The sequence below is a fragment of the Gorilla gorilla genome, chromosome X (assembly GCF_029281585.2).
Source record: "Gorilla gorilla gorilla isolate KB3781 chromosome X, NHGRI_mGorGor1-v2.1_pri, whole genome shotgun sequence".
In the NCBI taxonomy this organism is placed as follows: Eukaryota; Metazoa; Chordata; class Mammalia; order Primates; family Hominidae; genus Gorilla; species Gorilla gorilla.
Window position 1 is genome coordinate 46,293,063 of NC_073247.2, and position 72,089 is coordinate 46,365,151.

The 72,089-nt window shown below is 37.6% G+C and overlaps 1 protein-coding gene and 1 pseudogene across 1 annotated transcript; both read left to right on the top strand.

The window, feature by feature from the left end:
- Positions 1–12,554: 12,554 nt before the first annotated feature.
- LOC101139225 (nuclear transcription factor Y subunit gamma-like) lies at positions 12,555–13,556 on the top strand (annotated as a pseudogene).
- A 36,135-nt stretch (positions 13,557–49,691) lies between these two features.
- On the top strand, positions 49,692–55,204 carry LOC101137024 (melanoma-associated antigen B16). The gene is made up of 2 exons (XM_019019123.3): positions 49,692–49,838; positions 53,565–55,204. Exon 2 carries the CDS (start codon positions 53,631–53,633, stop codon positions 54,603–54,605), a length of 975 nt encoding a protein of 324 aa, XP_018874668.1. The 5' UTR covers positions 49,692–49,838; positions 53,565–53,630; the 3' UTR covers positions 54,606–55,204.
- Positions 55,205–72,089: the final 16,885 nt, after the last annotated feature.

The following is a 72,089-nucleotide window of genomic DNA, read 5'->3' on the forward strand; positions in this document are numbered from 1 at the left end:
ACATCACCTGGCTTTTACATTTCACCATTCTGCATTTCAAACTCCTCCAGACATGTTACCTGGTATTTTTTAACTAATATTATTACAAATAATTTTTTCAGATACTTCATGGTAGGGCATATTGTGTTTTTCTCCACTGACCACTGAAAGTAGCACTCTGTTGTCTATTTCTTTAGTGATAACTTTGAGGGAGAGAGTAGAGATTTATTTTTGCTAAAATTTTCAAATTCTGAAATCCCAACATTAATTTTGCATTTGTAAAGAAATTTCCAAAAGCTTCTAAATTTGTACTCAATGGAAGCCATACCAATTTTATTTTTCTATTATCAGAAGAATATAAGTTGAGGGTATCTTGGTTTATCTTGGTTTATAATTAGTTTACTGAATTTTGGTTTTGCTTATCTTTAAGGTTTTCCCCTTGAAATGACATGGGAAAAAAAAAGACTTAAAGTTATTTGCATATTTTAACAAATAATTATAAAATAAACACTCTTGTATTCAAAATTCTTGTCAGGAAAGAGAACATTATTAGTACTCCACAGGCCTATCGTAGATAATTTTCTAATTAAAACATGGTTTAAAGTCTGTAGGCATTGGTTCTCTATAGCTATTGTTTTCTACAGTTTGGGGAATTTGACATGAAAAAGGTGATATGTTAAAGTTCACCAGAGAAACAGAACCAATATGATGACCGAGAGGTCCCATAATCTTCAGTAAGCAGACTGGAAACCTAGGAGAGCCGATGTGTAGTTCCAGCCTGAGTCTGAAGGCCTTAGAATCTGGAGACCTGATCGTATATGTTACAGTTTGAAAGCTGGGAGGCTTGAGACCCAAGAAGAGCTGATGTTTCAGATTTATTCTGAAGTCTGGAAAAGACCAGTGTCACAGCTCTGACATGCAAATGTCTTACCAGTAAGTCTAAAATAGTTCCTACTTTTTGTTCACTAGGTCTAATCAGCATAATGTAACCAATGTGATGGATCAGTGTGATAGATATCTTGTGGAAAAGAAAGAGAATCGATATCCCTATGAACTAAATTTTAACATGGGGCTGAACAGTGGAGGTGATTTGCTGGCCTTAGCTGAAAGCAAATTGCTTCTGGTGGTCCTTACTGACAAATATGGAGAAAAAGGAATTTGACAGATCAATAGCTACATACCATATACCACCAGATGTGTTAATTCGCTAAAACAACAAGACTGTATCTGGTACTTCAGCTGCAATTGGAGTCATCACCTGATTCAGCTAATGATTATCTGCTGTCACTCTTCAAGATAGTTCTGTTTCTTGCACAGGCCAAAAAGGAAGTTAAATGGGGATGTGGTGGGAATCACCACCCTAGCCTCTTTCAGGTTTTTTTATGAAGGCACTAATCTCTGCAATCCCTCCAAGAAAGTGGTATTCCTTTTACTTGACTATTTTCCAAGGTTTAGGGAGTTCTAGTGGCTTCCACTTGGCTTTTCTCATCATAACGAACCTTATTCCACATGTCAGGGAACCAATGTAGGCGTTTTGCAAGCTACTGAGTATATCTATTTCAATTATGCTTTTCCAAATTGGGGAAATAACTACAGAATTGGTTTAGGGACCCACTGCACCCACTGCGAGATTAATGTGAGCTAAAACTTTATTGATTACATGACTTCCATAAGTTCTTACTTTGACTGGTGGACCACAGTGAAATTTTGAGCTTCCTGGAATTAGTGTCAGCTCGGAGCCAGTGTCCAGTAAACCCTGAGAGGTCTATTTATTTTATTTTCCCCAATGCACAGTTACCCTGATAAGAGGGCTTAGGTCATTTTGGGGAAGGCTATGAAATAGATTAACATTATAAATTTTTAGCAAGGTATTGAGGTCCTTGCATAAGGATACCTGGCCTCCCCTTCATCTAGGTGGTTCTTGGTCTGTAAGCCGGCTCACGTCTGGGAATTGATTGAAGGGCCATGACTCTCTGTTTTTATTACTCATGTTAGACTTTTATTCACTTAAGCTAGACCTTTTCTTCTTATAAGATCAAGTTAGGATTTAGTAGGCTTTATACCCATTTTACTTCTAGGAACACAATAATTATCTAGCCAATGCCATAGGTCCGTGTGAATGAGACTATTCTGATTGCTGTTTTGAATGCCACCACTTGATCTCTGCCACTCTGGGATCCAATTATTCCTATTGCATGAGGGTTTCCCAGTTTGGTGACTGCAGTTCTCACTGTAATGTCTGGCCTACAGAGAAAAATGATCACACAACTCTTCAATAATGCCAGGACTCCTCTCAAGAATTTATTTCTCACAGTGTTAATGAAAGCTGTGTCTTCTGTATCCTCTCATTGTGAGTGAGTAGAACATTTCATGCTCCCTAAACCTTTGAATCCCTTCCTCTACATAAAACCAAAGCAGATTTGGCATTTCCAACTTGCTCACTGCGGGCTATTTCTTGGTCCGTGTTTCAGCCAAACAACCAAACTCTAACTCCCTGAGCGTCAACATTGAATGTAGAATACCTGATTAGTAAGTTCATATCAATAAATTAGGCCCCATTCAACTTTATGTTTCTTCCACTATTATTTTATACTTTTAATATCCATTGCCATATATGTTCTTCAGATTTATCTGAATATTAGAATATTCAAGTAGTTATTTTGGAGTGCACTGTACCTTTTCATGAGTCATCCTTCATACCTTACCTTTGTAAGTGTATGTTTTTGGAAATCAAAATCGTATTACTTCTACCAAGCCAAAAATAAGGTAGAATATGATACAACATGGGAATGTTTTATTCTGTTTATAAATTCCTATTCGATATAAAATTAAATGTATTTTCCATTGTTCATTTAATTACTTTTATGAAATATATTAAGTTATATTAATTCTGTTAATTTTATATTATTTCACTCTTTTGTTTTATTTGACCTTTATAACCTTCATTATAGCCTGAAAATTTTTAGCATTCAAACTGAACAGAAATGAATATTAAAAATGATTTAATAAAATGTTTCAGAATTTCAGCAGAGCACTTAAAATTCATCATTTCAGTGCTTCGGTTTTACTTAAAGATGAATGTCATTTTAATGAACCTAGGAGGACATGTCCATGCCCTGACTTTCAAAATAAAAGTTATCTTCCACTTGCATTAATTTCATTCCCACTTGATAAAACTATAACTTTAAATGCCATGTGGATCACCTTGGTTATTATGTATTCAAAAAATACATATTGGGAAACATGAGTGACATGTGACATATACCATAGGTATTGACCAACAGAATTAGAGTTCGGCATGAGGAAAATGTACTAAGAAAGGTATTTTACACTTATAGTCGATAGAATTCAAACTAATGCTTCAAAAGGCTGTGCTTTCAAAGAGTTTCACAAATTTAGTGGGGGATATGAAGACCTTGAATAGCCACTTAAGCTCTCCTCACTTAAGCTGGAATGTCTAAATGGTGCATTGACCAACATGTAAGTGCTTTGTTATAACACACACCGATTTTGGGTTAGCAGATTGTATACCTCGCTTTAGTAGATGATCATTTCACCTGTTAAGTTTCTCTGATTTGGAAATAAAGATAAAAGTGGATTAATCAGGGAAGTGACATCAGCAATACAATAGAATAGGAAGTCCCGGACTTCATTCTTCCACAGAAACACTGACTTTACAACAACATAAGAATCAAAATGCTTTCCTGATAACTCCAGAAGCCAGTTAAGAGGTTTTAGTAACCCAGGTGAGCACACAACTAAAAACAGCTGCATTTAAACAGGTAAGAAGAGCTGGTTCACTTTACCAATATCCACCCCACACCCAAGCCAACACAATTTGACATGATTGAGAGGATATATAAATACAGCTCGTGGCTTCTTTCTTGGGGAGAAGGGGTGAGAAGACTGGAAGGTGCATCAGCGTTCAGGTTTTTCAGAGGGCTATTCTAGGAACTATTTTATGTCACCTAAGGGTGCTCACAGAACCAATGTAGTTCAAATGCATGGGAGTCGCTGAAAGCAAAGGAGAGTGAAGATGGCTTGCTGTGGTACCAGAGGCTGTGCAGTGCTACAGACAGAGGCGAGAAAACTCAGAACAATGGTGAGAGAGCATCCAGTTTACAGCTTCTCCCACAGGAAGAAGGGAGAAGAGCAGAGCATGCGTCTGGTGTTCCAGCTCTTTGGAGGATTCCTGAGGTACTGATTTCTGCTTTGCCTTACCTATGGTGCTGACAGAGAGGCAGCCTAGTTTGGATGCCTGATTATTACTCAAATCAGTCTCCCGGAGTATTTGGGGATTGGAGTTTTTAAAGATAATTTGGCGGGTAGGGGCTCAGTAAAATTCCCTCCCAAGGTTAGTTCAGCCTATGCCCGGGAATGAACAAGGACAGCTTAAAGGTTAGAAGCAAGATGGAGTTGGTTAGGTCTGATTTCTTTCATAATTTCCTGTGTTATAATTTTGTGAAGGGAGTTTCAGTTACACTGAGAGAGGAAAAAAAGAAACCCAAAACAATCAACCAAGAATACAATGTCTGACAAAATTATTCTTCAACAGTTAAAATGATGCTATCCTGATAAAAACTGAAGAGGTCCTTCCTTTCTGGAACTGCCTCATGAAAAATGCTAGAGAGAATCCTATAAGGACCCTAGACAGCAACATGAAAGTATCTGAAGACATAAAATTCATTTATAAGTGTATCGACAGAAAGAGTCAAACTCTGTAAAATATTTGAAGATATTTATTCTGAGTCAAATATGAGTGACCAATAACCTGTGATACTGCCCTCAGGAGATCCTGAGAACATGTGCTCAAGATGATTGGGCTAGAATTTGGTTTGATACATTTTAAGGAGATTTAAGGCATCAATCAATACATGTATTATCTACCTTGGTTTGGTCCAGAAAGGCAGGACAACTGGAATTGGGGGCTTCCAAGTCATAGGCAGAGTCAAAGATTTTCTGATTGCCAATTGGTTGAAAGAGTTATTATCAATAGAAAGGAATGTCTGGGTTACAATAAGGCATTGTGGAGAATACTAGGTAGCAGGCTTCAAAGAGAATAGATAGTAAATTAGTAAATACTTCTTATCAGACATAAAGAGTCGTTCTATCAGTAACTCCAAAAGGGAAGTGGGTAAAATGAGGCATGTCAAGCTCCTCCTTCCTATCATGGCCTGAACTAGTTCTTTTCAGTTTTACTTTGGAATGCCCTTGGCCAAGAGGATGTATCCATTCAGATGTTTTGGGGACCTTAGAATTTTATTTTTGGTTTACAACGGTAAATGTGTAGACAAAGAATACTGTAATGCTGTAATAGAGGTGCTTAAAGCTCTCTTAATTCTGGTATAGAATTAAAAGCATAAAAATAGTTATAATTATCAAACTACATTAACTGATACACAACATATAAAGATATAATTTGTAAAATCAATAACATAAAGTGGGGCTGGGGAGACATAAAATAATAAAATTTTTGCATGCAGTTGATGTTAGGTTGTTATCAGCTTAAAATATATTGCTATAACAGTAAGATAGTTTAGGTAAGTACAATGGTCACCACAAAAACTATACCTGTAGAAGATACACAAAAGAAATGAGAAAAGAATCCAGGCATGTCAATACAGAAAAACAAACAAACACACACACACACACACACACACACACACAAAGAAAGGCAGCAACAGAGCAAGAAGGACATGTTAGCTACAAGACAAATAGTCAACAATTACAAAAATATTAATAGTAAGACTTCCCTATCAGTACTTTTTAAATATAAATCAATTAAACCCTGTAATCAAAAGACATAGAAAGGTTGAATGTATCTTTTAAAAGATGCAACTATATCCTTACAAAGACTTACCTTAGATGTAAAGACACAAATAGGCTGAAAGCGAGATTATGGAAAAAGATTATCCATGCAAATTGTAACTAAATGAGAACTGGAGTGGCCTTACTTACATCAGATAAAACAGACTTTAAATCAAAAGTGACGAAGAAGGGCATTATATAACGGTTAATGGTCAATTCACCAGGAAGACATAACATTTGTAAAATATATTCACTTTACATCAAAGCTCCCAGATATATGAAGCAAAAATTGACAGAATTGAAGGCAGAAATTGGCAGTAACACAATAATATTAGGAGATTTCAGAAACCTCATTTTCAACAATGAATAGAACAACCAGACAGAAGATAAATAAGGAAAGAGAGGACTTGAACAACAGTATAGAACACAATTGAAGCTAGGAGACATATACAGAACAATCCATCCATTTCGTTCCAGGCGCACATGGAAGATTGTCTAGAATAAATCACACTTTAGGCCAAAGAAGAAATCTTAATACATTTAAGAAGTTTAAAATTATACTGAGTATCTTTTCTGACCACAATTGAATATAACTAGAACTCAATACATGTAGAAAAACTGAAAAATTCACAAGTATGTGGAAATTAAACAACATACACTTGAAAAACCAATGGGTCAAGGAAGAAATCACAAAGAGAATTAGAAATATCTTGACCCAAATGAAAAAAAAACACAACATACCAAAACTTATGGGATACAGCAAAAGAAGTACTCAGAGGAAGGTTTATAGTGATAAATGCCTACATTATAAAAAAAGAAAGGTCTCAAATCAACAATATACCTTTACAAATCAAAGAACTAGAAAAAGAAAAATGACATAAACTCAAAGATAGCAGAAGGAAGAAAGTAATAAGTATTAGAACAAAAATAAATAAAATGCAAGAATAGAAAATTAATAGGAAAAAAACAATAAAACCAAGAGTTGCTTTTTTGTAAAGATAAAGAAGTGGACAAAACTTTAGCTAGAGTAACTAAGAAAAAAGAGAGAAAACTCAAATAATTAAAATCAGAAATGAAAGAAGAGACAACAGAACTAATGCAACAGAAATAAAAACAATTATAAAATACTATTAACAATTATGCAAATAAATTGGATGATTATAAGAAATGAACAAATGTCTGGGAACATACAAATTACCATGAATGAACCATAAAGCATAGAAAATATGAATAGATCTGTAACTATTAAGGAGGTTGAATCAGGAATCAAAAATCTCCCAACTAGGAAAAGCCCAGGGATAGTTGGCCATAGTGGAGAATTCCACCAAATAGTTAAAAAATATTTAATGACAATTCTTCTAAAACTCTTCAAAAAATTGAAAAGGAAACACTTCTTAACACATTTTATGAGGCCAGAGTTACCCTAGTACCAAAGCCAGATATACAGGAAAAATAAACTACAGGATAACATTTCTGATTAACACAAAAGCAAAAATCCTCAATGAAATACTAGCAAACTAACCTCCACAACATACTTAAAAGATTGTACATGATGACCAAGTGGGATTTATCCCTGGAATGCAAGAATGTTTTAACATATGAAAATCAACAATTATAATACTTCATGTTAATAGAATGAAGGACAAGAATTACATGTTCATCTCAATTAGTGCAGAAAAAGAATTTGCCAACATTCAACACCCTTTCTTAAAAAAGTACTCAACAAATTGAGAATAGAAGGAAACTACCTCAACATAATAATGATCATATATAAAAAGCCCACAACTAGCATCACACTCAACAATGAAAAAAGCAAAAGTTTTACTGCAAGATTAGGCAATGATTATCACTCTCATCATTTCTACTCAACATAGTACTGGAAGTCCTAACAGGAGAAATTAGGCTAGAAAACAAACAAAAGTCAACCAAATTTAAAAGAAGGAAGTACAGTTATTTTTGTTTGAAAATGACATGACCTTATATGTACAAAACCGTAAAGATTTCACACATGAATATATAAGGAAACTTGTTAGAACTAATAAACAAATTCAGTAAAGTTTCAGGATAAAACCTCAACACTCAAATTTATTAGTTGGGAACTTTTTGGAGGATAAATGTGAGAACTTAATGTATTCATGTAATTTGGAAGATTAAATCAGTGTGATTGGAATATTTGTCACCGTAAATACTTGTCTTTTATTTATGCTAGAAACGTTTGAATTATTATATTCAAGCTACTTTGAAATAAACAATGGATTATTGGAAACTACAGTCACCCTACTGATCTATAAAACACTAGGTTTATTTCTTCCATCGAATTCTCTATCTGTATCCATATATAAACCTCTCTTTATCTCCCCCCTCCTCAGCACCCTTCTTGGCCTTTGGCAACCACTAACATATTTTCCATCTTCATGAGACCCACTTCTTTAGCTCCCACGTATGAGGGAGAAAATGTGATATTTGTCTTTCTGTGTTTGGCTTATTACACTTAACATAATTGTCTCCAATTCCAAACAGGTTGTTGCAAATGACATGATTTCATTATTTTTTATGGAGGAATAGTATTTCATTGTGTACGTATACCACATTTTCTTTTTTATTCAACTATTGATGGACACTTAGGTTGATTCTATGTTTTGGCTATTGTGAATGCTGCTGCAATAAACATGAGAGTGCAAGTATATCTTCAGTATGTTGATTTTCTTTCTTTTGGATATATACTCAGTAGTAAAATTTCTGGAACATATTGTAATTCTAATTTTAGTTTTATGAGGAACCTCTATACAGTTTTCCATAATGACTGTACTAATCTACATTCCCACCAACAGTCTATGAGTGTTCCCCTTCCTCCACATCCTTGCTAGCATCTTTTATTCCCTGTATTTTGGATAAAAGCCATTTTAACTGGAGTGGGATGATATCTCATTGTGGTTTCGATTTGCATTTCTCTGATGATTAGTGATGTTAAGCATTTTTTTATATAACTGTTGACCATTTGTATTTCTTCTTTTGAGAATTGCTTATATCTTTTGTCAATTTTTTAATTGGTTTATTAAGGTTTCTTTTTGCTATTGAGTTGTTTGAGCTCCTTATATATTCTGATTAATAATCCCTTGTCAGATGGATAGTTTGCAAATGTTGTCTCCCATTCTGTGGGTTGTATCTTCACTTTTTTCATTATTTCCTTTGCTTCACAGAAGCTTTATAGCTTGATACAGTCTCATCTGTGTATTTTTGCTTTGGTTGCATGTGCTTTTGAGGTCTTATATCAAAAAGTCTTTGCCCAGACCAATATCCTGGAGCATCTGCAATGTTCTCTTTTAATAGTTTCATAATTTCAGATCTTAGATTTAAGCCTTTAATCAATTTTGGTTTGCTTTTTGTACATGTGGAGAAATGGGGACCTATTTTTTTTCTTTTGCATATGGATATCCCATTTTCTCAGCACCATTTATTGAAGAGATTGTCCTTTCCCCGTTATATGTTCTTGGTGCCTTTGTTGAGAAAGAGTTGGTTGTAAATATATGAAATATATGGTTCCTCATTCTGTTCTATTGGTCTATGTGTCTATTTTTATGCCAGTACCATACTTACATCATTGCTATAGCTTTGAATTATATTTGAAGTCAGGTAGTGTGATGCCTCCAGCTTTGTTCTTTTTGCTCATAATTGCTTTGGCTATTCAGGGTCTTTTGTGGTTCCAATATGAGTTATAGGATTGTTTTTCTCTATTTCTGTCAAGAATGTCGTTGGTATTTCGATAGGGTTTGCATTGAATTTCTAAATGTCTTTGGGTTGTATTGTTATTTTAATAATATTATTTCTTCCAATCCATTGGCATGGAATACTCTTTTTGATGTTTCTTTTCTGTGTATTTATAAATAACCTTTGAGCTAATTTTTTCCTCTGCTTGATTTATACTGCTGTTGAGAGCCTGTAATAAATTTTTTAGTTCAGCAAATATATTTCTCTGTTCCAAGATTTCTTTTTTAAACATTTTTTTATTTTAAATTTTTGTAAGTACCTAGTAGGTGTACATATCTGTGGTGTTCCAAGATTTCTGTTGAATTTTATTATTGCTATTTCTACCTCTTTGTTAAATTTCTCTGATAAATTTCTGGATTGCTCTTTTGTGTTATCTTGGAGATCACTGTGTTTTCTTAAAACTGCTGTTTTGAATTCTTGGTCAGAGAGTTCACATATCACAGTCTTGTTAGGGTCAGTCAGTGGTTTCTTGCTTTTTTCAGTTGGGGAGACCATGGTTCCTTGATGTCATTGTTTCTTGTGGATGTACAACTATGTCTTTGCATTGAAGGATTAGTTATTTATTCCAGTCTTCCCTGTCTGGTTTGTTTCGTTGTTAAATGCATATGTTTGCTTAGAGATTCTTCACCATTTTCCTGATTTTCTTTCTCTTTTTTACCACCAGGTTTCTGGCTCCTTTTTGCCACTAGATAGTGCTTTAAGCCCAGTTTTGCCTCAGTTGTAGCGCATAAGCACAGTGTTTCCTATTCTGAACAGGAGAGGTTCCAAAGGGGTTAACCCAGTAGTATGAGAAGTCTGTTGATATGGTTTGAATATTTGTCCCCACTCCAAGCTCGTGGTGAATTTTAATCCCCAGTGCTGGAGGTGGAGCCTGGTGGGAGGTGTTTGGATCAAGGGGGCAGATCCCTCATGGCTTGGTACTGTTTTCATGATGGTGAGTACTTGTGCCAGCTGGTCATTTAAAAGATTGTGGCGCCTCCCCCACTACTCTTTCTCTTGCTCCTGCTTTCACCATGTGACGTGCCTGGTCCTTCTTTGCCTTCTGCTATCATTGTCAGCTTCCTGTGGCCTCTCCGGAAACTGAACAGATGCCAGCACCATGCTTCCTATAAAGCCTGCAGAACCATGAGCCAATTAAACCTCTTTTTTCCCTAAATTATCCAGTCTCAGGTATTTCTTTATGGCAATACAAGAATGGCCTAACACAGCTGGCTAAGAGTTTATTCCCCAAGGACCTGTGTAATAAATATCCTACAGTGTGGTGCTACTGAACAGTCACTCTGATTTGGCATCTCCTACGGCTGAATTACAGAGCAGAGTTTCCAGTGCGGAGGATGGTAGTTCTACCTTCTCCCTTTATCTCTGGCTGTCCTCGGGGATATTTATCTCTTTAGGCACTCCTAATGCTTCCTGTGGATTTAGTCATGAGCAAGTCTCTTATCCGGGAACCCAAAATAATGGAGAACCTAGTTGTGTACCTCAATTTGACTTTTTCCTGTGTAGAAACTGTGAGTCAGGGGAAATTTTTTGCACACTTGGTGCTGGTGAGATTGGCAGGAGGAGCATTGCAGGTATGGAAGTTTGATTCTTTTACTGTCTACTTGGAGTTTTTCACATCTCTGTGGCCCTGGGAATTGTCTTATTCCCATATTTGACTACTGTGATATTGCTGATGATAATCTCAGTGTTGCATGTCTGTTCTTGGTTTTCTGCGAGGTGAGGAGGTAGTAAAGACAACTTACTTCTACACCACCATTTTTCCTCAATTGGGTTTCTATACAGTAAAAATGAAAAATCTTTTAAAAAATGAGAAAATATTCCTATTTACATAGCATCAAAAATAATAAAATACTTTAGAATAAACTTAACGGAGGTGGTAAAACATGTGTACAATGAAAACTACAAAACACTGAAGAAAGAAATTAGAGAAGACACAAATAAATGGAATGACATCCTGTGTTCATGGGTTGGATTAATATTGTTAAAATATCCATATAACCTGAAGTATTTTACAGATTAAATGCAATTCCTATTAAAATATCATTGATTTTTTTGAAGAAATAAAAAAGTCTAAAATTTATATGGAATCTCAAAGGATCCTGAATAGTCAAGCTGATCTTGAGAAAGAATAAAGCTGAAGGCCTCACACTTCCTAATTTCAAAGCATATTACAAAATCTATGGTAATCAAAACAGTATGGTACTGATATAAAGACAGACTCATTGACTACTGAAACAGAATACAATGTTCAGAAATAAACCTTCATGAACTTGGCCAGTTGATTTTTGACAACGGTGCCAAAACTACACAATGGCATAAAGATAGTCTTTTCAACAAATGATTCTGGGAAAACTTAACATCCACACACAAAAGGATGAAGAGGCACCTTTGTATTACACCATGTACAAAAATCAACTCAGGAAGGATTAATGACATAAATGTTAGACCTGAAATGGTAAAACTCCTAGAAGAAAACATTAAGGAAAGGCTTCATGAAATTGGAATGGGCAATGATTTGTTGGATATGACACCCAAAACACATGCAACAAAATCAAAAATAGACAAATGGGACTACATCAAACTTAAAAACTTCTGCCCAGCACAGGAAATAATTAACATACTAAACAGGCAGCCTACAAAATGGGATAATGTATTTACAAACCACTTACCAGATAAGAAGTTAATATAAAGAATGTATAAAGAATGCCTACAACTCAATAATATTAAAAAGCATGACTCAAAAATGGTCAAAGGTTCTCTGCACATTGCACCATACTGGGAGTCCAGGTGCCAAGGAAGGGAGAAGGAAAAAGAAAGGGCCATGTGCAAATACCATGGCTGCCATCTTGTTTGAGCCCCCACTTCACACCCTCTGTTCTCCATAATGCATGTTTCTTCCCTCTCTACCCTGCCTGGGCCCTCTGCATTGCCCTGCTTAGCAGGAGTGCACGGAGAGTTCGTGCTCTTCCATGGACTCCTGTACGGAGGCATTTTTCAAAATGTCCACAGAATGTGGATTTTGTGGCACTAGCAGCAGTAATGCCCAATAAAGCCTACAGTCCTTTTGGGCTTCACATCCTGGAAGAAATCCAGAATTTAACAGTGAAAGATTTACTAGTGCAGGAACTTCCACGGCTGGTATTAAGAAGATTATGAAACTGAATGATGTAAAGATGATCAGTAGAGAAGCTCCTGTGCTCTTTGCCAAGGCAGCCCAGATTTTTATCACAGAGTTGACTCTTTGAGCCTAGATTCACACAGAGGCTAAAAAGCACTGGACTCTATAGGGAAATGATGTCACCATGGTAATTACAAAATTAGATCAGTTAGACTTTCTCATTGATATTGTTTTGACAGATGAACTGAACCCTCCAAAGCGTCAGGAGGAGGTGTGCCAATCTATAACTCCTGCTAAGCCCATCTAGTACTACTTCACACTGGCTTAGCAGCCATCCACGGTCCGAGTCTAGGGACAGCAGCAAGGCCAGGAGACCACCAGCTCTATGACCACCATCCAGCTTGGGTAGATCATCATGCAGCCTCAGCAGGGCCAAATCATGCCCCTGACAGTGCAGGTTGGAGAAGGTCGGCAGGTGCAGATTGTCCAGGCCCAACCACAGGGTCAAGCCTAACAGTCCTAGATTGACACTGGACAGACTATGGAAGTTATGCAACAGATTATTACTAAAACAGGAGAGATCCAGCAGATCCCAGTGCAGCTGAAGTTGGGCCAGCTAGAATATATTCTCTTAGTCCAGCCTGTATCAGGTACTCAAGTCCTGCAGGAACAGATATAGATGCTTGCCACCAATGCCCAACAGATTACATAGACAGAGGTCCAGTAAGGACAGCGGCAGTTCAACCAGGTCACAGATGGACACAAGCTCTACCAGATCCAGCAAGTCACCATTCCTGTGGACTAGGACCTCACCCAGCCCATGTTCAACCAGTCAGTCAACCAGCTCTCCTACAGGCAGAACCCCCAGGTGACCCATGACTGAGAGTCTGAGCTGGCAAGGCCAAGGACACCCAACACAATTTTTGCCATACAGCCTTATGGTTATGGGTTATGGGCATAGCCTCCCTCCCCAGAGGACCCGGCTGACTTCAGCACCTCCTGCAGGCCAGGACACTGGGGCACTTAGACCTCACGCCTGGGGCCTGAGATTCTTCAACAGAAAAATATAATTCTTTTTGTTTTCTTTTTTCCATTTATTTTCCTCCAAGGAATCAATATTTCAATATGTCGAGCTGTGTGTCCAATGCTATGAAATGAAAATATTAAATGACATATTTACGACATTTTCTTGAAGAGCGTGGTTTAAGAAATATTTCTGCCTTTGTTTTTCCTTTTTTTTTGGTTCTCATTGCCACTTCTTTTTAGGTGCAAATCTCCCAGGAGTGTCCTGTATCTCCTGACTCTTGGAACAACTGCTGCCCCCAAGATTTACCACCTTTTCTACCCTCAGATTGAGTTAGGTGAATGTATATAGCTTCATTTTCAGCAGCGATCCTTTCCCCTGACCTCTGTGTTTTTGTATCCCGAGGCCGTGGAAACATTCCTTGCATTGAAGAGACAAATTCATTCCCCACAGAGAGTGGGTGAGTTCATTCCTACACCCTTCTTTCCCAGGGACCCAAGAAGACTAGAACTTTGGTAATTTGCTGCCCACCCCCCTTTATTTTAAAATGCATTAAAAATTGTGCTAGTTTCCTTTGCTGCATGGACTTCAAACTACATAAAATGCAATAAATCTCGTTTTAGATAAAAATAGTGGGTAAGGGCCTGGAACAGACACTTTTCCAAAGAAGTTATACAAATAGGCAAAAATCACATGAAAAAGTGTGCAACATCATTAGTGATCAAGAAAATGCAAACCACTGTCTCCATGAGATATCGTGTCATACCTGTTAGGATGGCCACTATCAAAAAAACAGAAAATAACAAGTTTTGGTGAGTATGTGGAGTAATTGAAATCGTTACACATTGTTGTTGGGATTGTAAAATTGTGCAGCCACTGTGGAAAACAGTATTATGTTTCCTCAAAAGTTTGAAAATAGGAGCACTACTACTATATGATCCAGGAATCTTACTTCTGGGTATTTATCCAAAAGAATTAAAAATTGAATCTTGAAGAGATATTTGCACATCCATCTTCACTGCAGCAATATTCACAATAGCCAAGATGTGGAAGCAACCCAAATGATCATGGATGGAGGAATAGATAAACAAAATGTGGTACATATACAATCAAATATTATTCAGTATTAAAGTAGAAGGAAATCCCAGCACTTTGGGAAGCCGAGGTGGGTAGATCACCTGAGGTCAGGGGTTCAAGACCAGCCTGGCCAACATGGTGAAACCCCATCTCTACTAAAAAATACAGAAGTTAGCTGGGTGTGGTGACAGGTGCCTGTATTCCCAGCTACTCAGGAGGCTGAGGCAGGGAGAATTGCTTGAACCTGGGAAGTGGAGGTTGCAGTGAGCCAAGATCACGCCACCGTATTCCAGCCTAGGCAACAAAGCGAGACTCCATCTCAAAAAAAATAAATAAATAAATAAACAAAAAGAGAGAGAGAGAGAGAAAGAAATCCTGGCACAACAACCTGGATCAACCTTGAGGACATTATGCTAAGTGAAATAAGTTAATCACAAACACATATATAAGATAACTAAATTAAACAAACTTACAGAAACAGAAAATTGAATTATGGTTGTCAGGGTAGAGGAAGGGGAAACGGGCAGTTTTATCAATGGGTAATAGACTTTCAGCCATGCAAGATGAAAAAGTTCTAGATAGATATCTGCTGTACAACATCATGCCCATAGTTAAAAATACTGTACTTGTCAACTTAAAAATTGTTTAGAGGGTATATTTATTGTGTCTGTTTTACCACAATAAAGAAAATGGGTTGATTAATGTGGAGGACATGAAACTGCACCTCCCAAATACTCCTTCAAAATAGGACTTGCTGCCCAGCTATGTGGAGTTCTGTTAGCTGACTATCTTCTTTTGTCAGCTCCTACAGAATTTGTCTCAGCTGCAGAGTGTCTCCTGGTTAAACCCCACCTGGCAACCCATGTCCCCTGACTGATGGGGCTTAGAGACCCAGACATTTTATCCTGATTGCAGAGACTCTGAAAGACAATACCGGGCTCCTACTTGATTTGGCCAATGACTTGTGGAACCTGCATAGCTGTTCTTCTTCCTTTGTCCAAATATGCTTCCTCCTATTTTCTTAAGCAGAAATCGATCTCTGTCTGCTTCCCACAAAACCAATTGCTGAAAATTCTTGATTGAATGTCACACTTTTGGCGACCCTGCTGATAGTTACAATACAGTCTTTTATGGTAGTCGAAATATATCTTCGATGAGGATCTCAAATTCTTTCCATCTGTCCATCCATACATCTGTCGTCCTACATATGCAGTCAAAACTTCCAAGTATCTTTTATGTGCTATGTGCTGGCTTCTGTCTTTAAAAAGCTTTTACTCAAACAGAATAAATAAAACATTTATGTGCAAGATGACTATGAAAGGAGTAGGGCAGAAATAGACAAGTAAATAAACTCTGCCAGACTGACACAATATAGAAGCACAGAATTACAGTGGTGGTAGTGAGAATGAAAAGGGATGGATAGGAAAAAAGAGTGATTTTTGGTGAAAAAAAAAAAATAACAGGAGGTGGTGACTGATGGCAATGTGAGACATCTAAAATCCTTTGAAAGGAAAAAAAAACTAAAAAGCATCGTATAGGTGCATATAGGCTTTCACAGATCAATTGCCGTAGCTTGCTCTAAACATCTTAAAAGTTTATCCATTGAATAGAACAAACTTTAAACCTTGTTAATGAAAGTCATGTTCTAGTTATAACTAGCACGTGGTTTTAAAAATCCCAGGTCTTTCTTGTTGGTTTGGTTACTGTGATCAATGAAGTAGTTCCTATATTTTATTGGTTAATTAAATAACCTATATCCCACTGATATCCCACATATAACATTTCTAGTGATTAGTAACTACAAACTTGATTAGCCAATTTATTGAAATCACTATGCACATTGATTCTGTTTTAAATTGTTTTGATGTCTCTCTTTCCTCCTACATTTACTCTATAGTTCTCTTGATAACAGTTAAGTTCAACAGTTAAAATTCAAGGTTTAATATGGGTTTATTTTTAAAGGTTTATTTTTCCAATTTCTAAGCCCAGCAGCAAATCTTAGCTCCATGATCTTAATAATATTTCCTCTGTAACAGTGAGAGTCAGTCTCCAACTGAATTTTGTAGCAATCAATGTTTGTAAATATCTAAATCTAAACTTTTGCAGTGCCTTGCTAGACATAATGCTTTCCTGTTATTATACTCTAGCCTGTATTCAAGCTGAAGAGCAGTGGTTTTATACTTTTCGAATACTGAAAATGTTTTAATCTAAAGCTACTAGATCTTCTGCATGACAGTACTTACATTTTACTCTGTCGTTGTTGTTTTTGAGACAACAATTTACTCTAAATTCAACAACACTTTGAAGGAAATTTTTATGGTACTAACTATTAGGGCATGAACTGAAATCCATAAGATCATGTTTAAAAACATCTTACACAAATTATTTGTTAGACGATTGTGCATGAGGACAAGTGGAGTGTGTCAACTGCTTTTTATGATTTTGCTGCCCCTCAGGTGTCCCCGGTCCAGAAATTGGAAACCATTTTCAAAGATGATGGAGATTCATTAATAATTTTAGCACTGCAAGACTATTAATGATAATAAGCAGAGATGTTTTGGATAGATTTCATAGAACCCTTATTGGAAAAGAACAAAGCAATTAAAGATAAATAAAGTTTGTCTGTTTCCCTATCATTGGATTTACATCCAATGGGAATAGTCTCAAAAAAGATCATTTATTTTTGGAAAATTAGTGTGGTAAGGCAGCCTTAGACTATACTTGGTACATTGCAGTTCCCAGATAATTTTATTTTTTACTTTCCTTCTGTGACACTCCTGTGTGGTCACGTGTCCCTGGGTAATCACACCTTCTGCAATCATATTCCCTCTGAAAGCGATGCCAGATCATTGCCTGGCTTCCTAAGCTTTTGTGGTCATTTCATTATGGCCTAGTTGGTCTAATAACTATACTCTTGCTTAGGCATTAATACCGAACTTTCAAGCTACAAATTTATAAACAATATTCTTCTTTAGCATTGTTCTAATCAATGAGAATATGCATTTCATAGTGTGGTTTCAAGCATTTGACTAGATGATTGGGGAAAAATATTTTAATAGGGGATTATATAAGATGGAGTTCTATCATGATACAGAGTTTATGATCTTTTTAAATAACTTACAAAGCCAACTTTGACCTTAGTCTTTGTAAAACCCCCTTCATTTAGAATAGTTTGATTCCAGATATTCCAAGCATAACTGTGACTTCTTTTGGCTTAGTTCACTTCAAAAACCATAAAATCTTTTAAGATATAAGATGAAAATAACCTACAAATATTATCTAGTCTATTATTTAGATAGATCATGGCTGTCTTTAGGTGCATTAAGAAATTTGAATGAATTGCTTAATAAAACTGTGCCTGCTGTGTTCATATGAGTTTATGTCATCATGGTGAAAGTTTTAGCTTTTTGTTACCAGCAGGTTGCAGATGTTGATTCACATAATATATTTAAGGCTTTTGTCCCTGCTCAAGATTCCTTGGGATTCACCATTAAATATGTAAGGATGAAAACAGGAGAAAAGCTATTATTTCATATAGTTTTACAAATTATTTTTAGATTCAGCCATCTTAAGTATTTTAAGGCTTATCACATTACCAGAGCAATCTACCATACATCACATTTCTACTCTTTGGATATTAAGACAGTGCAATTTAGTACTTTGTTAAAGTAATCTTGTGTATCTTTCTGAATACTTAAAGTATAAATTTTGCCTTTGTATATTTTTGTAATCATGGCTATTTACATATATATTTGTAAAGACAAAATTTATAAATTTAGAGTATATATACGTGCATATATGTATATACACACATACACACATATGAGCTCTTGCTGAAACAAATATATTTAGGGATTGGTAATTTCTCCTTTTTATCATAATTCATTTTTGTTTGTTTCTTTGGTTTTTGAGATGGAGTTTCGTTCTTGTTGCCCAGGCTGGAGCGCAATGGCACTATCTTGGCTCACTGCAACCTCCGCGTCCCAGGTTCAAGTGATTCTTCTGCCTCAGCCTCCCGAGTAGCTGGGATTACAGGCGTGTGCCACCATGCCCAGCTAATTTTTGCATTTTTAGTAGAGACGGGGTTTCACCATGTTGGCCAGGCTGGTCTTGAACTCCTGATCTCAGGTGGTCCACCCGCCTTGGCCTCCCAAAGTGCTGGGATTACAGGAGTAAGCCACCACGCCCAGCCTCACAATTTATTTTTGGGAACCACGTTGTGTTAGTCCGTTTTCACACTGCTATAAAGAAATACCTAAGACTGGGTAATTTATAAAGGAAAGAGGTTTAATTGACCCACAGTTCTGCATGGCTGGAGAGGCCTCAGGAAACTTACAATCATGAGGAAGGTGAAGGGGAAGCATGCTTGGACCTTCTCACATGGCGACAGGAGAGAGAAGAAGGGAAGGACAAAGTGGGAAGAGCCCCTTATAAAACCATCAGGTCTCATGAGAACTCACTCTCTGTCATGAGACCAGTATGGGTGAAACCACCCCCATGATCCAATCACCTCCCACCAGTCTTTCCCTTGACATGTGGGGATTAAAATTTGAGATGAGATTTGGGTGGGAACACAAAGTCAAACCACATCACACATTTTGAACTGTGTTAACAACAGATTATAGTATATTCCTTTAGGGACATTCTCTTGGAAAGAAAATACATATTGATACATATTAATCAAATGTAATGACTTAAAATACTGAAAGTGGGTCCTAAGAGAGATTTTCAGATTTTTCAAATTTTTTATAGAAATTCCATTGTGTTTATTTTACCAAATTATTGGGTATCCAGCAATTGAGATGATTCGTGTGAAAACAACATATAAATTTAAGATACTGCTAAATAAACATGTATGTGTATATTTGATGAATATCTGTGGATCTCTTATGTGATCTAAAGAAGACTCTGCATTTAGTCTGCTATGCTGCAAATCAGTGGAAGACATTCATTTTGCAACATACTGGAATGGATTTAAGAAAATTGAGATTATATAAGAAAATCTATTTTAGAGCACTAAATTAATTAATGTATAATTGCTAGAACTGTTAAATTTATAAATAACAGAGACTTTATGGCCTGCAGATAGCATATATTCTTTGTTATTGCAATGCCTAGAAAAGTTAGCTGTAACTCTGCTCCTTTTTCTCCTGTCTACAAAAAGATTATTGAAAGACATATAAGTAAAAGTAACATTATTGTCAGGAATATTTTGAGTCCAATTTGAATTTTGAAAATGAATAAATCAAAACTCTGGAACTGTATTCCTAATTAACAAAATGACTTGTGATAGAGTCATTTTTATGTCTTATGACAGCATGGATAAACTACCATTATAAATATACATTACAGCACTAGAATTAAAATGCACTATTCCATCAATTGTCCTAACATAAATATACTATCTATAGTAAATATTACATATTTGAATAAACATTAACACTTTTCTACATAAGAAAATTTACAGGTAAATATTTTTACTAACAGTTATTAAATTGAGAAATATTTTAAATATTCAGATGTGACTAGTGTAAGCTTCTTTACAAAGCTTACTGAAGAAACTTCGTTTTCTAGAATAACCTTCCCTGAAGCAAGCATAATCATTCAAAATTATTTCACTGATATTATGTTTTTACTTAAATAATAGGTGGATGGTAACAAGCACTTCTTTTGGATGGTGATAGTGCTGGTAGAGGAGTACACAGCGGAAAACATTTTCAAAGAGGTGATGTAACATCTTTTCATTTTTCTGTTTCTAAGTGTATTTAGTACAATAAAAAGCATTGTGGCACTTCAATCCAAAGCAGTGTTAGCACTGAACTCTTTGTTAACTATGCACAGCCACTCCCAGTTTTGCAGACATAATTTCAGGTTTAGTTGCCTCGTGGAGAAAGTTTGGATACACAATTCTATTAAGACTAGAGATACCTGCTCTTAGAAACCGTAACCTAGCACTCTGCCTTCTCCTCTTGTTTTAACCCTGTTGCTATGAATTAAAGCACATTCAATCAAACTCCTTTTCGAACACTAGATCTGTTAAAAATAAGTTTAGGAACCTTATGAACCTTAGTTAAGACCAGAAAGAAAGAAATAATATTACAATCTTACTGTACGTGATATATTGTCTATAGACCTTCACAGCACTTCAGATGCTATTGGAAAGCAATAAAATAATGTAATTAAAAAGCTCTTTATCACAAATATTTAATATGAAGCTTCAAAATTTCAACTCTGAGATAATTTGGAATAAACAAGGTTAAAAGTAGCTTATTTCACTAATGAGGAGCAAAGACTTCAAGATGTGAGATTAGAGTGGCATTATTCTCCAGCTAATTACTGGGCAGATGAATAGTGAGACTCTATACACCTTCTGTAATGTGTTACAGGTACTTATCAGGCATTCAACTCAAAATTTTGATACTTAACACCATCATTTGCATCTTATTGGTTATTCTCTACTGTGAATTTAAAAATTCTTCGGTGATGTACATTTGTGTTTGAGGCTTTTAAAAGATAATTTTGTTTGCTTTCCCTTTTTATTCATGACAGTGGCCCCTTTTCTATAATCCAGCAGTGAGGAGTAGAAAATAGAATTAAAACAGTAATGCACGCCTGGGACTGGGAAAAGAAATATGGTGCTTGTGTGTTCATGCAAGTCTCTGTGTGTGTGCATTACACTGAGGGAGACAAATGTATTAGACTGAATCACATAAAACTGCCGTTTGTGTAGTTGGTGATGTTATGTAGTTCAGCCCAATATTTTGAGGTTCTTTTGATGCCCACAGTCTTTGTACTAATCTAATTAGTGCCACTGAAGCTTCAGGCATATTCCATCATTATACTTATAACATGCAGAAACATCTATTTTTATAAGAGAAAATTAAAGCAAGCACAAAACAACATCATGAGGACTTCAAAATACCAGTGAGAGTTTCATCATTATCAGGAAATTTTTGAGTCTACTTTGATCTCTTAAAAATAAATACATATTCCAAAAACTCTGATACTTCATTCTAGTTAAAAAAAATATTAACTGTTATGCCATCACAAGAGATTGAGATATGCTTGAGTATGACAACATCAAAAAATATTTATCTAGGATCAACTTGATAAACTCTGAAATAAAATATCTCTATATGGTAGTTTTAGTTAAAAGTTATACAGACATTAGAATGGCATGTTAAATAAGTAAAATTTGCATAAATAACAAAGAAATAATCATTTTCATAATAGGAGTTTAAAATTATTTCCTAATTTATATAGCTCTTAAATTTGATTCAGAAACTATGTTTTAATGAAGCAATCTGAAACAGATCTGAATTATCACTCCTTAATTACTTCTTTAATTATTTATATAATAATAAGAACAAAATAATCTAAGGCATGAGAGTTCTAAAGACAATGTCCCATAATCCTAGCTTTCTATGTTTAAGATTGAAAGCACCCATGCTATGAAAATATAGGCATTACAAATATACATTTTTAGAATTGTGATATTAGAACTATTATCCCAGCTGTGAATCAATGACATTTATTGTGTACTGGTTTATATCAGAGACTAAGAGATTCCTGTCATAGAACCTTTAGCAGAAGTAAGCCAAATGATATTGTTTGATGAACAAATTCTAAAAAATATGGAACAATAATTAATAAAAATATTTGAAAATTAAGTTATACAGAAGGATACATCATAGTAAAAGTGTTAACATAAGAATAATTGATTTTCATTGAATTAGACCAATTATCTTCATATTTCTTAGTTTCATGTAGTTATAAAAGACTGCTATTTTTAGACAACCTCTTGAATGAATATAGAGCAATTGATTTCCTATAGTTCTAAACCAGAGGAATGATGCATAGCCTGAAGTTTGTAGAAAATGGTGATAATTTCTGAGTGTGATACTTGAAAACAGATGTACCTATCCTGTAAATTTGTATTTATAGAAAATAAAACAAATTTATGCATTTACTTCCTCATGATGCTATAAGAGGTATCTGGTTTATTTTTCATCTGCTAATAATGCTGTCCTATGCTGTGCTTTTCAATTTTGGGACCTGGCTCAGTAGTTTTAGCTCTAAAAACCGACAATTTAGCTGCATGATGGAGTCCTTCCAGAAGACTTTACATGCCCTGTGAACCCCAGATACCTGAGACAGGTCTCAATCAATTTAGAAAGGTTTTGTTTTTTTTTTTTTTGCCAAGGTTTAGGGTGCACCCATGACACAGCCTCAGGAGGTCCTGATGACATGTGCCCAAGGTGTTTGGGGTACAACTTGCTTTTATACATTTTAGGGAGACATAATATATCAGTCAATACATGTAATGGCTTACAATGGCTCCATCTGAAAGGGCAGGACAACTCCAAAGGGGAGGTGGGGGGGTGGACTTTCCAGGACATAGGTAGATTTAAAAATTTTCCGATTGGTAATTAGTTGAAAGAGTTATTATTAACAGAAAAGAATGTCTGGGTAAGATAAGGAATTGTGGAGACCAAGGATTTATCATGCAGATAAAGCCTCCAAGTAACAAGCTTCTGCGAGAATAGATTGTAAAGGTTTCTTATCATACTTAAGGCCTCTGTTGATGGTAATACTGGAGGGGTACAATGAGGCATGTCCAACACCCTCTTCCATCATAGCCTGAACTAGATTTTCAGGTTGACTCCCCAAATGCCCTTGTCTGAGAGGAGGGATCCATTCAGATGGTTGAGGAGGGACTTAGAATTTCATTTCTGGTTTGCATTCTCCCGCTTCTGGCCAAGATTTGCCAAATGCAAGATTTGCCAAATGCCACCAAATTTTTACTCTGTCCTATAGCATTGCTGGAATGACATGGTTGCCTGCCCCAGGTCCATCCTGTCCCTTGGTAAGACTCCCTGTGGCCAAGGAACTTAGAGTATTAGTAAAAAGACTTATAGCCAATTGAATGCTTTAGGCCAGATAGGAATGGATGTGGACATAAATTCTTTACCCCTTGAATTTTTTTTAAGTAAAAAGTCAACAAACAAAAAACCAAAGACGAGGTTACAAAACTGACTTATCTTTAACGTCTATGCTTTGAGCTACTGTGATATTGGTTTAATTACAGACTTATGGCAATGAAGTATACAAAACATAAGGTTTGTTCTGAAATTTTTAATTTTATTTGTTTATAAAATATATTTATTTATAAATTTATTTATAAATTTTAATTATACATATATGTATATATTTGCATGACTCATAACAGGGAGTATTATACCCAGGAGGCTTTGTCATGGGGTGTCTTTATCCTCTAAGTAGTTATTTTTTTAATTCTACAGGAAGCAGGAAATTCTTTATGGTTGGGATGGATGAAAAGGTGCCACATAAAAGCACAGAAGGCAAAATCTCTTGTTTTATAATCTGTTTAGGTATCTGTATACCCATTCTTGATTTGGAGGGTCTGATCTTGACCTAATTCTATGACTCAAAACCAGCCCTTACAATCTCATGCACCTACCTCTTCCACGACAGTCCCTGGACCTAGAGGGAGGGTTCTTGTATAGTCTTAGCAGGAGGACATTTGCAGTGAAAAAAACAGATCAAGCCCAGTGGAATGCCAAATGAGGGAAATTTGCATCTCTGGACTTCAGAGTACCATTATTTTGTTTTCCTTGAAAGTAAAACAAGGAGAGATAAATAACATTAATATTTTGACAACCAAAAGAGTATTTGTGTGTCAGAACAGAAAAAGAAAACTATTCCGTTAGGCACCAATTAAAAATAGGAAGAATAATCTAGTACTCTCTAGAGTAGTAGAGAGTACTACTCCTGGGCCACAGACCAGTACATGTTTGTGTCCTGTTAGGAACTGGGCTGCACAGCAGGAGGTGAGTGGCAGGCGAGAAGCATTACCAACTGAGCTCCACCTCTTGTCACATCAGTGGTGATATTAGATTCTCATAGGAGCGTGCAAACCCCATTGTGAACTGCACATGGAGGGATCTAAATTACGTGCTCCTGATGAGAATCTAACTAGTGCCTGATGATCTGAGGTAGAACAGTTTCATCTCAAAACCATGCCCCTGATCCATGGGAAAATTGTCTTCCATGAAACTGGTCCCTGGTACCAAAAAGGCTGGGGACCACTGCTCTGGAGGATTATCTTAGCCTTAAGTTGGCTTTGCTGGAACTTTACCTTAAAATATGTTATCATGGTCAAAGCCTTGATAAAAATAACCAGTGTCTCCAAATGTCCTGTTTTAAAAGACTCTTACTAAACGTATGCAAATAACTATATTGTCTTAAGATCAGAATACTCGTGAACAGTTTCTGAATTTTGGAGAGCTCAGAAAGAAAATTAAATTTGCCCACAAAAGCATATTATACTTCACCCAATTGCTCTATACTATAAATAACTCAAAAGAAAAAGATTTGCTTGATTCTTTAATCAGAGCGGTGGCTTTCAAACAGGGTATTGTTTGTTCACCTTGGAACTGCTGTCCACAAGCCAGACAGCTCTTGTTATCTGAGAGTTGTCTATCAGGCACTGTAAAATCTAGCAGCTCCTCACATAGTTGGAATCAGTCCTGGGGGGAAAAAGCAGGCTCTCTGCTTATGAGTATTCTGCCCCTTGCATTCCCCGGGTAGCAAGATCCTATATCCAAAGGATTTGGGTCCCAGCAGGGGGTTGGGCCAAGGGACTCAGGCCCTTTGGTTAATGTTTATCTTATTTGCCTCAACACTGTCCCAGGCAATGTCAGCTTTCTCATGATAACCTTTGCCTATTTGTTTATTTGTTTATTTTTAAATTTTCAATCTGGGGCAAATAGTGAATGACCATCCAAAAATTTCAATCACCTTTCTGGGGCAAATCCATTGACTCCCTTTTTCCTTTTCCTTTTCTAATTACTCTAATATTTTATGAAGCATCTATAAGACCCATAAGGGACAGCAAATTTGATAAGGCTTCTCAAACAGTCACATGAGTCTGCAAGAGCAATGTTTCCCAGAGTGCCCACGTAAACGGAGCCCTGATAACCCTTAACCCCCAAATTTAGCATGACCTGGGAAATAGACATGTTAGGTGGAAAAACATTCCAGTCATCATAAAACCAGTCTCAACGTGGCTTGCATATGAAGCATATCAGCTGCTTCATCTGGGGTGCTCCACTTGGCATTTTATAGAGAGAGCTGGACAGTCCCCTTCTCAGGGTAAACAGACCTTACAGTGGCATTTATCTGGTCCACTAGGTTGTTTGCGGGAATAACCTCTTGCGCATTTGGATTACATATACCATCAGTGATTATTTAACAATGAGCTGTGAGTCCTACATCAACCCAAACAAGCTCATTCTACAGCATTTATAATTAAGGAGTTTGTCCTTACAGCAACTATTTTTAAAATTCCTTATACTAAAGATTTCTCAAGAAGCTGATGATACAAATCTACAAAATGGAACACTTCCTTTACATTATACCCTCTGGTTTTAATAGTTACTTGGCTTTGCCCTTCCCCGACATTGACTATCTTCTTGGTAACCACAGGTCTCAGAGGTAACTTTTGTTGCCCTGGCTTAATGTTTCTTTTAATCCATTTAGTTTTATCTGTGTAATTTTTCCTTTATTTTAAAGCAACTCTTAATTAACTAGAAAAAAATTACATTTTCTTTTACAAAAAACACATGCTTGTGTTTTATGAACTTCAACAAAAACACCTTTTATACTCCTACTATTTTAACTCTTAGTAACTCAAATTCCCAGTTAGGGGGCAGGGGGAACAAAAACCCAGGTTACTTAATTTAACCTGACATGACTTTAAGATTTTAAACTGCTGGAGATAATTTTGAGATTAAATTCACCAAACTAATCTTACCAAAGATTACCAAGGTCATGTGAATTAAAAGGCATCTGAGCTAGCTTCCACCAGTCTGATAAGCACTCACGTTTTTTTTTTTTTTTGAGATGGAGTTTTGCTCTAGTTGCCCAGGCTGGAGGGCAATGATGCAATCTCTGCTCACTGCAACCTCCTTCTCCAGGGTTCAAGCGATTCTCCTGCCTCAACCTCCCGAGTAGCTGGGATTACAGGCGCCCACCACTATGCCTGGCTAATTTTTGTATTTTTAGTAGAGATGAGGTTTCACCATGCTGGCCAGGCTAGTCTTGAACCCCTGACCTCAGGTGATCCACCCACCTCGACCTCCCAAAGTGCTGGGATTACAGGGGTGAGCCACCACGCCCGGCCAGCACTCACTCATTGAAGTCAATTGATTAGTGCTCTTTTAGGTAATTTGGTAGTGAAATATTACTTCCACATGACACATATATAGATAAAACAGGAATGCAGAATAAAAAAGGCAGGTCCAAAAGATATTTCATTTGTCTGTTTACAAATTCTCTGTCTTAGCCTATTAATTTTTAAAAGTTACAGGAGACAACAAAAGTTAAAGGAAGGAGTTACCATCTCAGGCCTACTCAGAAGAGAGAAGGAGCTAAAGTAACAGTGTACAGCTTCTGAGATATCAATCTGAATAATTTCATAAAGAAATAGATTGTGGAATTTAAAAATTAAAAACTTCTTGGATTAAGAGTAACAATACTTTTAATAAAATCATGTTTTAACCAGTTCTTTAGTTTTCTATGAGTGTATTTTTAATATCAAAGTTGAATTTTTAGAAAAACTATTATGATTTTCTCTATAGCCAGTTAATAACAACATTTTAACAAATTTATCTTTTACTAACCTTATTATGAGTTAGACCATTGAGGACATGCTTGGACTTTCTGGTTTGTCCTAAATATTTTTATGTCTCGAACAACCCAGTCATTTTATTTTAGAATTAAAAATCAACATATAAGATCCTTCCTTATATGAAATTACTTTTCTTTTAAGCTTTCTTACCAAAAAATACTTCTTTATTTCGATAAGTTTCTTTACATTTTCATATTTTCTGATTCCTTTTACCTTGTTTTATATATAACCTTTAAATAAGCTTTGATTTACACAACAATTATTTACCTTTTAATAAAAACACATTTTCTAGAAAGAATGTTTTCTAAAACATAATTTTTTTAAATTGGAAAATACCCAGACATTTAATGAAATATCTATTATTTAATTTATTATAACTTTAGATTCTAAATTGTGACAATTTTCTATACAAGTGTTTATTTCAATACATTTACCTAATTATTTTATTTTAATAGTTTACCTAGATTATTTATAAAAACTATGATAGTCATCATTTAAAGTTATTTCCCTGTTAACCATTTTAATAGCCTGTGAATTTCAGGGCTGTACCTAAATAAGAAACTTGTGATTAGATATATGATTATTCTACCTATAATTCAAGATTTAGCTGTTTTCATTAAACCAACAATATTAACATCTTATTTATCAAGAATTACAAAAGCAAAGATTATTCTGTTTTGGGCTGGGCTTATGGTTTTATAACCCTTATGCCAAATTTCGGCACCTTATAGTATTTCGCAAGGATAAGTGTGAAATCTCTTGAACAATAAATGCAAACAAAAATGTATGCTGATAATTCTTAAGGCATTGCTGATATTACTTTACCAATAATATTAAAGCAAGCTTATTTTTTAAAGATTTTGCTTAAGTCATGTGAAATAGAAAAGCATTTAGTCTTATTATTTAATTTATAAATATTCTTTAACTTTAACCTAATTTGGTAACTTGTGGCCAAAAACACATAACAAAATGTGTGTATGTGCGCATAAACACACACTTACACACTCATACAAAGATCCTATAACTTGTATATCAGAACTCTGGCCGTGAGATATTAATACAAACTCACTGGTTTGCAAAAACAATAACAAGAAGAAATGGTTTTAAGGCAAGAGAATAGGGAATAAGGGTAACCAAGGGTTAAGGCATAAGCAAAAGAACAGCAGGTACGGCCAGTTCACATAAGCAGAAGAACAGCAGGTGCAGACAGTTCTAGGCAAGATTAGGCAGTATACAGGCCACATCCTCACGCCTGTGATAACAACACGGAAGCTTCCACTTCAGCCCCTGACTGCTCATAGGCCAGTCCTTCATAGGGTGTAACCAATTGGAGACCCTTAAAGGTGTGTTACCACATTCTTTTAGCTTTATAAAAACCCTAATGGGGGCGTTCTTGAAAGGCCTGCTCTAGCCTACTCCCACTCTCTGGAATGTACTTTGGCTTCAATAAATCTGTGCTTTTGTTGCTTTGTCTTTCATTGCTTTGTTCTTTTGTTGCTTGTTTGTGTTTGGTTCAATTCTTTGTTCAACACACCAAGAAACTGGACAACTCACAGTCAAGACATTCCATCTGGTAACAGTTGGATGCGAATGGTACATTTTATCTCGGTAGAAAAGTAACAGCAGACTTAAAGCAGGCAGAAAAGAAAACAGAGAGAGAGAACTCAGAAACTTCAGAGTTGCAGGTCGAACTTTGGGCTCTGAATTTTCCTTGATGTAATTTGCCCATCATTTTAAAATGTGCACAAGACCAGACCTAATGTGTAACCAGCTGGAGTATTAAAAACTCTGGCATATCCTTCCATTTACACAGTAGTGTGCAAGTAGAGGCACCATAAAACCAACTGGGGGTTCATTCTCCTTGTCTTTCGTCATTCTTGGAATATTTGTTTCCCACATTTTTTTCTTAAAAGGAGGAACTGAGCTGTGGCCTAGGGTTTAGTGTAGTGGATCAAAATGTACTGATTATGGGCCAGACTCCACAAAGTGTCACCACCGAGTTGTTTCTCCCTTCTTACGTGCCTCAGTTTCTCTCCCTGGAAGTCCAGCATCTCTGAGAAGGCTCAAAAACTGCAGTGACCAGCTCTTATATTCATTTCCTGGATGAGCCTTTTTAAACTACTTTTGTTGGGAGTTCCCTGTAGGGCCGCTGCATATCATGGGAGGGGTCAATCCCCCAGACACTCCCACGTGGCCCCCAGTCACCCAGGGGCACCTTTTGGCTGGGAGGATCAAAATGTCCTTTCTCTTCAGACCTGACGAAACTCAGTCTCTCATTTATCTATGAAAATGACAGAGGTCGGGCACGGCGGCTCACGCCTGTAATCCCAGCACTTTGGGAGGCCGAGGCGGGCGGATCACGAGGTCAGGAGATCAAGACCACGGTGAAACCCCGTCTCTACTAAAAATACAAAAAAATAGCTGGGTGTGGTGGTGGGTGCCTGTAGTCCCAGCTACTCAGGAGGCTGAGGCAGGAGAATGGTGTGACCCCAGGAGGCAGAGCTTGCAGTGAGCCGAGATCGCGCCACTGCACTCCAGCCTGGGCGACAGAGCGAGACTCCGTCTCAAAAAAAAGAAAAAGAAAATGACAGTACAGTTCCTCATACATATGTTCAGACAAGCCAGTTGAGATTAATTTTGGGAGGAAAGGCAATGGAGAAAGCTGTTTAGAATGCATCTCTGAACTAGAATTAGGATCCTAAACAACAACTTCCTAAAGGAAAAAAAAAAAATGTAAGGTCACTTCCTGTAGACTGTCCTCAGCTACACCTAACTTTGTAGCTCTCATCCATCATTTCACATGCCAAGGTCAAATCCTCTCACACTACAAGGTAATCTCTCTTGCCCACCCCCCCCAAAGCCAAAGAGGACAGGTAACGCAATACAGGAAAACAGAGCTTTAGTTCTAAAAATAATCTGCCTATGACTCTTTAAACTCAACAAAGAAAACAGAACACTCCAAAAAGGGGTGAATGGCACCAATGTTTTTAGTTATTTGAGGGGTTTGAGTCATTGTACGCCTTCTCTAGATTTTTTATTGGTACCGAAGATGGCAAAGGGAAAAGGAGGAATAGGGTGAAAGGAAATTAAACCAAAAAAAATTATTTATTTATTTATTTTTAAGACAGGAAGCAAACACAGAAACCAAGCACATGGTTTTTTCTTTTGTTTATTGTTTTGTGTTGTTTTTCTTTTGCTTTTTTTTTGTTTTTGTTGTTGTTTTTGCAGCTGAGAGAAATTTTAGCCAATTCAGAGGGCTTGTTCCTCATAATTTGAAATTCTCATTTGGATTTGACCAAGTTGGGTAGAGTTGGTCAAATATGATGGGAGAAAGACTGAAACAAACCCAAAATTAAAAACAGCAACAACAACAATATGACCACGGAGCACTATAATGGTAGGAAGAAATGAAGACCAGCTGGTTGTCAATTTTAATCTTTAGTCATTAAGGAGAACTTTCAAGAAAGAAAAAAAAAATTCAGCTACTTACCTAGGAATGGAACCCCAGCTGAAGACAGCTCCCCACAATTCTAGAAGCAAGAACACACTCAAACTCTCCTTCCCTTTTGGAAGCAAGCTAAAACTCCAGAAAGAAACTACTGCCTTCCATTGTCATGCAAGCAGGAAAACTTGCCTTCCTTTTTGGAAGCAAGTAAAACTCCAGAAAAGGAGTTGTAGAGCAAAATAACTTAGATCTCAACCAAATTTTGGGATATCAGGGATTCTCTGGAGGGAGGGGAGCTCCCAGGCCTCAGCAAATTGTCCTATTGGTTGAACCATAAATATAGTTCAAGCTGGTACCAAGCACTGGTACATTTGTCAAAAGTCAGGGGCACCTCCACTCAGAATCCCATAGTGGTTGCCAATATGTAAACCCCAAATATCCGAGACAGGTCTCAATCAACTTAGAAAGTTTATTTTGCCAAGGTTAAGGGCACGCCCATGACACAGCCTCAGAAGGTCCTGACAACATGTACCCAAGGTGGTCAGGGTACAGCTTGCTTTTATACATTTTAGGGAGACATGATACATAAATCAATATATGTTAGATTTACATTGGTTTGATCTGGAAGGGCAGGACAGGACAACTCAAAGCATGGGCTACCAGGTCATAGGTAGGTTTAGAATTTTTCTGATTGTCAATTAGTTGTAAGAGTTATTATCAATAGAAAGAAATGTCTGTGTTTCAATAAGGGATTTTGGAGACCTAGGTTTTATCATACAGATGAAGCCTCCAGGTACCAGGCTTCAGAGAGAACAGATTATAAATGTTTCTTATCAGATTTAAGGTCTGTGTTGATGTTAATACTGAGAGGAGGACAATGAGGCATGTCCAACCCCCTCTTCCATCATGGCCTGAAATAGATTTTCAGGTTAACTCTCAAATGCCCTGGACTGAGAGGAGGGATCCATTCAGATAACTGGGGAACCTTGGAATTTCATTTTTGTTTACAACTCAAACACAGAGTGTACACTATCTTCAGGGCCATTGGGAGAAACATTGATAAGAAAAAGGCTGTTCACAGTCTCAAAGTTTCATCCATAGGTCATTTATTAATTGCCAAGGGGTATATTTAACATAAAGACATCTGATGGACACCACTGTAACCAAATAAACTCAGCATTATTATTATTTTTTTTTGAGATGGAATCTCACTCTATTGCCCAGGCTGGAGTGCAATGGCACAGTCTTGGCTCACTGCAACCTCTGTTTCCTGGGTTCAAGCGATTCTCCTGCCTCAGCCTCCTGAGTAGCTGAGATTACAGGTGCGCACCACCATGCCTGGCTAAATTTTGTATTTTTAGTACAGATGGGGTTTCACCATGTTGGCTAGGCTGGTCTCAAACTCCTGACCTTGTGATCTGCCTGCCTTGGCCTCCCAAAGTGCTGGGATTACAGGTGTGAACCACGGCGCCCTGCCAAAACTCAGCATTATTAATAACTGGGCATTCTGACCTGCTGTGCTTCCTGATGGGAAAAAAGCTAGAACTATACTGTAGCACATATTAATTTTTCATGCCAGAAATGTTCAAATCTTATCCACTCATGAGAGGACAACCAGGGAATTTAAAAAACTGGGCCTCAATTCTTTAAAAAAGGTCAATGTTGTAAAGGATCAGAGAAGGCTGGAAGGCTGTCCTAGATTGAAGTGAACAAAACTCAATGGGTGATCCCAATTTGGAAACATATTACCAGGATGTGGTTTTAAATATAGCTCAAAACTGGGACTCTTGAACATGAGCTATACATTAAATAATGTTGCTTTATCATAATTAAACTGTATTAGTTATAATGATAGAATAGAATTGAAAGCATGTTCTTTTTTTAGAAGACAAATGCTGAATATTTAGGGGTAAATGTGTGAATGTGTGTGTGTCTGTGTGTGTGTGTGTGTGTGCACATCTTAGGTCGGTGCAAATGTAACTGCGGTTTTTGTCATTACTTTTAATGGCAAAAACCGCAATTGCATTTCCACCAACCTAATATATGTAGATTAAGAAATAAATTTCAAATAAAATAGAGAAAGGCAGAAAACAGATGTGACAAAATGTTAATTGTTGAACTAGTGGAGAATGTGTGTGTGTGTATTGTACTAATATTTCAGCTGTTCAGTATATTTGGAATATTTTAAAGTGTAGAGTTGGGATGGGGGAAGAAACCATTAATAAGGATTGTTGGGTTTGCATAAACAGAAAAAGAAAAATAAATAAATATTAGACTCTAGGGATGTCTTGCTATAGATTTACCATATGCTCCATAAAGTATTTGGTCAAGTCCATTTTAAAAGTGTTGGTTAGTCTTTCCTCTGGAGAACATTTAATTCAAGTGTGCTTCTTCCTAAAAACAAAGGGAATATTTATATCTTCCAAAATATGTACTATTTAAATACTGTCTACCATGAACATATTCAATTGTAAATTTTAGGACAGCTAGAAATGATTAAAATGTGTGTTAGTGAATTACATAATTGAAAAAAGAAGTTAGTTCAAAAGGTCATAAGTGCTTCCATTCATCATTGATTATACGGCTTTGGCCAGACGTTCCAAACTTGAGTATACGTACAGCAAGACAGATATGGAAACAAACCATTTCCATGCAGTGGCTAAGTACATAGCTTTATTTCAGGCAAGGGGAACTTGTACATGGCCCCATTATTTTCTAATTTTGTGACTTTAAACAACTACTGGCTTTTTCAGGGCCCTGATATCAGAAACAAAGTCCAAGAAAAATATTACCTACTCTCTAAGACTATTCAGAGGCTATATGGAAATGATATAATGAATGCTAGGTAATAACACAGTACCTGGCACAAATAGTACAAGGCCTTTAGCATCACTTGTATCACACAATCCTCTCTGTTTTTATCAGAAATGTCCTTCCCGACTTATGCCCAGGGAGACCATCCTAACTCATGCCAGATTGTAATTTAAATACCAGAATGGAATTGAAATCCACAATGTCGGAGTGCCTTTTCATTTCACTGTCACTTTTTTTTTATTATTATTTAAATGTTTGTAAAATTTTTGTGAGTACATAGTAGGTAAATATATTTATGGGGTACATGAGATGTTTTGATGCAGGCATGCAATGTGAAATAAACACATCATGGAGAATGGGGTATCCATCCCCTCAAACATTTATCCTGTGAGTTGCAAACAATCCAATTACATTCTTTATGTTATTTTAAAATGTAGAATTATTACTGACCGTAGTCACCCCGATTGTGCTGTCAAATAGTAGGTCTTTCTTTAATGGACCCATTAACCATCTCCACCTGCCCCCCACACAACTACACTTCCCAGTCTCTGGTAACTTTAATATTTAATACTTTTATTTATTTATTTACTTTTTTATTTTTTGAGATGGAGTTTCACTCTTGTTGCCCAGCCTGGAGTGTAATGGTTGTGATCTCAGCTCACTGCAACCTCCACCTCCCGAGTTCAGGCAATTCTCCTGCCTTAGCCTCCTGAGTAGCTGGGATTACAGGTGTGCACCACCACGCCTGGCTAATTTTTGCATTTTTAGTAGAGACTGAGTTTCACCATGTTGGTCAGGCTGGTCTTGAACTCCTGACCTCAGGTGACCCACCCACCCTGAGTAAATGCTCTACCACTAACTGTCCCTGTATGTGTGGAAAGGCATAGCGAATCTATAAATACTGCAATTGTTTTCTGACAAGGTGCAAAATATTGCCCTTTAAAAAATATTTTTATTAAAATAATAGTTCTTAAATATTTTATTTACATTTAAGCTTAATTTAATAATATGTATTATAATTTATAATATATTTTATTATATATCCTTATAATGTATAAAATAAATAGAAATTTATTTAGAAACAAGGTCTCATTCTTTTCCCCGGGCTGGAGTGCAATGCAGTGATACAAACATGGCTCACTGCAGCCTCAGACTCCTGGGCTTACATAACCTCCCGCCTCAGCCTCTTGAGTAGCTGGGACCACAGGTGTGCACCACCACACCTGGCTAATATTTTTTGTTATTGTTTGTAGAAACAGAGTCTTGCTATGTTCCCCAGGCTGATCTTGAATGCCTGGGCTCAAGCAATCTTTCCACCTTGGCCTCCCAAAGTGCTGAGATTACAGGCATGAGCCACCATACCTGGCAAAATTTAAAATTTAAATTTATTTAAAATCATAAAATGTTGAGACATAGAGAATTAATATTAACTGCTGCGCTGTTCACTTTTCTGTTTTAATGCATTTTTAATCATAATAATTGTACTAAGTGCACATATAGCCATCCTGTATAACTTGTAAAATTTTTGCTTCATGGAAGAATATGGGCAGAAGCCAATTTTGTGTAAGTTGGTTATTCTTTTACCAGAGGAAAATTGGAAATGAACTGTTACCTTCATTAAAAACTGGTTGTGTGAAAATAATATTAGTATAGCTGTATTCCTATTTGATATAGGGAATAAATTATTATTTTCAACTTTATTTTTTTTAGTCCACCATCATTTTATGACCACTTGAGAGTGCTTCTTCCATTCGCTTTGTAGTTGTCATGTGCAGCTGCTTGTGGATTGTCACTAAGCTGACCTACAAATGAGAATTCATAGGTATGTGATTAAGAAAATGCTCCCAGAAGAAAAAAAGTGGGAAGCAGAGTAAGCAGGGCAGAGAATCAGTTACTCCAAATAAAAGATAATATTTCAGTCAAAGTCGGTGTCAGTCTGATCCCATAGGGTTCTGTAGAACTGGAATTGCACCAGAGTTTTTAGTCTGTTTGAGGCAAGAGACCTGGGGTCTTAAACTCTCACACCAAACAGATATTGGCTATGAGTTTGCCACAGGGAACATGAACACCCAGGTACCTCAGGCTTTGAACAGTAATAATCCAATGGAAGTTTTCTGAAGAAGGTTAGAAGTGCACAGTTAGGACTAAGCATGTAGAAGGTGAGGAACAGGAGCACATCACAGGTAAACTGGATCCAAGGGGACATTTGATAGAGGTGTCTTTTTCTTTTTTTTTTTCTCCTTCTGGAATCACTGTTAAAATAATTTTTTGATTCTATGATAGCAATGATGATGGTGTTATGAATCAAGTATTATACATGATCTAGGTAATTATTAATTAAAAGCAGATGATCAGTTAATAGAATTTTGATTGATCACTATGCTTAGTATAAACATACAATAAGCAAAAGTAATAATTCATGATATCAAGAAATTTTAAGCTTCATTGGGAAAGAGAACAACACATAAAATAATTACATATATGTGTTAGTTCTCTATTGCTGCCATAAAAATTAGCATAAACTCAAAGGTTTAAAACAACGCTGATTTTTTATCTCACAGTTCTGTAGGTCAAAAGTCCAATGTGGCATGTTTGGGTTCACTGCCCAGGTCCCAATGTAGCAGGACGAGCTGCAGACAAGAACCCCTCAGACACCCAGTTGTGGAAGCAAAGGGCTTTCTTTATTCAGCTGGGAGCATCGGCGGACTCACACCTCCAAAAACCGAGCTCCCCGAGTGAGCAATTCCTGTCCCTTTTAAGGGCTCACAACTCTAAGGGGTCTGCGTGAGAGGATTGTGATCGATTGAGCAAGCAGTGCGTATGTGACTGGGGGCTGCATGCCCTGGTAATCAGAACAGAACAGAACAGGACAGGGATTTTCACAGTGCTTTTCCATACAATGTCTGGAATCTATAGATAACATAACCGGTTAGGTCAGGGGTCATTCTTTAACTACCAGGCCTGGAATGCAGCACCGGGCTATCTGACTACTGATTTCACTTCTGTCTTTTCTTTAACTCCTACTTTTTCTTTGAGGCAGAAATTGGTCATAAGACAATCTGAGGGGTGGTCTCCTCCCTAACCAAAATCAAGGTGCCAGCCAGGCTACAACACGCATCTGAGGCTTGGATCCTTTTCCAAACACAATGGTTGTTGGCAGAACTTGTTTCCTTATGGTTATAAGACTGAGACACCGGCCGGGCGCGGTGGCTCACGCCTGTAATCCCAGCACTTTGGGAGGCCGAGGTAGGCGGATCACGAGGTCAGGAGATCGAGACCATCCTGGCTAACACGGTGAAACCCCGTCTCTACTAAAAATACAAAAAATTAGCCGGGCGTGGTGGTGGGCGCCTGTAGTCCCAGCTACTCGGGAGGCTGAGGCAGGAGAATGGCGTGAACCCGGGAGGTGGAGCTTGCAGTGAGCCGAGATCGCGCCACTGCACTCCAGCCTGGGCGACAAAGCCAGACTCCGTCTCAAAAAAAAAAAAAAAAAAAAAAAAAGACTGAGACACCATTTTCTTTCTAGTCATCAGGCAGGAGTGACTCTTAACAATTAAAGACTTCATACTCGCAGGCCATCTTACAACATGGCACTTTATTCCTTCTTCCTTGAAGTCAGCAGGAGTGCATCTTTCTATCACTTCTGTACATACAGACAAACTCTACTAGTTTCTAACCTAGTTAAAAATCAACTAAGTTAACCATAAGATGTAATTGATAATTTAGTTTGTAAATATAAATAACAAATATAATACATTCCCTGAGTAATGTTTAACTTCTTACCTGAATGAGTAAGGACTACCCAGATAATATTCATATTTTAAGGCAAACTGACTGGGGCTTTAATTACATTTGCAAAATGTATTCCTAGCAGGACATTGATCAGTGTCTGTTGAACAATTATGAGGCTGAAAGCTTTGGGGGCCATATTTAGGATTTTGCTCATCACAGCATGTAAAAACAAATCAACACTGAATAAAGAAATGAGATGTATGTCTTTAGGATGAAGAATATTGAATGATTGATTTAAACAAAATTAACTTAGAAGAAACAATATCATCCTGAGGCCACAGTAAAGAATGCAGAGCACGATTAGAAACAGGTAAATCCGGTTTAGTGGCAAGACAGGTTGAGAGGGAAAGGAAGAAGCTTGGCTAGCAAAGGTGGCCTTGTTGTATAGACGAAGCCTTCTTCAGAGAGAATAGATGGTAAATGTTTCTTTTCAGACATTGAAAGGTGTCAGACTCTCAGTCTTTTCTGGATGGTGGCAGGAAGGCATAGAAAAGGGAAGGGGCATGGCTGCCTTAATGGAGATTCTTTACAGATGCAAATTTTCACTACTTAAGACAGCTTTGTAAGGCCACTTCTGTCAGAATGGCCAAGCTGCAGCCATTTCAAAATATGTCAAAGAAATATATTCTGGGGTAAAATGTTATAATTTTGTTACAGGTAGTTAGACAGGCATGAGCAGGGCAGGAGAGAACTCTCCCCTGACTCACCAGGAATGTCAGGCAATCATTGGGTGATGGTTCAACAATGATCACATTTCCTCTCCGAAAATGATAATTCGGCAGCCAGCACCAGGGAAAGACGATCACGTGATGGTTCAGAGCTGTCACATTAAAGTGTTAATTGAATGCAGGCACCAGGGAGAAAAAAGGGCACCAATATGATCTCAGGTATTGGGCAAGTAAGCCTGGGCATGCGCATTAAGAGACAAAATGGCCAAGTATGACCTTCAGGGTGCACTCCTCAGGAAAAGGGAAGAAAGCCTCAAATGAGCATGTGTACACCCTAAACACACTGCATGTGCTCACCTCCCAAGCATAAGAAGGGCACTGCACATGTGGGCAGCCCACCCTAAGCAAAGAATCATGGGAAAGGGACACAAGACTCCAGAGGGGGGCCAGCATGTAAAGTCCTAGGATCAAGGTTAAATGGGGCACATGACCTTCAAGTCACCTGCTTGGATCTCTTTCAAGTGTACTTTCCTTCTCTAAAGCTTTTTTTTCTTTCTTTTAAATAAATCTGCTCCTGCTCTGAAACTTGCCTTAGTCTCTTTTTCTACCTTATGACCCTTCGTTGAATTTTTTCTTCTGAGGAGACAAGAATTGAGGTTGCTGCAGACTTGTATGGTTTTGCCACTGGTAACTCGGATACTTTCCACCCCTAACAATTACTTTCACTTACCTACCATAAAATGTGCCAACTAGTGGCTGGCATAGTTCAAAACTGAAAGATAAACTATGCACCTGTGAGGAAAAGAAGGAAAAATGGGCATGAAATGAATGGACTCCTTCAGTACTATGAAAAGAATTTGAAATTTTTCATCATGGCACTATTAACACCTGTATGAAAGGAAAATAAATCTTGGGACTCTCAAATCACTAAGCCAAGGGAAAAGTCAAACTGACAACTATGTCACACAAACCTGCCTCCCATTTTATTCCTAAATAAGATAGCTACGAAGATATTTATTCCTAAATAAGATCGCTACAAAGATATTTATTCCTAAATAAGATAGCTACAAATATATTTATTCCTAAATAAGATAGCTACAAAGATATTTATTCCTAAATAAGATAGCTACGAAGATAAAAAGCTACCTAATTCCCTCACAATTTGCCTGCCAGGAAATTCCTTGTGGACAAAGGACAGACAGAACTCAAACTCATCCCTCTGAGGCTCACCTGAGACAAATGCACATCTGATTACTTCCTCTGCCCTACTATTTGTGTAAAAATGCTGATTGACTGAGTCAGACTAAATTGTGTATTCAGTGGAGGCTGATCAGGACTCAAAAGAATGCAACCTTTTGTCTCTTATCTACTTATTACCTGGAAGCCCCCACCTCAAGTTGTCCCACCTTACCAGGCTGAGCCAATGTACATCTTACACAAATTTACTGATGTCTCCCTAAAATGTATAGAAGCAAGCTGCACCCCGACCACCTTGGGCACATGTCATTAGGACCTCCTGAGACTGTCACAGGTACATTTTTAATCTTGGCAAAATAAACTTTCTAAATTGACTGAGACCTGTCTCAGATATTTGGGGTTCACATCTGAAACGTTTGAAAGTTGAATGATGCTTCATTCCGCAAAGAAGAACTTATTAGCTATCATTTAAATAAGTGTGAGGACTAAAATAGAATCTGAATCCAAATTAAGGACAAGCAAATGGCAGAGAAAACAACCATCAATTAATTAGAAGAGGGCAATGAGATAATTAAGACCTCAGTGAGGTCACTTTTTAACAAAATGATATTATTTAATAAAACATAATCTAAAGTTCTCATACATTATAGCTTTCTAAAGATTCTAAAGTAAAGGTAAAGGAAAAGTGAGTAAATTTTATTTGACACTAAAGACAAAAAAAAAATAGATGTCATACATGAAAAAGAGAATAGGCACATAGTGATGTAATGGCATCCAGATGCTATGATAGTAAAGGTCAGGAATAATAAATTTTTTATTTCTGGGCTAATTCTTTAATAAATAAATAATACCAACTAGCACTCAACACCCTGCAAACAATTTAAACATTGAGCTTGAGTGTAAATGATTGGTTTTCGATGATTAGAGTGTCCTCATATTCATCCCAATGATCATTAAAATATGTATATATTTTTAAAAAGTACTTGAGGTTTACTTGTTAGCAGTGGCGAATCTCTATGGGTCTGCAACAACCTCAATTCTTGCCTCCTCAGAAGAAAGGATTCAACCGAGGAGGCTGACAGAGGGAGAGATCAAGGCAAGTTTTAGAACAGGAGTGAAAATTTATTAAAAAGTTTTAGAGCAGGAACAAAAGGAAGTAAAGTACACTTGGAAGAGAGCCACACAGGTGACTTGAGAAATTCAGGAGCATGGAGTTTTATACGTTGGCATGCTTCCAGGGTCTTGTGTTGCTCCTTCCCTGATTCTTTCCTTGGGGTGGGCTGTTCACACGTACAGTGGCCTGCCAGCACTTGGGAGGTGTCGCACGCACGGTATGTTTACTGAAGTTGGGCACATGTTCACTTGAAGTGTTTTTCCCTTACCAGTTCCTAGAGGAAGGCCATATACCAGTTGAACTCTGGCATTTTACCTCTTAGTGCACATGCTTAAGCCCACTGTCCCAACTCCTGAGATCTTATCAGGAAGCTGCTGGTCACCAGTTTCAGGTGTTTTCTATCTATTGGGAGCCTGCCATTCTCTGGTGTGGGCTGCAACCAATTATTATTTTAGAGAGACAGTTTAACAACCACCTGACCATCTCCTGATGGTCACCTGACATTCCTGATGGGTGAGAGGGGGCCCTCTCCTCCCCTGCTTATGTCTGCATAATTACCTACTGTAACAGACTGTGATGGATGATTTAGAATATTTAAATCATCAGGGTCTTTGGAAACTAAAAGTATGCAAAGAAAAATCAACTAGGTTAACCATAAGATGTAACTGATAATTTATTTTGTAAATATAAATACCAAATATAATACATACCCTAAGTAATACAAAATCACACATACACATGTTCTATTTGAATGGCATTTATCAAATATTTCTCATATTCTTAATATTTGTTATGTTCAAAGATTCACATTGCTACAAGTCTCCATTGCATTTCCCCAGTTCATTTCTTTCTCAGCTCTGGACACTTTTCCCTCTATGTCCATGAAATTTAAAGGGAGTCCATCCTTTAGGTTCACTTAAGGCATTAATTCTCACAAAATAGTTCTGCAAGGAATATTTAATCTTTGTTTCAATAAATTACATTTCATGAACGTGGACCTTCAGGATTGCCTACAGATACTATCAAAATAATAATTTTGTTAAATTAATAAATGCCAATATTTGTGTGATGTATACATGTGTGTATCTGTGTATATATATTATAGTTATGTACCTACATAACTAGTACAAGTGCCAATTTGAACCTCTACTCTGACATTTAGTAACTAGAGGCGTGGGATATTGGGCAATTTTTTAAATGTTTCTGTGCTTGATTTTTTTTTAAATGAGGATGCAAATAAGATTATAATGAGAATTAAATATGAAAATGTACATAAAGTACATGTTCCTTACATTTGGCATACAGTAGATGTTACATAAGTATCAATATGTAAATATAATGTGTTTACCGTGTATATATGCATGTACATATATGTAACAAACACAAACATGCACTTATAAAAGAAATGGAAAGAAATTAATGAATATATTAACTCTACTGTGTTTATCTGATGAAAGTTTGTATTTTTCATCATATTTGGATACAAATTTCAAATTTTCAATTATGTGCTGATCTCTCAGGTACAATCAGAAAAAAAATGATAAATATTTGTTCGTTCACTTGGAAAACTGGTTTTAATCTGACACATTAGAATTCAAGTGATTATCAGAAATAATTTCTTCATAATGAGAGCTTTAAATACTAGAATAGGCTACGAGTTGTGTGAAAGTGTTTTTTGGACACCTTAATACTTTTCACCTTTTAATGTTAATTTAAGAGAGAAGAATAGACCTCAGATTTTTCAAGCCCTGACAGCAAGCCCAGTGGTTCTCTGATTACATGGAAGTCAAATCCTATTATCAAAGGTGTGCTTCATAATCAAAATATAAGAAGCATGACCACTAGTGTACCTGGAAAACTGGTGGGCTTTTCCCTAAGGGATTTTTTTTCTTTGATTTCGTTGATAATATGGATGTAGATGAGTATTTTTTTCTTATATTTAACTTAAATTGGCTATACTTCCAAACGTGACTATTCATATTTGATCAAATATATATATGAATTTACATATAAATATGTATACACAACCACAGTCTAAAGACAAAAATCATCCATGTTGACTCCAAGAGCTCCAACTGATTCTTTTTTTCATATTTAATATTACATTATATAATTGTAGCACATTCTCCACATTAAGGACACTTTTTTTGTATCACAAAGTGCTGCTAGAAGCATTCTAATACATTTTTCACGTGCCTAAATGCAATAATTAGAATACATACCCCAAAGTGAAGTTAATATTCCATAGAAAATTTGTATATTCAAATGAACATGTTAATGATAAATGGCTCTGGGAAATGTTTGTATCAATTTACTCACCACCAACAATATTCCTTATCAACATCTCTTATTAGTAGACTCTAGCCATTTAGGTCTCTTTCTTGCCAAATAACTGCTCATTTTTAGTCCACCTTTTGCTATAAAATTGTCTTTTTTCTGAATTGATTTTTAGTTTTGTGTATATTCTAAATATCAATGCATTGTTACATATATTCATTTAAAATATTTTTCCACAATGACATCTTTCATGTTATTCAGCTTTATAAAATCTTTCATTAAAAAATTATACTCACAAAATGTTGCTGAAGAGTATTGTGTTGCCATTACCAAGCTTTTCCTGAAACCCAGCTTCCTCCAGTGATGTGCACGTCATCTAGTTTCCCCAATAGTAACACCTTATGTTACTATAGTACATTATCCAAACCAGGAAATTGACATTGACGCAATAAAATAACTACAGTAGAAACTGTACATGTGCTTTATCAGTTTTTGCATACCTTCCTGTTTTGGGTATGTCTTTTTGTATAATTCTACAAATTTTGTATAGATTCACATATATATGTGTCTACAGATTATATGTGTATGGATTCATAGAACTCCTACCACATTCAAAATACAGAACTTGTCAATTGCTAAAAGGAAGCTTACTTGTACTATCAATTTATAGTAACATACACTCCTTCCTATTTCACAAATCCCTGGCAAAAACCGATCCATCCTTCATCTAAAATTATGTCTTATCAAACATGTTATATATATATTGAATCATATAGTGTGTAACCTTTAACCGTTTATGTTGAAACAAATAAATATTTCCTAGAACTTGCAAAGATAAGTATAAATAAATATTTCCTAGAACTTGCAAAGTGAAGTGGTTTTGTTTTTAGAATTCTGCCTACCAAGTTAGTGTTTGTATACTACATCATATTCCATATTTTTATTTTTAAATTGCTTATGTCATTATTTTTTGCCTATGTCATTATTTTATCCAGCACATAGTTACATCATGTTAATTTTATCCATCTGTCAATCTTTTTTAATTAGTGCATTTAGAACATTCATATTTCACATAATTATTCATACCTTAAGATTATGTCTGACACTTTATTTGCTGTTCTGTTTATTCCCACTGCTTTTCTTTCTGTTTCCCTTTTCCTCACTTTCTGCAGGCTACTAGACCTTTAAATTTTATCTATAACTTTTAGTATATCTCTTCTTTTACTTTTGAAATTTATTTAAAATTATGCTTTATGTTTGAGGACTGAGAGAACCATCACACCATATTCATGGGACTACAACAGAATACTTCCCCTACTTAAGCCCTAGGAAGCCGAATGCAGAGTAAGGCAGAGGTGTTCTTCAAAATTTCCTATGAAGGAACAGAAGTGAGGGTCTTGGACTGAGAGGTGTGGCCTCAAGTGACCAGAAAAAGGAATCGTGGATCCTCTCAGGGGCCAAACTAAGGATCCTGAGTGAGAACTGATGCAACCACCCAACCCAGAACAGAAGGTGACCTCTAGGCCTTGACCTACCTGCTGTGGCTGTAAGTGTTGGGAGATCACAGAAAAAACTGTAGCCAGATGAAACAGCCTTCAGTTCCTCCTAGGAAAGTGAAGGGCTTCTTCAGGGAGGTGCAGGTCTTTTTTTTTTTTTTCTTGAGTCGGAGTTTCGCTCTTGTTGCCCAGGCTGGAGTGCAATGGCGCCATCTCAGCTCACCACAACCTCTGCATCCCAGGTTCAAGTGATTCTCCTGCCTCAGCCTCCCAAGTAGCTGGGATTACAGGCATGTGCCACCATAACCGGCTAATTTTTTTTTTTTTTTTTTTTTTTTTTTCAGTAGAGACTGGGTTTCTCCATGTTGGTCAGGCTGGTCTTGAACTCCCGACCTCAGGTGATCCACCCACCTCAGCCTCCCAAAGTGCTGGGATTACAGGCGTGAGCCACTGTGCCCGGCCAGCAAGGCATAGGTCTTAATATGAGGAAATAAGCCTGAAGTCAAAAGGGAGAGAAACACCAATCCCTGACAGAATTGAAAGCAAAGACTTGGAGTGAGGTCTGAGGCACTACCCACTTTTGAATAGAGGTAGCAACAAAGAGTCTGGCCCTGCCCTTATGGCCAGTCCTTGAATACCCTAGGCTGGCCTGTCGGGCTGAAGCTCCTCTTCACTTTTTAATATTAGGTCTAAGGGAGGTGAGATCCGTGATCTGAAGGTGCAGCCACTGGTTACCCAGACCCTACATGGAGTCAAGGTGGGGACCTTCAGTGAGAACTGAAGACCCCAGTAGCTCAAGACAGAAAGGGTGCCACAGATCTGTCAGCACTGGGTACCACATGGCAAGGATGCTGTCTGAAGCACCGCTTCCTTTTCTCTGAGAAAAGCCTTGGTTTGAGGTGTCAACTTTAGAGCAGCAGAAGGGAGGAGACCCAAGCCTTGCCAATCATTGATATGATAATTCTGAATGTGAAATGACAAGACAACCTAACCCAGAATAGAAGGGTCACCCCAGTATACCTCAGACAGGACTGGCAGACCTACGGCTCACTATAACTTTTTTCTAGGGTGTATAGTTTCCTAGGACTACCGTGACAAAATACCACACATTTGATGGCTAAAAACAACAGAAATTTATTCAAGTTCTGGAGGCTAGAAGACCAAAATCAAGGTGTCAGCAGTGTTGGTTCCTTCTGGAGACTCTAAGAGAGAATCTATTCCATTTTTCTTTTCTAGCTTCTGACTTATATCACAAGTTCTTAACTACTATGGATTTTTAGTAATTCGAAACATCTGATAGAGTAAAGCACATTTTGTTCTTTTTTTTTTAAGGGGATATGGGACAGTTTTGACCATTTGCAAATTAATTTAAATTTTATAATCAGCTTGTCAAGCCTGACAATGTAACATATACACAGATACACAAAAACCTTTAGGGTTTTATTTATGGGAGAAAAATTACAATCATCTATAGTTTGAATTTGAAAAGAATTAACATGTTTATAATATTGAATCTTCTATCTACCAACATATAATATTCCTCTATTTAGTTAGGCCTTGATTGACTTATACATAGTAGCTGTGTAATTTTTCCATTGAGTTGTTACAGTTTTTATATTCCATTGAGTTGTATTTACTTTTAGGTACCAGGTATTTTGTTATGGTAGTTTACAAATGATATTTAATTTCATTTTCATACTGTTTGTTACCACAGAACCAAAGTGTATGTTTGTACGTTAATCTTATTGTCAGAAACTTTATAAACAATTTTATTGATTAGTTTATCATTAGATTTTGCTCATAAATTCTAATCCTCTGTTAATAATACCAGCTTTGTTTCTTATTTTCCAAGAATAAGCCCTTTGATTTCATCTGTTTCCCATTACTTTCCTAATGTAGTATCTTCATTAAAATATTGACTAGAAATGATTATAGCAGGCATCCTGTTTTCTTCCCAATTTTATTTTCTTATTTTTATTTATTTATTTATTTTTGAGACGGAGTTTTGCTCTTGTTACCCAGCCTGGAGTGCAATGGCAGCAATCTCGGGTTACTGCAATCTCCCCCTCCCGGGTTCAGGTGATTTTCCTGCCTCGGCCTCCAGAGTAGCTGGAATTACAGGTGCCCACCACCATGCCGGGTAATATTTGTATTTTTAATAGAGACAGGGTTTTGCCATGTTGGCCAGGCTAATCTCAAACTCCTGACTTTGGGTGATCCGCATGCCTCAGCCTCCCAAAGTGCTGAGATTATAGGCGTGAGCCACTGCACCTGGCCTTCCTCCCAATTTTAAAATAAAACTCTCAGTGTCTCTATATTGAGTATATTTACTATAGATGTTTTGTAAATATCCTTTACCTAATTTGATAACATATCATTTATCATAAACACTAATTTTTATAAACCAGTTTAAAAACTTTGATATAATTTAAATTTTTTTTGTTAATATGGTATTCTCTTCTGTTATGTAAGTATGAAAGCTTTCAGAGTAAAAAATTTAAAAGTATGTTTCTAACCCGCCAGGAATTGATTTTCGTGTTAAATGTGAAGGAGAGTTTCAGTCATATTTTGGTTTTAATATGGATATCAAATTGTTCCATTGTCATTTCTTAGTAAAAACACTGTTCTTTCCCCCATTTATTTGTAGTGGCATATTTTTAACAAATCAGGAGACCTTGTATAACAGGTATGTTTTGACACTCTCTATTCAGTTTCTTTGGTCTACTCGACTATGCCTGCATCTTTACTAAAAACTGTTATTTACTATATGTTTTAATAATCCTTAATATCATATCTTCTTTTTCTTTCTCAAGTATATACTGTCTGCTCTTAGCCATTTGCAAGTCTATTTATATTTTAGAATCAGCTTGTGAAGTTTGACACACATATGCGCATATACACAGTCATTCACGAACAACAACTACGTGACTTTATTGCAATAAAAGGATTATACTCATCAGTAGAAAAAATTTGGGGAGAATTAACATGTTTACAATATTGAGTCTTCTATCTAAGATAGTATTATATTTCTCCAATTAGATCTTTAGAAATTTCTCTAAATAATAGCTGTATAACTCTTCCACAGAATTTTTTTTTTTTTTTTTTTTTTTTTTTTTTGAGATGGAGTTTCACTCTTGTTGCCCAGGCTGGAGTGCAATGGTGTGATATTTGCTCACAAGAACCTCCACCTCTCGGGTTCAAGCAATTCTCCTGCCTCAGCCTCCCGAGTAGCTGGGATTACAGGCATGCGCCACCATGCCCACCTAATTTTGTATTTTTTTTTGTTAGAGATGGGGTTTCTCCATGATGGTCAGGCTGGTCTCGAACTCCTGACCTCAGATGATCTTCCCACCTTGGCCTCCCAAAGTGCTGGGATTACAGGCATGAACCACTGCGCCCGGCTTCCATAGAATTTTTATACTTTACAAATTATATTTACTTTTAGGAACTGGGTATTTTGTTATTGTAACTTACAAGTTATATTTTATTTAATTTAATCTTCAAGCTATCAATTGGTACAGAAAAAAGAGTATCTTTTGCATATTAATATTATACCCAGGAACCTTTAAAAATACTTTCATTGCTTTAATAGTTTTTCTTTAGTAGATTTTCCTCATATACATTCGATTCATGTTTAATGACAGAAACACTGTTCCTTATTTTCCAATCCCAATCTCTTTGATTGCCTCTGTTTCCCATTACTTTATTATCTTCATTACAATAAAGAATAGAAATGGTGATAACAGGCATCTTTGCCTACTTCTCAATTTTAATGTAAAAGTTTTTAATATTTTTATATGAAGTATGATTTTTACTGTAGGGCTCTTTTGTACATGTCCTTGATCTAGTTTAAGAAAATGTATTTTTTATAATGAATGAGTGATGACTATTTTTATGAACGATTTTTTTCTCTAAATTTGCATATACTTTTTGTCATTTAATCTGTTAAGTGGTATGCCAATCCTGATCCTATTTGTCTCAGATCCATTCTTTACCCTTGCTCTGCTCTTTCTCTACTATACGGAGCCTGACTCTCAATCCCTAGGCTCCCCCACATCTGAATGCCAACTGGGTTCTGCAACAGGAGGCAACAGTAGGAGATTAGAGTACACAGAAATTGGAGGGGTCAGCAATTTTCTCCTTCTTGCTCTAGTTACATGAAATATATATATCATTTTATAAATATTAATTACAAAAAGCAGAAGAAATTATTATATTCAATGATATTATACAAAATATAGGTGCAGAAGAGATTCAAATATAAAATAACTATATACCATTATCTCAGAATAACCAACTGGTGGATAAGGAAAGGTTTGTACCTATAGTAGAATTTCAGTTAGTAAGCTAGGAATGAATAATAGAATGAGACAATTATCCTTGTATAGCCCCTAATATTATAGATAATGGATAAAAGTCATGATCTTCAGCACTGCCAATGTCACCAAAAAGGGAGACCTGTACACAGGCATTGGGTATACCCAATGAAAGTACAAGGAATAATCTTTGGAGTGGTTTTGCCAAAGAACAAATTCTTAATCTGAACAAGCTGCTACCATTAACTACTGATGACATGGGAAGTGTCAAGTATATTGGGTTCATTGTACTATCATTTCTACTATTGCATGTGTTTAAGAATTTGTATCATAAACCATTTTACTATAAATATTATGTCCTTCAAGTTGAAAACCCAAGTGAAATGAACTAATTTTTAGCAAAATATAAGGGAATAAATAGGTTCATAAAACATACAGAAATATAGTCAAACAACACAAACTGAAACTGTAGTCAAAGATCAAGCCATCCTCAAACAGTTTGAAAACCAGTTAGGTTTGAAGGCCAGTTGCACTATATATTCAGAGGAAAAAAATTAGTGTATGAGTCACGTCTGTAATCCCAGCACTTTGTGGGGCCGAGGCGGCCAGATCACTAGGTCAGGAGTTCAAGACCAGCCTGACCAACATGGTGAAACCCCGTCTCTACTAAAAATACAAAAGTTAGACGGGCATGGTAGCGCATGCCTGTAATCCCAGCTACTCGGGAGGCTGAGGCTCCTAGGAGAATCACTTGAACCCGGGAGGCAGAGGTTGCAGTGAGCCAAGATCATGCCACTGCACTCCTGCCACGGTTACAGAGCGAGACTCCATCTCAAACAAACAAACAAAAAAAATAGTGTCTTATGGAAACTCATCCAAAAGATCCAAAAAGATTTGAAATTATTCAAAATATTTTTACAAGTGAACATTTTTTGATAGAAAAACCAGATAAAGGTGATCCAAGTAAAGGAGACTTGAACCAAGGCTATTCACAATTAGACAATATCCTAACTAAATTAACAGCATATTCAATATCGGAGTGTACAGGGTGCTTCACGCTTTCCACCCCGCCCCGCCCCTTTTGTTGGTCCTGCGAGGCCTCCGTCCGGGGTAACTGGATGTGACGCCCCGGATTTCCTCTTCCGAGTCCTTGGACTGTGACGACCTTATCTGAGGAAGGTGCACCCTAGTCAGCAGAGGAACGAGTCGCTGCAGGCACTGTCAGGTGTCAAGGTAAAACTCTGAGACTGAGGGAAATAGAGCGCCCTGCAGATAAGAGCCCCAGGCCCTGCAGTCAACTCTGGGAGGCCGTGGGCTGGACTTTCAGGCTGAACCCACCCCACATTTCTCCCTCGGGAATCAGATTAAGGTGAAGTCCTTATTTGGGCAAGGGTAAGAGTTCTTAGATTTGCCGAGAGTTAAAAAAGAAAAAAGCCCTTGAGTGAGTACTGAGTCGATCACCAGAGATCACTCACGATAGAACATTGGCGGGACACACTGAGTGAGGGCCGGCCTGTTTGTCAGCCCTGCAAGGCTTGGGGCCAAGGGCAGCCGGAAGTGTTGCTTATTGACTTCCGCCTGCGGAGTCTGAAGGAGGTGAAGCTTTAGTCTGATATAGGCAGTGCCGTGTCGGCAGAGGAAGGCATCTCAGGCCCTGCAGGAGTCCACGTGAGGACCCTGAGTGAGTTTTTTTGTTTTGTTTTTTTTTGAGACGGAGTCTCTCTCTGTTGCCTAGGCTGGAGTGCAGTGGTGTGATCTCGGCTCACTGCAAGCTCCGCCTCCCGGGTTCACGCAGTTCTCCTGCCTCAGCTTCCTGAGTAGCTGGGACTACAGGTGCCCGCCACCATGCGCGGCTAATTTTTTTTTTTTTTTTTTTTTTTTTGCATTTTTAGTAGAGACGGGGTTTCACCGTTTTAGCCAGGATGGTCTCGATCTCCTGACCTCGTGATCCACCCGCCTCGGCCTTACAAAGTGCTGGGATTACAGGCATGAGCCACTGCGCCCGGCCTCTGAATGAGTTTTAAGGTTCTGCAGGCTCCACAAAAGAGGTTGTGCCACAGTGCCTAGGCCATGTTGTCATTTTTGGGTGTCCGTTCGTGAGGCATTTGCTCATTTCCTTTGTGGGTGTCTCATAGAGATGAAGTCTTGGTTGGAAGGGGGCAGCATCAGTTAGCCGACTGGAGGGAACACATTACCAACTAGTTTCCAATATGGGGACCCCGTGTGAGAATTATGGGATTAGCCAACTGATGACAGAGAAGGATCCAAGTAGCTTTTCCCCTCCCTGGGAGACTCACCCTAGGGGTGTCAAACTGAAGATACTGCTAATTTTCTCCTGGGGTCTTACGGAAGTGAAGGTTTTGTCTGAGTATATTACATCAGGCCAGCAGAAGGAGTTCCAGGCCTTGGCAGGTTTCATTGAGTTCTGTCAGAAGGGAAAATACACTGCATAAAACTGTAGACCCACAAGTCACAGGGAATGTTTGGGAGACCCAAACAGAGATAGCCAGATGAGACATCCACACACTCCTCTATGGTGTTCAGTGAGAAGGAGGTCTTATTGTGAGGGAAAACTTAAGTCAGAAGGATAAGTCCCAGACCATGAAAAAGATCTGGGCCACATATTCTGGAACAGGGTGTTACCATGGGGCTGTTCTCTGCCCCTTTGGTCAGCCCTCGGAGACCTCTGATATGGGGGCCCACCAGTCAGACAACTTCATGTCGTCCTTTTTGGTTTTGGGCAAGTGTAGGCCTTGGTTTGAGGGAGCTAAGTAAGGCCATCAGAGGGAAGATTCCCGGGTGCTTAAATGATTCAAAATAAGGATGTGGACTTAGGACTGAGAGAGGAACCCACCCCAGAACATAGGTGGCCCCACAGTCTCCACCCATGGTGTCAGTCATAGGAGGCTGGATATCTAGATGAAGTGTCCCCTCACATCCTTGGTAGTCACTGAGGGGTGAATCTTTAGCATAAGGAGGGAACATCAGGCCAGCAGAGAGGAGGAGTCTCTTGCAGTGCCTGGAGCCAAATTGTAGACATTGAGTATAGATGAAGGGGACACCCATTCCAGTACATTTGGGATCTCCATGAACTCCACTCTGCCTCTGAGTTCAGCCCTTGGAAGTCCAAGGCAGGAGTGGGAAGAATTTCCATACTGTCTTCATCTTCAGGGGTCTCAGGAAGTGAGTGTCATGGTCTGAATAGCAGCCTCAAGTCAATATAGGGGTAGGTGCATAAGGGGTACCGAGAGGTTAGGTGAAGACACGGACTTAAGACTGAGAGATGTCTAATCTCTTCCTTTACAGTTGCCACAGGGAGATGAGATTTTTCTTTTTTCGGCAGGAGTGGCATTAGCTATCAGAAGATGGGGACTGAAGCCCAACCAGTAGTCAAAGTGAGGACCCTGAGTGAGGTCTCAGGGAACCACCCATCCCAGATAATGAGGACAGAACGTAGCCCTGCTTAGCCCTGCTGTCGGTTGTGGGAGGCTCTGGGCAGGGCTGTCAGGCTGAGATATCTACTTATTTCCTGTTCAGTGAACTCAGGATAACAAAGGTTTTGGTCTAAGGAAGTGATATCAGATCCCAGATGCTTCCATTAGTCAAGGGAAGGACATTAAGTGAGGCCGATGGGAACACTCACCCCAGAAAAGAGTAACCGCCACAGAGCCCTGTCCTGCTTATTTCATACACTGGGGTCTTATGGAGGTGGTGGTCTTGAAATGAAGGCAAAGGTTCAGATAAGCATTGGATTGGGTGTCCAGGAAGTGCAAGGAGTTAACATAGAGACACAGAGTAAGGACCAATAGGAATCCACTCCAGGATATATGTCGCCAAAGAGCCCTGATAACTTTTTCAGCCAGGGAGCACTGGGCAGGGATCATGTGACAAGCACCCACTCCTCCTTTTTGAGGGTTTCTGTCATGTGAGGTTCTTGATTAGTGTACCTACATCATATCAGATCAGTAGACAAGGGAGCCCGGGGCCTGTGAAAAGTCACAGTAAGGACCCCAAGTAAGGTCCACAGAGGAAAAAGGACACAGGACACAAGGACAAAGAAAGCTTCACAGTGTACAGCCTTTGTTATTAACACTGTGAATCCCCAGTAATTGCAGATAGGTAGTGTCCTTTATCACTTCCTTCTCAGGTGACTCAGGAGGATGAGGTATTCTTGAAGGGGAGAGTGGCATTAGTTAGTATACTGGTAAGTCACCATCACTAGCCAAGTCAAGGAGCCCGAATGAAAACTAAGGGCCACCCACCCGAGAAGAGCAGGGATTCTGAAGACTCAAGTACTGCACTGTTGTCAGCCCTGAGTGGGTATGGGTAAAGCTGTTAGGTGGAGGTGACACCTCACTACCTCCTCCAGGGTCTTGAGGAGGTGGAACCTTTTGTCTGAGGGGACAACATTAGGTTAACAGAAGGAAGGATCCCAGGACCTGCCTGGATTCAAAGTAAGGCACCTGAGTGATAACTGAGGGGACTACCCATACCATTACAGTGCCTCTCACAGAATCTAGATCCTGCTGTCAGCCCTGGTAAACTCCAGGTTGGGTAACTGGAGGAGGTACCTGACACTTCCTTTTGACTTTGGTCTTGGGGCACAGCCCCACATTACCACAGGGGAAGTGGCACAGGCCCTATCAGGTGCCAAGTTACTGGCACTTCTGGCCATCAACTGATGACATTACCCTCCTCAGAACAAAAGGAGCTGTACTGAGCCCAACTACAAGTGTCTACTGTGGACCTGAAAAATTCTCATGTTGGGTTGGCTGGCTGCACCCTGAGAATTCTCACTTCATCCTTCAGGTTCTTGGTAGACCCAGAAAACAGAATATCAGATCTGTGAGGCTCTATAACACTGCTGTCAGGAGAAGTCTATAGGCAGTGGCTTCCATCAGAGCTACCGCAGTTGAGTTTACCAGCTGAGGACATTTACACCCTTTCTCTCTCCCTTAGGCAGTGATTCTTCATTGCCTGCCCTCCTGTCCACACTCCTGCCTACTGCCACCCACAAGGGTCATCATGTCTCAGGATCAGGAGAGTCCACGATGCACACATGATCAGCACCTTCAGACCTTCAGTGAGACCCAGAGCCTGGAGGTTGCACAGGTATCCAAGGCTCTGGAGAAGAGCTTCCTCTCCTCCTCCCATCCTCTAGTGCCTGGCGAAGTGAAGGAAGCTCCTGCTGCTAAGGCAGAGAGTCCTCTTGACGTTCCTCAGAGTTTCTGCTCCTCTTCCATTGCCGTCACAACCACCTCATCAAGTGAATCTGATGAGGCTTCCAGCAATCAAGAAGAGGAAGATAGTCCAAGCTCCTCAGAGGATACATCAGACCCCAGGAATGTGCCCGCAGATGCTCTCGACCAGAAAGTGGCTTTTTTGGTGAATTTCATGCTGCACAAGTATCAGATGAAAAAGCCAATAACAAAGGCAGATATGTTGAAGATTATCATCGAAGATGATGAGAGCCACTTCTCTGAGATCCTCCTGAGAGCTTCTGAGCGCCTAGAGATGATCTTTGGCCTTGATGTGGTGGAGGTGGACCCCACCACCCATTGCTATGGCCTCTTCATCAAACTGGGCCTCTCCTATGATGGGATGCTGAGTGGTGAAAAAGGTGTGCCCAGGACTGGCCTCCTGATACTTGTCCTGGGTGTGATCTTCATGAAGGGCAACCGTGCCACTGAAGAGGAAGTCTGGGAAGTGCTGAATTTGACGGGAGTATATTCTGGGAAGAAGCACTTCATCTTTGGAGAGCCCAGAGAGCTCATCACCAAAGATTTTGTGAAGGAGAAGTACCTGGAGTACCAGCAGGTGGCCAACAGTGATCCTGCACGATATGAATTCCTGTGGGGCCCAAGAGCCAAAGCTGAAACCAGCAAGATGAAAGTCCTGGAGTTTGTGGCCAAAGTTCATGGGTCTTACCCACATTCTTTCCCATCTCAGTATGCGGAAGCTCTGAAAGAGGAAGAAGAGAGAGCTAGAGCCAGAATTTGAGTCAGGGCTGACTCCATTTCCACAGCCACTGTGAGTTCCAGTGCTATGTCTGGTAGCTTCTCCCATACCTAGTGAAGACAAGGATAGATGTTTTATGTAACGTTTGCAGAAGGCAGTTAGTGTTCAAGGATGCAGGTCCAGGGTGGGGCTGGAGGAAAAATAGTATATATAATCTGTATCCCTATTTTGTATGTGTAACTTGACAGTTTATTCTTTTATTTTTTAATGGCTATATTATTCAGATGATGTTTCTTTTAATAGAAGTTTAGGTAGGTTCCAGATCTCTTAAGTTTTGAATAATATTGGTCATCCATTTAATGTTTTTCATGAGGTTTAGTGGCATATGTTTTGCTGATTTTGTAAAACAGATTGGGAAACCATCTATATTGTGTTCTGATATAGGATGACATGACATTACTAAGAACTCTGCTTTTAAATATCCGTTTAATGTTTTTTCATGCAGTTTAGTAGCAAAAGTTTTGTTAATTTTGTAAAACAGATTAGAAAACCATCCATCTATATTGTGTTCTAGTATAGCATGACATGACATTGCTAAGAACTTTGCTTTAAAATATTTGGAATAAAAAATAGATAAAAGATGATCAATGTATTTGTTACTGAATACCTTTTAGTTTTTTGTTTTGTAAAATTCAATGATATATGCATTAATTTGCTTAACTTAGAAATATCCGAGAAATAGATCTCCATAAATTGCACAGGATCCTCACTATCTCTTTTATTCCCCAAACCTTAGTTAAGCATTTGCTCTTTAGTAATAATCAGAATAATACTGGAATGCTAGGATGAACAAAGCCTAGGACCTCTCCTTATAATTCTAACTTATAGGAACAGAAATCTTACAATGATGGTTGTGGGATATTTTCTAATATCTAAAGGACAAATAAAAGGAGTTAATAGGTAAGTTGGGGGGAATCCATATGAGACTGTCAAATATAGATTCCCTGAGGCAAAGAAATTTGGGGCTTTGAGAGATTAAAATTCTTTCAATGAGTATAATTTTTAATTTAATTCAGGTGTGGTGAAAGATGAGGCTGAGAGAGTGGTGATCAGGGATCAGACCTCAAGATGGGTTGTCTCAGAGTTGAGACCCAAAAGCCTGGTGTAGAAAACTCCTCATCACAGTTACCTTGAGATCATGGTTTAACCAGAGACAAATCACCCAGGGAAGGAATGGAAACTGTTCTGCTCTTATCCTTATGTCACTGAACATAGTTCATAATTAAGTCTTATTACGTGCATTGTCTCAAGGAGTTTCTGAGAGATACCAGTGACACTTTCTTGAGATGAAATACACAAAAGCCACTGGGTTGGTAGTCATTACCCTGGGTAAGAAGAACCAAGTACCACTCCACTTAAGGGATATTTAGAGTAGGTTATCTTCAATATATTTTAATTACTTAACTCTAAAGAATGTTTATATTTTTGGTGGGGGTGAAATAAATGAAAACACGGGTAGTTTGGATGGAGGCAAGGTGTTGGTCCTTGTTAACTGTTCTAGGTGCATCAGCTAAAGAAGAAACTCTCGCCCTCATGATTGAAGGACATAACTTCCGAATGGAAAAAAATGGCTGAGATTTACTTTTCAAACAGCATTTGGTTGATGTGATATTTCATTTTCTATAGCACTTCTTGTTCTCCTCTGAGACATACTAGCTTGGAAAACATCACTAGTGGCAGGTAGGGTCAGTGATGAAAATAATCACGGTAATAACTGCCTTTCATTAAAGACCCAAGATATGCCAAGCATTGTGCCTGATGCTTTTCATACATTGCATTCTTTCCAACAGTTTTTTATCACATGCATTAACACTCACCCCTAGGATGAAGAATCTAAGATTCATAAAGCTTGGGCATGTGCTTGAGTTCACAGGTCTCATATATGACAGACCTGAGATTAAACCTGTGGTCTGAATTCTTCTAGAGCCTACTGTGTTCCACTTCTCCATCCTAATGGCCAGTCTTCTTTTTTCTTGATTCAGTTGTCTTTTCACTACTCCACAGTGCATCTTGGGATAAAAAGGTCCTTCCATCTGAAGTACCAAAAGCAGGTGTAAAGAAGAAAGGTGGAAGTGATAACCAAATACAATTTGAGGATTGTCTGTGGGCTTCATTTACATGGGATCCTGATGCCCTTAGCCCCAGGATTCCTTTAAAGTTACCTTTGCCCAGGGGCTGGCATTATCCAGCTCTAGCTCTTTCCTGCATTACCACACCCTTCCCCTGGGTTTTCTCTGATGTGCACTCTTGTCCAAATGGAACCCTGACCTGCTGACTAGCTGCTCACTGTGTCCTCTGAAGGCTGCACCCTGCTCCCAGTGGAACAAACCGTCCAGAATCACCTCCCTTCCCCCGACTTAGGGTATCCAAACTCCCAGGTAGGCCCATTCCTCACTTTAAAACCCCTCTGATAGCAATATCTTGTTCAATGCAAAAGGTCATTTTGACAGTGAAATTTAGACCTGTTCATCACCACTAAACATCTCCAACACATTGTCAAAATGATTTGCAAATGAGCTAGTGAATTATAATCTGATTTGGCAAAGCATCTACTAGTTTTGGGGCTATATCCCCAAGAAACAGGATTTTGAAAACCACCCTGATATTTGCAGTAGAATTTTAATGGGATTTCTTGTTTGACACTGTCTACTGGCCACATAAACCAGTGAGTGAGCTTACCTTAGTGCTTAAAAGCCAAAGCTTCTTCTGAAAGTAGCACATGAGAAAAGATCATCAAAGTAACTATGCAAACATCTGTAGTATATCAAGTCCTGAAAATTCTGGAGTCCTTCTAGACAGTAGAATATACTTTCTTGGTAGACATGATACCATTGGATAATATTAATTGATTAATTTGACTGGGCGCTGTGGCTCATGCCTGTAATCCCAGCACTTTGGGAGGCCGAGGCGGGTGGATCACAGGCTCAGGAGTTCAAGACCAGCCTGGCCAAGATGGTGAAACCCCGTCTCTACAAAGAATACAAAAATTAGCCGGACGTGGTGGCAGGCACCTGTAATCCCAGCTACTCGGGAGGCTGAGGCAGAGAATTGCGTGAATCCGGGAGGTGGAGGTTGCAGTGAGCCAAGATCGCACCACTGCACTCCAAAAAAGCGAGACTCCGTCTCAAAAAAAAAGAAAAAAAAATTTAATTGATTAATTTTTAAAAATCTAGGTTTTCACTGTACATAACTGCACCTGTGCTGATGTTCAGGCATTTTTAGTCAGGTGATAGATAGCAGAGAATCCTAGGTCAAGGTTTTGTCAGTGCACCTGTGGGAAACCAAAATAGGCCACCCCAATATATATTTCTTTGACATATTTTGAGATGGCTAGTCAGAGGAGCTGTATAGCTCTGAAAATAGCTCTGAAAGGCTGTCCTTTCTTAGGGAAGATTTACACCTGTAGAAAAAAATCTACATTAGTAAGGCAAACGGGATGCTTGGCAGAGGCTTTCTCTGAGGCCCCCTTATCTGCCTAAGAAGTTTGTAAAAAGATTCACTCACAGAAAAAGGAGGCTAAAGGTCTGATAACTTTTAAATCTCTTACAGAGAAACTTTTGCCACAGGATACATCTATTCTTTCTTAGGACTAGTACCTAGGACACTATCTGCCTAACAAGAAAGCCTTTGCTTGCCATGCTTCTCTTCAACCTTACATAATTTCAAGGAGCTTCAAGCCCCTACCCCTTTGTGTATGGTATAAAAACTTCAGTTACCTGGCCCTTCTTTGAATTTCATATTTTGTGTAACAGCAGTGCTCTTGCACCTTAATACATTTTTATGACTTTTTCCTGTTAATCTGTTCATTGTCAGTTTATTTCAGCAGAATTAAAGACTCAAACCTTCAGAGGAGGAAGAATAAATTTCCTTCACCCTTACCTAAAGTAATGAGAAAATTCTCAGTATACTCTGATTATAGTGGTCACTGAAAATAACAGCGCAGAATGGTGCTTTTGAGTGAAATATGGTAAGCCCATACTGTAGATATTTACAGGGTCCTTTTGACAATTAATTGTGATGCTTGTTTGTTACATAGTAGGAGAATTACTTGAACCTTCTAGGCAGAGGTTGCAGTGAGCCAAGATCATGCCACTTGTTAAAGGAAACTAAATATGGTCTGAAAAGGACTCCATACTTCTATATTTGAGTCCTTGTGGATGAAATGTAACCTAGCTTAATAGTCAGACAAAACTGAAAACCTAACTTAGTAGTATGCCCCTGTAACAAAAGCTGAGTGTTGGCTAATCCCAGCAGCCATACTTCAATCACTCATAGACTGCAGAATGTTCAAACTGCATTCAAAGAAGCCAAATGCCGAGTTGTAACCAATCTCACTGTTTCTGTACCTTACTTCTGATTCCTATACGTCACTTTACCTTTTTGTCTATAAATTTGTTCTGACCATGAGGCATCCCTGGAGTCTCTGTGAATCTGCTGTGATTCTGTGGGCTGCCCAATTCGTGAATCATTCATTACTCAGTTAAACTCCTTTAAATTTAATTCGACTGAAGTTTTTCTTTTATCACACTGCATTCCAGCCTGGGCAACAGAGCAACACTCTGTCTCAAAAAACAAAACAATTCTAACAATACAGATAAGTCACAATTTCTACCTGTATGATATTCCCTCATAATTCAGATCCATCCTCAGAGATAATCACAATAAATAGGGTATATCATTTTAAAGCTAATGCTAGGGTTTCTCATACATAGAGGTGCTATAAAAATATATTGTAATTATTAATCATAATGGCTAGTGAGGTGCATATTATTTTGCCATATGGCTTTGCTCCTTCATAACATGAATGCAGGATCTTTCTATGATAACACATTTAGATGTACTTCACCTTTGGAACTACCCAGTAGCATGTATGTGCCATGATTAATTTAGCCATCTCCTTCCAGTGTGCACATAATTAGTTTACTCATTTATTGCTATAACTTACAGAACTGAAATATTCCGAACATAAAATATTAAGCTAAAGCCTATTCTGATAGCAAAGTGGAAATTAGGTTAAAGTGGGTAGTGTGTGGAGATTTTAAATTTGTATAAATATTACAAAAATTTCATCCCCCAAATGTTTACCCATTCATATTCTCACAAAGCAATGCATGTAAATATTATAAATATACATATTTTATTTTATAAACCAAAATGCTTAATTTTAGTGCTTCTCAAATTAGATTCAATTAGAATGACCAGGTGACAGGGAATGGGGCCAGATGAGACACTCACACTTAGTATTGGATGAGGATCCAGGGGGAAATCAATTTTCAGGGTTCATGAAAGAGACCACATGTATTAACAAAACCAAGTCTAGAGAGCCCAGAGCAGGATGGTAGTCACAATTCTGAATGCAGATGATGTGGTTTGGCTGTGTCCCCACCCAAATCTCACCCTAAATTGTAATAATCCCCAGATGTCAAGGGCGGGGCCAGGTGGAGATAATTGAATCATGGGGGCAGTTTCCCCCATACTGTTCTTGTGGTAGTGACTAAGTCTCACAAGATCTGATGGTTTTATAAATGGGAATTCCCCTGCACAAGCTCTGCCCTCTGCCATGTAAGACATGCCTTTGCTTCTCCTTTGCCTTCCGCCATGATCATGATGCCTCCCCAGCCATGTGGAACTGTGAGTCCATTAAACCTCTTTCCTTTATAAATTACCCAGTCTTGGGTATGTCTTTATTAGCAGCATGAAAACAGACTAATACAGCAGAGTTTAGTGTAGGATGGAGAAAGGACTAGAAGAGAAGGTGGGGAATCTGGGTGGAGAGTCCAGGGCAACTCAAATGACTAGGTTTGGGGAATCTGAATCACCAGTAATAGCTAGATGTGGTATGGTTATGAGAGTGGACAGGTCTACTGGATGACAAAAAACAGAGGCATTGCAGACACCTATCATCCTTTAGAATGTCTCTGTCTACTGTCAGGCAAAGTATAGTTGTCTCTTCTGCAATATCCAGTAATGTTATTGGTCATTTCTAGGAAAGCTACATGTCTTGACTTCTCTGTTTGTACACTGAACACTTACCAGTTTTTCAGGACTTGGACCTGTCTTGATTCATGCTGAAAATGGATATTTCATCCTTTGTACAGTAGACCCTCTCCACTGTGATCAGAGATATGAAAATGGTAGTGAGTAATGAAAGACATTTGAGACACATCAAAAATACCAATGAGCAGTGGAAGGCAGTATCCAACTGCAAGGAGGAAATTAGAAAGGATTTACCCTAGTACTAATTTTTTCAGTTTCTTTGTAGATACTGGGCTTGGTATGGACATGTCTCTTAAAACAATCCAGACAGAGTTAGACCCTGTGAAGACTGTACTCTTCCTTTCTGAACTGACTAGGGGAAAATGAGATGTGAGGGGCCCAATGAAGGAAGCATCACACATATTACTCAGACAAAACTAGAGTCCACCTGCTGGGTCTCACAGTCCAGCAAAATGCAGACAGACTGGGAAAGAAGAGAGTTTACTTCTGTAACCAGCCCCAGGGAGAAGGTTAGGGAAATTCACCAGACCAACTCAAAGTTACAAGTTTTTCTTCAGGATTTATATACATTTAAGCTATATGCCTACGTGCGGGTGTGCATCTACAAGCAGGAGTGTTTTACTGAATCTATAGCTAATCTTTAACTAGGGTCTGGGGTCTGGTAAGTTTCTCTAGAGCCTTGGGAAAATTTCTTAATCTTAAGTGGACCCTGGTACCAGGTGTATGTGTAAGAATGCTTTTATCATTCGATCAGACGTTAGGGTCTGAAAAATCCCAGACAGGGTCTTAATGGGTTTGTTTTCACATTCCAGCCCTTGTACTCAGGCACCAGTTTCTCCAGTTCTTTAATGTTTAACTTATACATTCATCAGAGTTATAGTAAAGGGTTAGTGGAAACTGGCTTCTCTGGTTGCTAATGGAAACCTGGTCGGCCAAAATATCACCTTATTGCAGGCATCTCTAACTCCAAGACACTGCTTGGACCTGGGGAGGAGAGATCCATAATTATATTTTCAAGGAAAGTTTCCCAAGGGAATTCTCAAATTAGGTCAGCAGTTACAACTTAACACATTGAGTTTCTTTCTTGGATTCAGAAGAACTTGCCAAGTGGTAAGCTCCAAATTTTGAGTCTTTAAATGTGAGCCTGTGGTACTTTAATTCACTCATTCTTTCATTGATTCATCTAGCAAACAATGTCAAACATATGCTGAGAGTGCATCATGGACCATAAATGGGAATGTGTTGAAAGATGAAAATCACTATTTTCAAAATTCGATGAGAACTCTGGTAATTACCAAGGAAACTTACTGTGTTTTTGCTGAAGTCTGACTTTGACTTCTCTGAAGATTTGGGCATCACAGGCTGCTCAAATACTTACAGGTATCATTTATAAAAGGAGTAAGCTTTTTAAAATTAGTTAATTTATTTATATCTGATGTTCATTAAGATGCCAGATAATTTTAATTATCATTTATCTACAATATATTTGTTGCCACTTTCCAATTTTAGGAAAGAAATTTTGGAAATCATAGTAGAGTCCACATGAACTGTTATTGTTTGATACTCTTGGAGCTCTCATAACCAGCCCTGAGATCTTAAGGAAGCCACTAAGTCTTACTACATTTATGACAAAATGACCTTGAATATATCTATTCCACCAAACTTTAGTATTTCATGAAGCAGTAGTGACAGGTGGTTAGAAAAAAAAGCAAACTATTCTATAGAAGGAGACAAAATATTGCAGACACTTCCTCTTTTGCAATGAGAAAATTCTCTAATAAATGTTACAGCTCTTCTAATTAAAATGAAAAGAATTCAATACAAGAAAATACATCTCAATATTTGCTAACCAAAAAATTAGAAAGTGATTGCTATCTTGTCTCTAAACCAAGCCTTTACTTTTTGAGACAAGAATGTGGTTTTTTTTTCCAATTTATAACTTAAAATTTGTAAACCATCAATCAGACCCTCACTGAGACAATGAAATCACAGTATTTTTCAAGGAAATGGCAATTACAAATTAAAAGTAAATATTGACAATTTTTGTAACAAAAGTATAAAATTATTTTTCTTCCCCCAAAATATAAGTAAAAATATACAAAACAACCTGTTTTGCCTATAAAAATATACAACCTGTTTTGTTTTATATAACAATATACAAAACGAATTCATGTTTTCTGAAGGAATGAAATAGACATGAATTGACTAGTAAATTAACTATTACATAGAATAAGATTATATCAGCTTATTTTGTCCTGAGAAAGCAGCATGAAATCTAGTAAACTGATTGATAATTTTATGAAAACTAGTAGAAGGTACAGTCTTACATAAACAATTTAAAAGTTATGCTAGAAAATATTTCATAAGTGTTGGCCGGGCATGGTGGCTCATGCCTGTAATCCCAGCACTTTGGGAGGCCGAGGCAGGTGGATCACGAGGTCAGGAGTTCAAGACAAGCCTGGTCAAATTAGTGAAACCCCGTCTCTACTAAAAATATAAAAATTAGCTGGGCGTGGTGGCGAGCACCTGTAATCCCAGCTACTCGGGAGGCTGAGGCAGAGAATTGCCTGAACCTGGGAGGTGGAGGCTGCAATGAGCTGAGATCACTCCACTGCACTCCAGCCTGGGTGACAGAGCGAGACTCCATCTCCAAAAAAAAAAAAAAAAAAAGAAAAGGAATATTTCATAAGTGTTAATAAGAAATAGTAAAATAATTGAGGTAAATGTACCTTGACAAGATATTTTCTTACCAAAGAGAACACTTTTAATAAACAATATGTATATAAACAAAATATATATATATATATATTTTTACCTGATTGCTATATGCATGTTTTATTCTGAGAAATGTCTATTCAAGCCTTTTTCCCATTTTTTAAAATTATACTTTAAGTTCTGGGGTACATGTGCAGAATGTGCAGGTTTGTTACATAGGTATACACGTTCCATGGTGGTTTGCTGCACCCATCAACCCATCATTTACATTAGGTATTTCTCCTAACGCTATTCTTCCCCTAGCCCCCGACCCTCCAACACTCCCCGTTGTGTGATGTTCCCCTCCTTGTGTCCATGTGTTCTCATTGTTCAACTCCCACTTATGAGTGAGAACATGCAGTGTTTGGTTTTCAAACACAGGTATGTTTGTAAGAAATGTTATTGCCATCAAGCTCATAAATTGCATTTTTAGTGTCTTCTATGAATTAAAAAGTGTATTTCTACACAATTAGCAGCTTCTATATATAAAAAATACCTGTGGTAGTAATTAGCCCTGGTGAAAGAGCACTTACTTTAGTTTTTGATATCTTTATTTGAATACAGTCTATCTGGATGTATAAACTGCTTCCTAAAGGAAATTTGTGTAATTCAGATCACAAGTTTCTACTTACAATGTCATTCCTCTTGGGCATGAAATGGATCTCAAGTGGCATGGAAAAATGAGACTTTCAAACATGTTTAACTTTCATCCTTTATTTATCCTAACCCATTTATTTCTTCAAAAAGAATGAAAGGCTGTCATTTTATTGCAGATGGTGATTATTATTAAGTGAGGTATTTTTCTTTTACTCTTCTAGATCTTTCAACTACAGGAACATATAGATACTGACAATGAATTTGGACTTATAAAAAATTTAAATTATTCAGTGCTTAATTTCATGTGTATTTAGGGCCAGAACGTTTTCATACAACTGTTGGTGCAGTGATATGTAAGTACAATGAAAAAGCACCACCTTTTTGGGGAAGGTATGTAGAGAAACTTTTATATTATAGCCAAAAAGCATGACATCATGATTGCATTTGGGTCACAGATGACTTTATGACTTACTGACATAAAAGTATGGCATAATTTTAAAGAAAATAAATACAAATGAAGAGCACATATAGATTAAATTATATTAAAAGAGTTAAAATATAATACAACAATCATTAAATTCTAAAAATGTCACTAATTGGCAATGGTACTGAAATGTAGGCACAGCAAACAGTATATTGAGGTGAATTATAAGATTTTAACCTAAGTGTTAACTATTAATTAGAATAATTAAAATGTAAATTAGGAGTATTCTAAAAATAGCACTGACCTCACAGTCTCAAAACCCCATAAAACCAGTCAGATGTAAGAGAGAATACTATGAACTATAAATAATAATCAAAGTGACTAAGACAGCATCCCAGCATTAAAGAAATACATAATTCAGTAAAAGAATAATGACAAGTAGACAAACCACAGTGTTATTAGGTAAAAGATGGCAAGGTATTCAAACAAAAGTTCGAGGGAGGAAGTGACATTTGAAATAGGCCTTGAAGTATGCTAAAATTTTGAAAAGGTTGTTTTTGGGAAGGGAAAAGTTATATTCCATCAGAAAAAGAAAGTGGTGTAAGGCAAGGAGATGGGTAAGCTAAGTGTTTTTCGGGAAAAAAGACGTATGATTTGAGTCATCCATAAGAAAAGAGAAAGCAAGTAATGAGTGATAAGATTTAGGAGTGCTGGGGCCACATTATGAAGGGCTTGAATGCCAGGATGAGGGGTCTTATTTATAAACAAAGAATAACATGACAAGCATACCAATTCAGGCAGATCAGACAGTAGTATTTGGGGGAAGTACTTTTCCCAAGAAAGCTGTATTAAAAAGCAGAAAAAGTAATTATACTGATAAACAAGATAAATTAGAGATTGGGACTGAAATGCGTTTGAGCTGAAATACAAAAAGGCAGAGAAATAATAGTAGAGATAATAAATGGTCACAATATGTACTGGAGCCAAAAAAAGGGCTAGTATCAGAAAAGGGGAGTGTTCTTTCTATCAGTTTATACAGCGCCTAAGGTCTTCTAGAAAGGAAAGAGGTATATGCTCACTTTGGCATCACATAAACTAGAATTGAAATAAAAAGACTAGAGGTAGTGGGGGAAAATTATTAACTGCAAAGAAGTATTAACATTGCTGTGAGGCAGGAATACAGAGATGTATACATTGCCACCAATTCAGCCACCAACTCTGTCATTTTCAAAGTACAAGGAGTTCTCTGCACTCCATGAAATGAAGATCTACTGTGTCTTAAGGACACATAATCCAGTTGCCAAAAAGAGTCTGGGTCTGACCTTGAAAACCCAAATAGTGTGAGAGCCAAGCAGACCAAAAGAAGTGTCATGTGGAAATAATACACTTGACTGTGATATTTGGCATCAATTAATGGAAAATAATGTTCTCTCTGATAATCTGCGTATCTACACTTCCTCATATACTCTTCTTCTTCGGAAGAAGAGAAGGGTATATTCATTCTTGTTTTATTAATAGGAAGTAAAGCTTACCAAAGGAAGAAGGAGGTTGTTAGCAAGAAAATAGGAAAGTGACCTGTTCTAATAGAGAAGAAAGCAGACTGGGTATGATTTGAAGAAAATGGGGACACGCCTAATGCCAAAGTATCTTCTCAGTATTCTGTTATCTCACATTTATTCAATAGAGTCAATATTCGACAACAGACATAGAGAGATTATTTCAGAAAAAAGCAATTTTTTTTTTTTTTTGAGATAAAGTTTCTCTCTGTTACCCAGGCTGGAATGCAGTGACGTAATCATGGCTCAGCTCACTGCAGCTTCAACCCCCTGGGCTCAGGTGATTCTCCCATCTCAGCTTCCCCAGTAGTTGGAACTATAGACACATGCCACCACACCTGGCTAATGTTTTTGTTTGTTTGGTTGGTTGGTCGGTTTCTTTCTTTCTTTCTTTCTTTCTTTCTTTTTTTTGAGACAGGATTTTGCTATGTTCCCCAAACTTGTCTTGAATTCCTGGACTCAAGCAATGCACTGCCTCAGCCTCCAAAAGTGCTGGGATTACAGGTATGAGCCACCACACCCAGCCAACAGCAAAATTTACACTTATATTTTAAATTTTGTTTGATTCTCAGATTTACTTTTAAACCATTAAGAGAAGGAGAAGTTAATTTCAAAGTGAGAAATGTGGCCCTGCTGGGCCTTGTGTGATGAACCAGCCTGCAAGTGTGAACCAAAGAAATCAATCTTAGGTGATGGGAAATGTGTTTATTGGAGCAAGAGGTAACATTGTTACTGAAACACCGGGGTTTGGTCTAGGACCCATCATTTGCCACACAGAATGCCAATCGCTGAGACAATGAGTATTTACCAAGGACGAAGGCTTTAATTGGTGTTGCAGCGGAGGAGAACCAGAGATCTATCTGAAATAATCTCCCTGAACCAATTAAAATTGGGGTGTTATATAGAGAGGGAGGTGGGAAAATGAGGGAAAGGTAAGGAAGCAATCATGATGGATAAGAGGTCTGGTGTCTCATTGTCTGGATGTGGTGATCTGATTAATTTCAGCTCCTTGCCTGAGGGACGATTTTGTGAGGAAGGAACTTAGGTAAGACAAATGTAAGTTTCAAGTTTTAAGACCAAGAGGGTCAACTTCTATGTTTATTTGGAAAAAAAAAAAAAAACCAGTAAATATCAGTTCTATGGGACAGTTGGGTCAGTTTCACCCCCATTTTCTATTTTTCAATTTCTCAATCATGGGAAATCTGGTAGTCAGTCTTTCTGGGTGCTTTATGCTGGGGAGGGGCATCGTGGGATAATCATGAGGAATAAAACATTACCCCTGTAACTGGAAGTACTCACAAGTATTTGGTCAGCGTTTCACTTATTGGATAGCCATGATCTGGGTACATTTATCTTTATTTTGGAACAACATTTTAAGCCATATTCACTGAGATGATTAATAACATAGATAACTCAAATTTTAAAAATACCAAAGCTAGGGTCTTTGGCTGGTCTTTGAATAATAAGTCCATCTGAGGGTTCTCAAGACCATGTCTGTTTCCCCTGGAAGGATCCCAGAGGGACTGGTTTTACCTGAATATAATACATAAAGCCAGTTGCCCATGGCTTGCATATGAAGTATATCAACTGCTTCATCTGGGGTGCTCCACTTGACATTGATAAGTGAAGTTGGTCAGTTCCTTTTCTCAGGGTAAAAAGATCTTACAGCGACTTGTGTCCAGTCCATGAGGCTGGCTATTTTCTCATGAATAACCTTCTGTGTGTCTGAGTCTTATATACCCATCTGTGATTGTTCAATAGAGAATTATGTGTCCTGCCTCAACCAAAACATGCTCTTCCATTCTCCAGCATTTAAAACCAAAGACATTGCTTCCAAATTAGTTACTCTCATAGTCCATTTTAGAAAAGGTTTCTCAGGAAGCTGATTATACCAATCTACAAAATGGAACAATTCTTTCACGTTATATCATCTGGTTTCAATAGTTATTGAAATGTTTGGCTCTGCACTTTTGCCACATTGACTACCTTGTTGGAAACCACAGATTTCAAGAGGCACTTTCTGGTTCCCTGGTGTAATTTTCCCTTTTGTGGGTAGGCTTGAGGCTAGTAATCAGAGCTCAGACAGACCCATATCTGAGCTTGGTCCAGGCTCAAGGCTTAATTCAGTATTCTCTTACTTTCATTTTATCCATTATAGATAATAATAACCAAGAGATTGAATTTCACTTTTTCCTCATTAGTTTGCATTTCCTCATGCATCTATGAACCATCTCTCAAAGAACTGGATCCATCTTTAAATTTTATTGATAACTTTAACCTTTAATAACTGAATGCAGAACAACTGAGGCTCCATACCATGGATGATCAGGGTGCCAACCCAAGAATCGAAGGTTAATCTAATAGCAAGTCTACTACGGTTTTCTTCTTAAACATATTTTTTCTTTCTGTAGTACCCCATTTATACCAAAGACAAATCATAGTAGGACTAATTTATTTGAAAAATAAGTTTTAGTCTTATTATACTTGGCTTGATCATTTGCATAAAGCACCGCAAGAATTAATGTCCATGTAGTCTCTTTTAAATTGTTTTTGCTGGAACTTTTTATAAGGACCTCAGATTAAATTTTTAAAGGCCTCTCAAGTCCAGCCAAGGATTTTCTGTGCCTGCAGATATCATTATGAATTTAGTTAATTCCTCTCTTCTCGAGAGGAATTTACTAAATTCCCAAATATTATTCCCAAAATAACTCAAGATTCTTGGGCCTGTCAGAAAGTGACATTATTTACTTACCACAGGTCAGAAACCCTGCTAAGGAGCTTGTGTAGTCTTTCCAAGGGACTTTTATCAGCTCCATAAGTCGACCTCAATTTCTCAAAAAATTCTGCTCATTTTTGAAAATATCATTCCAGTCAAACCCTTGGTAAAATAACCAGTGCCTCCAATTATGTCCTTTCATTTTTAAAAAAAAAAAAAGCAGATTCTTATTGAATGTATGCAAATAACTATTTTGCTGTGAATTAACAATATTCACAAATAGTTTCAGAATTCTGGGGAAATCAGGCAGAGAGAGAGAGAAATATACTTAAAATTCTGTTTTCAAGTATATATTCTACTCAATTGTTAAAGGTTATGAATAACTCAAAAAATCTTTTCTTTACTCTGAAAACAAAATGAATTGGCAATGTCTCAAACCAAAAAAAGCCATAAAAAATATTTCAGTCCTCTGTTAGTTCAGTGCCTGCATTTAATTCTTGTTCTGCTTCATATTAGGTTAGCAATCTTTATGAACACATCAGCATTTTAATTAGAGTTTTGGAAGTTTTCTCTCTAGTCCAATGGTACAATCTCCAATATTACCAGAAAACTGTACCCAAGAGTTATTTTCATGAATTCCCCTAAAGAAGTAGGTTTTGGACTGTAGCTAACTGTAAGCTGATTTATTTTTCTTTTTTTTTTTCTTTTCTTTTTTTTTTTTTTTTGAGAAAGGATCTTACTTTGTCACACAGGCTGGAGTGCAGTGGTGTGATCACGGCTCAGTGTAGCCTCAACCTCCTGGGCTCAAGTGATCCTCTCACCTCAGCCTCCTGAGCAGCTGTGATGATTGGCACACACCACCATGCTCAGCTAATTTTTTGTAGAGTTGGGGTTTCATCACGTTCCCCTGGCTGATCTTGAATTCCTGAACTTGAGCAATCTGCCCACCTTAACCTCCCAAAGTGCTGGGATTATAGGTGTGAGCTACCTTGCCTGGCCAGTAAGCTGCTTTTTTGAGAAGAATCAAAGTAAAACAATAATTGTAGAAGACAAAAGTCTTAGGACAGCCATAGTTAAAGACACAATTGACAAGAAATTTTGGTTATTTCTGTGACATACAACAGTTTAACATAATCATCATAATTAATATTAGCAACATATCAGAATTTGATATGTTGTTAAGACAACTAATACACATCAGAATTTTAGGAAGCTCATAGAGTTTTGTAACACATATTAATAACACTTATATAAATATAATCCAAACTAAGTTAAATATTATTTTACATTGGACACTACTTCCTGTATAAGTTTAACATACCAAAAAAAGCCTAATATGTCTCTCTTTGATTTCTATTATCTAAAAAATCTTGGACCCTATTATCTAAAAAATTAGATTAGTTTGAAGTCAAAAAGACTGAATTTAGAACATTAAATTTTTGCTTTTAGAAAGTTTGTCAAATATCAAAGGTACAAAACATTTGATATCACAAAATAGCATCACAGGTCACTCATTTAGCCAAAATGATACTTCAAAGATTAAAAAAAAAAAAGAAACCTTTATTATTTAATAGAGATGAGACTCAGTTTCTAAAACAATAAAACCTAAGAAAGCATGAAGCCAACTAAATCTGTCTCTCTCTTCCCTTTTACCTGCAGTTTACTCAAAAGGTAAACAAAAATCTTTTATTATCTCTTATTAATATTACATGAAAATTTTGTTCAAAAGAGAACAAATCTCACCTGTGTATGATGTATCATTAATGTTAAAGCTAATTTTTACAAAACCTTGTGAATAAATCTATCTAATTTTTATCAGTTTAATCACAAGGTAATATTTCCATAAACCTTTTGGGACCTGTTACAATTTTCTATTGAAGAGTAGATCAATACTCCAAGAAAAGCCTGTTATTCCAACACAGGGCCCCAGATGCTAGTCTTGCATCAATGTGCCTTTGATATTAATATTTAATTTATGGAAAAGCTCTCAACTAATTTTGTCCCTCAAAATCAGCTCTCACAATCTTGTGTGCCCACTTCCGCAGTAATCCCTGGGCCTAGCAGGTTTGAATAGCTTTAATATCTGGCCTTGTATCTTACTAAAGCAGTTCATCTTGATTGTTGCCTTCTCCTGGATCTGAAGACAAGGCTTTGACTGTTGTCAGTGTTCAAGATTTAGCAGGAGTTGGTGCCTTTTTCAGATCCAGGAGTCAAAACCCTGTAGCTTAACAGAACAAGAAATTTAAAAGCAATACAGAAAATTACATGGATATAAAAACCTTAATTCTTTTAAATTTCAGTTTTCCTATGCAATTAAAAACCTAATAGCAATGATATAGGAACTTTCTCAATAAAATGTAAGACCTGTTACTTAGGCCAGTTACCAAAAGGCAAAGGAAGAACTTCTGCAGCATGATTGCTTCTCCTTATGGGAAGTTCATTTAAGTAACCTGAAAGTCAAACCTGATGAACTATTTAGATATATCAAGAAAAACCAAGAGTACAAAATGAAGTTATACTGGAGGAAAATGTTGCTTTTCTAGACTTTCAGGATAAATAGTTTAGCATCAAGCCACAATAGCAGTTAGAACCAGAGGGAGGAAAAATTGCAGGAGCTGACAAAAGAAGTTGAAAGAGAGAGTTATTATCTCAGGCCTTTTCAAGGGGAAAAAAAAAATTGAATGCGGCAAGACACGACAAAGTTGCACTTCTGAGATATGAATTCTGAGAAGTTTTAAAAAGAAACAGATTATATAATCAAAATCCAAACCTCATGTACAAGATCGTTTCACATACAAAATTATTCTATTTTCCTTATAATATAAGCAGACAGGGAAGGTTTCTCCAGGTATAGGAATTTAATTAACTTGATCAATCAGCCTGTTTTATGGCTTCCTGCCCTTAAGCCTATTCTTCCCCAAACCCTGGGTAGAATAGGGTCAACTCCTTGGTTTAAGTCAGCTCCTGAGATACCCCTGAGAACTTGTAGATGAACTCAAGTGAACTTGCCTCATTACTATGCTAAAGTCTTCATCTTGGGAGGAGCTATAACTTTATGACCGTAACATGCAACCTATGTGCTGACATGATGATTCACAGCATCTGCACCACTGGGGCTCCTCTTTTACATGCATTGACATACGCTTTCACCTCTCAATCACCCCATGAGATCCTCCTGTCACTTTCCTGGGGGGCACTGTTAATGAAGAATATTCCCAGTATCCTCTTTACTTGAACCAAGTAATAAAACTCTTACTGATCAAAATCTGCATTCTTGTAGACAGTCCCTTGTTACTCAGCAGGTGAATGAAGCCCAGTATTTTTCAGGTAACAATAACCTTCCTTATGAAAAATACATCTTTATATTCATAAGTTTTTTATATCTGTCTCTAAGTTTTTTACATCTCTCACTCCTACTTACT

What these genes read in the sequence shown, in the direction of transcription:
- LOC101137024 (XM_019019123.3), top strand. Translation starts at nt 53,631, where the DNA reads ATGTCTCAGGATCAGGAGAGTCCACGATGCACACATGATCAGCACCTT.